Source organism: Carya illinoinensis, chromosome 16 (genome assembly GCF_018687715.1).
Source record: "Carya illinoinensis cultivar Pawnee chromosome 16, C.illinoinensisPawnee_v1, whole genome shotgun sequence".
NCBI classification, from domain to species: Eukaryota; Viridiplantae; Streptophyta; class Magnoliopsida; order Fagales; family Juglandaceae; genus Carya; species Carya illinoinensis.
Genome location: NC_056767.1, coordinates 9871639 through 9943727, shown reverse-complemented (window position 1 = coordinate 9943727; position 72089 = coordinate 9871639). Strand labels below are relative to the sequence as shown.

At 35.6% G+C, this 72089-nt stretch overlaps 4 protein-coding genes across 6 annotated transcripts; 3 read left to right on the top strand and 1 right to left on the bottom strand.

Annotated features, from left to right (window-relative positions):
- The first annotated feature begins 15964 nt into the window (after window positions 1–15964).
- On the top strand, window positions 15965–22537 carry LOC122298397 (mitogen-activated protein kinase kinase kinase 5-like). Of its 2 annotated transcripts, none has more exons than XM_043108119.1 (11): window positions 15965–16807; window positions 17329–18105; window positions 18183–18270; window positions 18790–18852; window positions 18946–19109; window positions 19396–19471; window positions 20155–20214; window positions 20299–20424; window positions 21243–21452; window positions 21653–21744; window positions 21857–22537. In XM_043108119.1, exons 1-11 carry the CDS (start codon window positions 16377–16379, stop codon window positions 22074–22076), a joined length of 2307 nt encoding a protein of 768 aa, XP_042964053.1. In that variant the 5' UTR covers window positions 15965–16376; the 3' UTR covers window positions 22077–22537. The 2 variants fall into 2 exon arrangements, with proteins under 2 accessions (XP_042964053.1, XP_042964054.1); XM_043108120.1 differs by having other exon boundaries at window positions 15968–16807; window positions 17452–18105.
- Window positions 22538–34972: 12435 nt separating this feature from the next.
- LOC122299075 lies at window positions 34973–35840 on the top strand. The gene is made up of 2 exons (XM_043108994.1): window positions 34973–35305; window positions 35411–35840. The coding sequence occupies exons 1-2, from the start codon at window positions 35069–35071 to the stop codon at window positions 35768–35770; spliced, it is 597 nt and encodes a 198-aa protein (XP_042964928.1). The 5' UTR covers window positions 34973–35068; the 3' UTR covers window positions 35771–35840.
- A 13129-nt stretch (window positions 35841–48969) lies between these two features.
- LOC122298471 (gamma-tubulin complex component 5-like) lies at window positions 48970–59198 on the top strand. Of its 2 annotated transcripts, XR_006239421.1 has the most exons (19): window positions 48970–49212; window positions 49344–49431; window positions 50086–50201; window positions 50292–50555; window positions 50639–50736; window positions 51272–51434; window positions 51511–51621; window positions 52023–53057; window positions 53194–53346; window positions 53442–53541; window positions 53640–53734; window positions 54739–54927; window positions 55017–55073; window positions 55148–55219; window positions 55407–55505; window positions 56707–56838; window positions 56946–57119; window positions 57296–57645; window positions 58920–59198. XR_006239421.1 is itself a non-coding variant. In XM_043108223.1 (18 exons), the coding sequence occupies exons 2-18, from the start codon at window positions 49410–49412 to the stop codon at window positions 57464–57466; spliced, it is 3051 nt and encodes a 1016-aa protein (XP_042964157.1). In that variant the 5' UTR covers window positions 48970–49212; window positions 49344–49409; the 3' UTR covers window positions 57467–58007. The 2 variants fall into 2 exon arrangements, 1 of the variants encoding a protein (XP_042964157.1); XM_043108223.1 differs by lacking the exon at window positions 58920–59198 and having other exon boundaries at window positions 57296–58007.
- A 2-nt stretch (window positions 59199–59200) lies between these two features.
- Window positions 59201–64219, bottom strand: LOC122298473 (glutamate receptor 2.2-like). Its single transcript, XM_043108224.1, has 5 exons — window positions 63669–64219; window positions 61364–62700; window positions 60935–61247; window positions 60121–60527; window positions 59201–60022 (listed from the first exon to the last, which is right to left on the bottom strand). The coding sequence occupies exons 1-5, from the start codon at window positions 63955–63957 to the stop codon at window positions 59417–59419; spliced, it is 2952 nt and encodes a 983-aa protein (XP_042964158.1). The 5' UTR covers window positions 63958–64219; the 3' UTR covers window positions 59201–59416.
- Window positions 64220–72089: the final 7870 nt, after the last annotated feature.

Genomic DNA, 72089 nt, shown 5'->3' with positions numbered 1-72089 from the left:
ATCTCATAACGACATTAACGTACTCGATCGATCTTTTATTTTTGCTACGTTGGCCGAAGGTCGTGCTCCTCCATGCAACTATACTATCAATGGTCGCAAATACACAATGGGATATTATCTTGTTGATGGTATATATCCTTCGTGGGCAACATTACTAAAAACAATTCCTGCTCCACATGGAAAAAAGAAAAAAACATTTTGCTGATTGCCAGGAGTTTGCAAGGAAATATGTGGAATGTGCCTTCGGAGTACTCCAAGCTAGATTTGCAATTGTGCGTGAACCTGCAAGGTATTTCCAACCCAAAGTTCTAAAAGATATTATGTACGCATGCATTATCTTGCACAATATGATCGTTGAAGATGAACGTCATCTATATCTCGAGGTTGACCATTTCAATTATGAAGCCAATGATGATACTCCATCTGAGCCAATTTCACGCGATAATATACCTGAATTCATGGAGTTCATTGCCCAACATCATCGTATTAGAGATAGAGGCACTCATTCTCAACTCCAAGCCGACCTTATCAGGCACTTATGGAATATGCATGGCTGAGCATTATTTATTTTATTGAATATGGAAACACCTTGTGGTGTATTGTAGTACTCATTAAAATGTGGTTATATTTATGATTTCCTTTTTTATTGTTTTAATATTGAGAACCTATTATTAGTGGTGATTTAATAGCCAACAGTTTCATTCTAAACACGGTATAACATTGTGGGATGTTATACGTTTTAATTGAAAGCAGCTAGAAAACCAAACAAATTAACTCCAGTTCCTTGACTTATCTGACATCCACACACACACACTCATTTATATATATATTTATAAATATATTAACTTATATATATATATATAAACATTTATATTGAGCTCGTTGCTCTAAAATTTGATCTCAAATACTTGACATGTGAATAAACTAGACAAATGTAAGCTCCTGTATGACAATGCAAGGACTTAAACATCATAATAAATCCAAACTCCTGTATGACAATACAAGTTCCTGGAAGCTAGAATGGAGAAACAACCAAAATAAATCCATAAATTCAGCCTTAATAAATCCAGCATCTGAAGTTAATAAATGAATAACAAATCCAGAATTTGGAGTTAATAAATTCAGCCTCAAGGCATAAATCCAGTGAATAACAAAGACACTAATTCAGCCTTAATAAATGACACAAAAAGTTGCTTCTATTCAGATTTTCCTTTCCACAAACATATCCAAAATACAAGCAGCATAAATAGCCCACAAACACTTCCAAAATACAAGCTACTTCATAAATTTTTTGACCATAAACACTTCCAAAATACAAACTACCATTTGGATTTTCCAACCACAAATACTTCCAAAGAGTTCCATTCAATAATAAAAAAAAAATTTACATTCATAGTAGTTGCCCAGCCACATGCTTTATAAGGAAGTCTTGTGGCTAGGCAGCCACTAGAAGCTGGAAATGTATAGTTCATTTGAATGTATCATCTGAATTACTCATGGACTCGTCAAAAATTTTCCTCTGAACTTTATGGAAGTAGGCTTGCTCATGGCATTCATACCAGAAAGATCCTTGCTCATCATCTCAGACTCGAACTTTCTCTTATCAAGTTCCAGTTGTGCATCTCTAGTGCGATCTGCCTTCGTCTGCCATGAACAATCGTCTATCCTCGGTCATTGCTCCTAACGCCATGTTGAACTCAGCATCAGATGTTCTTGGGCCTTCTGCTTTCTCAAGTTTTTATTTTTAGCTTTTCTTCCAGCAGGCCTTTTAACATTCTCTTCCATAACATCGTCCAAAACTTCACTTGACTGCTTATTGGAAGGACGTTTATTGTGTGGCTTTCTCCTTGTATTCAACGTAATCATGTGATGTCATTTGGGTTGGTGTCTCAAAAGATTTCAAGAATGCCCCAATGTGAAGGTCCCTCGCTCCATCTCTTTGTATAATATTTTCGCCTTTTCAATCTAAAAAAGTTTAAGGAATATTGTTAAAGAATAAATCTTACATAAATAACCCACATTATTAAAGGAAAATGGTACATATCTTATCTTGTTCGGTCGCACCACTCGGGTGCAATGACTCTACTTGCATTAGATATGCACAAAACTTATTTGTACATTTCTGGATTATGGACCAACGATTGATCAATGACCCAACCGAACGATTCACAGTATGTGATTTTTTATATTCATGATAAAAATAAAAAATCATCTTCCACATTTGAGTAGATTTTTGATCAGTTCCCCGAATGACATCAATACTAATATTGAGCCAATCAGAGACAATTACATTATTCTTCTCAACAATGAAAGAAGCTCCTCTTTGAACTTTTTTTGCTGGAGGCCTCTTTTCACCATGAAGGAGGGTTGTTTCGACCACAATATTAGAATGTTGTGTGAATGTTGGAGTGGTAATAGGACATTCTCCTCTACTTTGTAAGATAGTGGTTTAGAATGGATCATCCTCCAACAGATTGTCCATCCTTTAAGAATTGTAATTATTAAGTTGTCAGACAAAGCAGCACATACAACACAACATAATAAACAAGGCAGTACAATTCAACTTTTAACATCAGCATATATAGCAGGTTGTGTCTGATTTTATTTATAAACTCAATTCACAAAACTTATTCATGTAGAAGGAAGAAAGTTGCTACCACAGATATTTTAAAAAATTCTTCCTATAGTTCTGACTCAACTCAGGATAAATATATGACTGCAACTAATTTTAAAACAGAACAAAGATGCAAAAATAGTATTAAAAAATAGAACAAAGACACAAAAACAATATAAAAAAATAGAACACAGATTGTATTAAAGGCCTACCAACTCAGGATAAATAGATGACTGCAATTGAAAAAAAAAAAAGAAAACAAAGACACAAAAACAATATAAACAATAGAACACAAATTGTATTTAAGGCCTATCAACTCAGAATAAATAGATGACTAAAATTGAAAAAAAAAAAGAACAAAGACACGAAAACAATATAAAAAATAGAACACAGATTGTATTTAGGGCCTATCAACTCAGGATAAATAGATAACTGCAATTGAAAGCCAAACAGAACAAAGACACAAAAACCTTATTAAGCTCGTGTTAAACTTGCCTAGATAAGGCACTATCCATGATGCATTTGCAAGGACAAAAAGAAAATATCATATGTTGTGTTTCTGCTATGTAGGGGCTCTACTAAATTCTTTGGGAGTTATTGCATTGGGCTCACCTATTGGCACTCAGTATGTGATTAAGGGTTGAAGTAGACTTTTATTTTTATTTTTTATTATTAGAATACTTTTGAGAATTTAAGTTACTTTTCCATAAAAGAAATCTTGAAAATAGAAGTTTTATCTTAGTTTGGAATGTGTGCATATCAATGTTCCTAAAAGCAAACGTAAGACTTGCTAAATAATGTTTAAGGTTCACGCTGTTCAGCCGACCTGGGAGAATTCATACAAGAATTCACTTTTCTTTCTCTTCTTCTTGTTAACCTATCGAAGCATAGTTGATCTTGGAGGTCCTCCTCCTACTAAAAAGTGACCACTCAATGTTCTAAACAAACATGAGTTGGTTTTCAGATGGATCAATACTATAGCAACTTTTCCACATGAAACAAATAATCCCAATATTAAATTAGAAATTGGGGTAAGTTATAGGTACAAACTTTTAAATCTGCAACATTAACTCTTTAACAGAAAAGGAACTCTAACATCTCTGGGCAAGGGCAACATTCCCTGATCATCTTGAATTGAAAGTAGAACCAGAGAAAGTCCTGGTCTCTGAGGTTATTCCATTCTGTTGGAAATGAGACTTTATTTTTTTGGTCACTACTTTCAATCCTAACACTGCTTTATGAACACAGAGTCACAGACTATGAAAACTAAAAAATGATGATACCAACCAATAGATGCAAAATAGCATGATACCAACCTCTAGACAGCAGATCACAAACGAATAAAGATGAAACACAGAATGTTCATAGGAATTCCAACCACAACCATGAACATTGGGATTGCTTGGAACACAAATAGATGCAAAATAGCAATATACCAACCAAAGAAACGAGTCCATATAACAGTTAGCATATAAATTATCTCACACAGCCACTAAAATCTACAAATATGCCAACAATATATTACGGACCCAAAAAATATAATACCAGAATCGGTGTGGTTGCTTTAGCCGAAGGCAAGACTGAGTGCACCTAAAAAAATCAGCAAAAAAATCACAAAATAAATAAAACCAAAGTCAATCCTACGCAAAACTCTTTCCATAAATTTTTCCCAGACAAAAAGCAAGAGCAAACCTCAATTGGGGCTGACCATAAATCCAAAACTGAAATGAAACTAGGGTTGCATGAAAAAAAAAAATCCAACAAACCTGAAATCTGACCCAACGCACGAATCTGATCTGAGCCAACCTAGACAAAAGTCAAGAATGATTCTGCGTGAAAAATCGAAGGAAAGAAGAATCAGTGCAGAGCTTGAAAATGAGAGAGAAAACATATGGGTTGCCTTTGGAGAAGAAGCTCGCGCGAAAATCCAAAGTCCATACACCAGTGTTCTCTAATGAAATGGGTTTCTATGTGAAGAATCCGAGAGTATTGTTTCGGTGGATTGCAAAAATGAAAAAGAGAGAAAGGGGGAGAGAAAACGCGGGGAGGAAAAATGAGAGAGGTAAAAGTAAAAGTACAGCAGTTGGAAATTAAAATGTAATAAAATAATCGGTTGATGAGTGTATAGTAGCCCTTCAAATTTGAAGGAAAACTAAGAAACACTGTATCTCAAAACTCCCCATTGATACGTTTGACTAATCTAATGCAGCTCTGATTTACATAAATTCATCATTTTATGCATTTGGCTTGGCTTTTGATGAAGCTAATGCCAATACTCTTAGAGCATCAACACTTAAGGTTTGCTATAATTTGAAGAAGTCTTTAACTTTGTTGCAAAAGCACCCTACATCCGGCTCTTCATAATAGAGAAGAGTTTTGACTTCTCTACAATAGGATCCCAAATTTAGAGCATCCACATTAATCTTTTTACAAATTTTGCCAAAATTTGGCAAAACACAACTCTTTTCTTTAATTTAACTACTTACCTTCTCAAAAAATCTTGCATCTCAATTTGTATTAGGATTGCTACACTCCTAGGCGGGGGAGCCTTGCAAGCACTGCTCCCCAGCATTGTCTCGCATATGTGGGTGCCCTATTCTAGAATTCATCAAACCAATTTTCAACCACTAAATCGATATATCCAACCACCAAATCAACATATCTAACCTCCAAATCTATAGATCAAGCACTAAATACACTAATTCAACAAAATAATATATAGGTCCAACAAAAAACATATTAAGCCAAAGAAATGCATAGTGAACCACGATCGTACCGTGGATTTGCATAAAGAACCACGGTTGTGCTATCGCATGTGAGTTTGCATAGAGACCCATGATCGCGATTGGCCGTTGAACTTGATGCGGCGACGACCCGTGACCTGCAACCATGGCTTGGTCATGGGTGTGGAAGGTCCAAAGAAGAAGAGGACTGAGAGGAGGAGAATAAAAGGAAGAAAATAAGCGACAAAGGATAAGAGGAGAAGCAGGAGATGAGAGGGGTATCAGTGTGAGAGGAAGGAGAGAGGCATTAACATGAGAGGAAGAGAAGGGAAGGGGGTGAGAAAAGAGGTGGGCGTTGGGCGAGGAAAGTGAGAGGAGAGAGAGAGATAGGGAAATTAGGATTTTGCTTTATATAGATATATTTTTTAAAAACATATATATTATATGATTAGTCGGGTAAAAATTCGAGAGGATTGCTCGCCCATCCCCTAGTGGGACGGGCAGGCCTGGTTTCAAGACCCGGCCTTACTTTCTATTCTTTTTCTACTATATTAAAATATTTTTTCTTTAATTTTTAGCATTCATCTTTTTTAAGACTTGTGTTTTATACAATTCATCTCTAACGGTGTATATTCAAAAAAATTTAAAATTATTTCTCTCTCACAAATAAAAGTGTTTTTAAAATTTGTAATCTCTTCTTAACGATAATTTTTTTTTAAACCGCCTCTTCCCAAATGGTCATATTTGAATAAAAACCATATCATCTCAATGGTAAAAAAAAAAAAAGAAAAAAAAATCTCCTTTTAATGGTAATATATTTTTTTGCCTTTTTGTAAAATCGTCTCTTCCCAAAAGTCATAATTAAAAAAAAAAAAAAGAATTTATCTCTTTTCAACAATAACGTTCTTTTTTTTTTTTTGTCTTTTTTTTAACAATCATATTTTCAAAATTTTCCAAACAGTTATATGATTTAGTATAAATAAGGTCAAATAGTCTCATGCAATAATTGCATCTGACTTTAAGATGAATTAATCAATAGGCTCAACCTTTATAAAGTGATCTCATAGCCTAGATTAATTGCTAGGAGTTTTTTCTTCTTCTTTTTTTGTCTTTGGAGAGAGGGATAATGCATGATTTTGAATATTTCGTAGGAATGTATTAAAGGAGTAATTTTTTCCTTTAGATCGAGCAAAATATGAGCGAAACCATAACAATGGGTGTGTTGATATGCCAAACTACTAAATAGGACAACTCTAAATTAATAGAGAATTGTTTGGTCCACACAAATCATGCACAAGAACGTTTACGCAGTGATAGGGTTTAATGTGACCCTTTAGACTCTTCCATCCACCTATAAACTCTTTTTCATTGGCATGAAGCTTAAAAGACAAATGGCCATAGAGAGTGATGAACTCCTCACAGCTAGTCTTGCACTTTCTCGTTCACTCTTGAGCTACAAGAATGCTAGATTGAAGACCGCCATGCTTTTGCTTGATCTCCTAGGCTTACCGGGACGGATTTTCTTTACACATGCATGATTACTTGCTACTAGAAACTGAAGCACCTATGCTTGTTGCCTTAACTCCACCTTCAAAACCTTAAGGGAGAGTATAGGGGCTTAATTATACAATTTATCTGTTGTCCCTCTAGCCCTTAAGCGCTAGCTTCACTCCATTTGAAAGTGAAAAGATAGGTCTTTGTACTAGAAGAATAGAAATCAGAATCCATAGAGTGAATAGAGAAAGGAACATGAGGCATCATTCTTGCAGGAGCTCGGACTTCAGTTCGAGCCTTAGAAGGGAGCAAGCGCCAGGATTCATTTGATTAGATCAAGTATATAAACATATTTTTATTATAAAGTACTCGATCTAAGATATTATATTTAACTACATTAGTTTGTAAACTTTTTTATATAATTTTTTTTTTTTTAGATTTAATACTTCATAAGTTAATATGTCTAAATTAATTCATATTGACCAAGTCATTCACTTTCATATTTTGAGTGTGATTGATTTCTTTGAGGGTGAAAAACTTGATGAACAAGGAAGATTGTTTTTCAAATATCCATGGATCGATATTTGATTTGACCACGTCTTCCTTGATAGTAGTTCATAATTGTTTGTAAAAATAGATAAATAAATAAATAAAGTTTAAGTCATTTAGTAGCTTTGATCGGCAAGAGTATTTCTAGTTCAAGGAGGATTTGAGATCATGACGTGTGTTTTAATACCAAGTCAATTCTTTTGTTTTAATAAAATAACCCCATCCTCGTCCTTTTGCTCAAGCATTTGTTCAAACCTTTTTATTTAAAATAAAGAATGCAAACATGTATTCACATTACGCCATCTTTGTATATATATATATATATATCACGATAAATTTTAAAATTTATCGAAATTATTCATATATATATATATTAAAAAAATAATATTTACAGTCATAAAGTGTATAAGTATCATATAATCACTTTAAAAAAGTTAATAAATACGTGACTTACATTAAAAAAAATAATTTTTTAATAATAAATTTAACTCTTTTTCAAAACAATTACATAATAATTACTCACTTTATAACTGTATATAACATTACTCATTTCCAATACATTTTGAATATTTTTTGCATTACATAAACGTATCATCTGTGGTAATACTATCCATGCATGACTTTTATCTTCATTCTTTTTAACTAATATTATCCTTATGATATATATAAGGCACGTTCTTTAGGTTTTTCCAATAAAATCAATAGAAGTATATACTATATATTGGTGTACATTAAGATATTCTTAATTTGAGTTTTTCCTAACCGAATTTTGTGGTCGGGATTGCACATGTATACATTGTCAATAGGTTTGTCAATCAACTTACCCATTTTCATTGGTCAAGACTCAACAGGCCGGGAAACTTCACACACATTCCTTCCTCTTGAATATGGGTGCATCTACGCCCACCGCTCCAACTCCTACGGAAGCCACGGTTAGTTCTAATTAAGTTTTTTTTCTCTTTATATTTTTAAAACTTTTAAATATATTTTTAAAAAATAAAAAAAGTTGGTGGACGAAAAATTATTAGATATTCTGAAAGTATGGATGACATTGTATTGATCTCGTCCTATCACAAAATAACTATTAAAATTGTTTATACAAACACGAATTTTTAACCTTTGATTGGGGGAATTTTGAATTATCTTTATTAATATGTTGAAAATTTTGTCATCCCAAATATATATATTATAGGTCTTTGAGTATGACGTTTTTAAATTCTATTTCTCAAAGTCGCCTATATAGCTGCAAGATTGGCTCATTGGTCAAAATACGTCTCTCAAATAACATGACAACTTGCTACATCTAGAAAACATTATAAAAAGAAAGAAAGAAAGAAAGAAAGAAGGTATCAAGAAAATTGGATATGAATATTTGCCCATTATCCGTTTCGATGCCGAGTTTATTTTAATTCATCTTATCTTATCTCGTTATAAGAAAATTTTTTAGTTGTTGCTAATTATTTCTTGAAAAAATGATTATTTTATGTTAACATGAGTCTGTTTTGGTAGTAAATCACTACAACAAAATTGAGATTTAGTGACGCTTTAGAATTGGTGACAGTCTCCAAACTGTCACAAAAAATCAGTTTTTGTGACGGTTTATACAAACGTCACTAAATCTAGATGAGAATTCGTATGACGTTCGAACGTAAGCAAATTTACGTTCGAACGTTAAAGATTTTTACGTGCAAACGTAATATTTTTTGGCACCAATGTTCGAACGTTAATCCGTGACGTTCGAACGTTAGTGGGTGAAGTTCGAATGTTAGATAGAGTATTTCATAAATATGACCATAATTTAAATTTTATGTAATTTTTAAATAAAATAATGCATCGTTTGTGAAATTACAAATTTAAAGATTGAAATTTGAAGCGCAATGATTTAATATTAAAATTAGATAAGCTAACTGTAGTATATTATATACTATATATATTATATATAATACACTATATTAAATACTAGTTAAGTATATAATATATATTATATATATAGTCTAGTGCTATATACTATACTATATATAGTCTAGTATATATTATATAATATATATAGTATATATATCCACATTATATATTATATATATAGTCATTACATATAATCTATAATATATAATATAATATATAGTTAATATATATAGTATATATTATACTATATAGTTAATATTATATATAGTTAATATACTATATATATTATTATATATTATTTATAATAATAGAGTATATTTCTTTCACATACGTTCGAACGTTAGTGGGTGAAGTTCTAACATTAGATAGGATAGAGTATTTGGTAAATATGACTATAATTTAAATTTCATGTAGTTTTTAAATAAAATAATGCATCCTTTGTGAACAATTATTACAAATTTAAAAAGATTGAAATTTGAAGCGCAATGATTTAATATTAAAATTGGATAAGCTAACTGTAGTATATTATATACTATATATATAATATATAATACACTATATTAAATACTAGTTAAGTATATAATATATTATATATATAGTCTAGTGCTATATACTATACTCATTATAGTCTAGTATATATTATATAATATATATAGTATATATATATACTCATTATATATTATATATATAGTCATTACATATAATCTATAATATATAATATATTATATAGTTAATATATATATAGTATATAGTTAATATTATATATAGTTAATATACTATATATATTATTATATATTATTTATAATAATAGAGTATATTTCTTTCACATACGTTCGAACGTTAGTGGGTGAAGTTCTAACGTTAGATACAGTATTTGGTAAATATGACTATAATTTAAATTTTATGTAATTTTTAAATAAAATAAAGTATCCTTTGTGAACAATTATTACAAATTTAAGGAGATTGAAATTTGATGCGCAATGAAATAATATTAAAATTGGATAAGCTAACTACAGTATATTATATACTATATATATAATATAATACACTATATTAAATACTAGTTAAGTATATAATATATATTAGATATATAGTCTAGTGCTATATACTATACTCATTATAGTCTAGTATATATTATATAATATATATAGTATATATATACTCATTATATATTATATATATATAGTCATTACATATAATCTATAATATATAATATATTATATAGTTAATATATATAGTATATATTATACTATATAGTTAATATTATATATAGTTAATATACTATATATATATTATTATATATTATTTATAATAATAGAGTATATTTTTTTCACATACGTTCGAACGTTAGTGGGTGTAGTTCTAACGTTAGATAGAGTATTTGGTAAATATGATTATAATTTAAATTTTATATAATTTTTAAATAAAATAATGCATCATTTGTGAACAATTATTACAAATTTAAAGAGATTGAAATTTGAAGCGCAATGATTTAATATTAAAATTGGATAAGCTAACTGCAGTATATTATATACTATATATATAATATATAATACACTATATTATATACTAGTTAAGTATATAATATATATTATATATATAGTCTAGTGCTATATACTATACTCATTTTTCCACACATTTTTAACTAACATTCGAACGTTACTATTTAAATGTTCGAACGTATATGCATATACGTTCAAACGTGAAAAAATGCAGAAATTTTTCCACACATTTTTAACTAACGTTCGAACGTTAAAATTTAACATTCGAACGTTACTTTTTAAACGTTTGAACGTATATGCATATACGTTCGAACGTGAAAAAATGCGGGAATTTTCCCACACATTTTCTACTAACGTTCGAACGTTAAAATTTAACATTCGAACGTTACTTTTTAAACGTTCGAACGTATATGCATATACGTTCGAACGTGAAAAAATGCGGGAATTTCCCACACATTTTTAACTAACGTTCGAACGTTAAAATTTAACATTCGAACGTTACTTTTTAAACGTTCGAACGTATATGCATATACGTTTGAACGTGAAAAAATGCTGAAATTTTCCACACATTTTTAACTAACGTTCGAACGTTAAAATTTAACATTCGAATGTTACTTTTTAAACGTTCGAATGTATATGCATATACGTTCGAACGTGAAAAAATGCGGGAAATTTCCCACACATTTTTAAAATAACGTTCGAACGTTAAAATTTAACTTCGAACGTCACTTTTTAAACGTTCGAACGTTACTTTTTAAACGTTCGAACGTCATATCAAATCAGAGTAGTTTTAATGAATAAACGCACGGGAGGAAACAGAATCATTTCTTCTGCTTCTCCCGTGCGTGAAAGAGAGAGTGAGGGTGAGAGAGGGTTGTGGGTTAGAGAGAGAGTGTGTGTTAGAGTGAGAGAGGGTTAGAGAGAGAGAGTAGAGTGAGAGATGATTAATATTTTTGCTCTCTCCATTGATTTTGGTAAGGAAAAACTCTTTTTTCCTTTAAATGTTTTGCAATTTTATGATATTTATTTTGTGTCTTTTTATATATATGTCTTTAACTAACTAGAGTTGTGATTTTTTTGAAGGATTGGTTGTTGTAACTTGTTCAAAACTTGTGATTTGTAAGAGGATATTGTGAGTGATAGGTATATTTCTAAACTTTATTAATATGTTTATATATTTTGTTGTGCTTTTGTTGTGGATAATGATGAACATTTTGATGTGTATAATGTGAGTTGATTGTGGATTTTGAAGGATTAGATATGGGTATAATATTGTGAATTGAGTAGTGAATTTTGATTGTATATATTGTGATTATGTTTTGAATTGAATATTATTGATAAATTAGAAGGAATTGAATTGTTTATGTTAATGAATTAGAAGAAAATCTTTGTGATATGGATTATGTAATATGATGAATTAAAATGAAAATTTGTGTTGTGTGTATGCTTATTCTTAAAATGAAAATATAAATATTTGTGTATATTTATAGATTAAAATGAATATGTTTTATAATTGTGTATGGGAATTTGAAGCATATGTTATGGTTATTTTTTTGTGACTATGTTTTGGTATTTGTGAATTAGTTATTATTGTGCATATGTATATGTGATTTGTGAATTAGTTTATTCTATAGGGAATATGTTTATATATTGTGAATTTGTATATTACAGTATCTATTAAAATTGTTGGGAATATGTAAAATATTGTAAATTTAGTTGTGAATATGTTTATATATTGTGGAAATATATAATATCATTTTGAAAAAATTTGTGAACTTTTATTGAATATGTTAGGAATAATTTATTAAATTATGCAACATTTCATTAATTTAATTTTTATTTGTATTTTTTTTAAAATGTTACTTATTTTGCAGCATTTTTTTTTATCAAATGAGTATATGAGATCAAGACAATAAGAGTTGGAGTCTCTCTTGGAGCAACAGTCTGATTTAGAAATGCATTTGCAGGAGCAACATAGAGACCAAGAGGAAAGAATGTGCAGTGAAGTTTAAGAACAAGTGCAGAGGGAGATGAGAGTCCAGATAGGGCGTGTTATGTCACTGTAGTAGAATCGTGGTGAGCGAGGAAAGAAGAAGAAATGAAATCAATTAAGTTTTCTCATTGTATAGAACTTTTAATATCTAATTTTGCAACTATATAAAACATTGTTAGTTGCTAATTTGATGGTATAATATGATGATACAATTTGTATATTTTTTAATTTTATGAAAATAGTATTTTTGATCTATACGTTCGAATGTATATAACAAACGTTCGAATGTTGGTTTACATTAGAACTAACGTTCGAATGTAATTACACAAAATTATGAAATAACGTTCGAATGTACGACCCAACGTTCGAACATGTTCAGCTTCAAAATGAATACAACGTTCGAATGTTTAAATGATTTACGTTCGAACGTTTTGTTTTACGTTCCAACGTAAATATGATACGTTCGAACTATAACCAACGAACGTCAAATTTTCTCATTCGAATGTCAATCAGTCGGGTTAACGTTCGAACGTTCTGTTGGACGTTCGAACGTGACATTTTGTGACAGATTTCAACTGTGACAAAAAATCCCACGTTCGAACGTTACATCAAACGGAAGACTTCCAACCGTCACTAAAAATATTTTTTGTGACGCTTGTACAGTAAACCGTCACCAAATGTAATCCGTGCCGCACATTACGTGACAGTGGTGGTGACGGTCAGAAACCGTCACCAAATATATTTCGTGACGTTTTTTCCATTTCTTGTGACAGTTTCATCTGTCACTAAAACCTATTTTTGTTGTAGTGAATAGTTATTCTCGTTATATATAATCTGTTACAAATAATCATTTTTCTTATAATATTTCATTTAATTATTACAATTTTTCTGAATTTCTACATAAAGTATAATAAATAATTCAACTTTTTTAAATCTCAAAACAAAATTAAAATTAAAAATTAATCTTCTAACATTATTTTATTTAACTTTCAATGTACATTTTAACTCATTTCATCTCAACTCAATATCCATCTTGCCTTAGGGGTTGTTTGGATTTATAAACTATCTTATCTCATCATTATAACTTTCTTACATTCCTATACAAAATATAATAAACAATTCAATTTTTTTAAATTTCAAAACAAAAATAATATTATAACAATATTTTATTCAACTTTTAACTTTCATCTAAAACTATCTTATCTTATCTCACTATCCCATCAGTTAATTTGGATTCAGAGAGTGTTTCATCTTATTTTATCTCACAATTACAACTTTCCTAAATTTTCACATAAAATATAATAAACGTTTTAATTTTTTCAAATTTCAATTCAACCTTTTCAAATCTCAAAATAATAATAATATTCTAACAATATTTTATTCAATTTTTAAATTTCATTTAAAACAATCTCATCTCACTATTCAAACAGTTACTTAGATTTTGTAGGTTTTGTTTGATTACACAGTTAAAATAAAATGAGAATAGATATTTTGTTAAAAGTATGGGTGTTACCTGCATGGTGTGGGACAATGGACTCTTTCTCACACCCTACCCTGCACCATGCAGGATGGAAGAGGGCGGGATACTAAGGTACGGGCTCTCGGTACCCACAATTGTTTAAAAGTTAAATATAATATCGTTATAATATAATTTTTATTTTAAAATTTTAAAAAATAAAATTATTTATTATATTTTATATAAAAATTTTAATAATTAAATAAAATTAGATTAGATGTAACAAAACCAGCCAGTCAACTTAAAACTACAAATCTTTTAGAAGTCATATGTATCGTATGGTGCAGTACTTGTGGGGAAAATTAAAGAATAATAATAAAATAACATAGGACAAAGGATAAAGTGGTGTGAAGTGACAACTCTGAGAAATATTTGGGAAGTCAAAGGTAGGTGGTTTACGTTTAGGCCTTTGAACCGTCTGATGGTATAACAATTTTATTTACAGTTATTTTTATTTATTTATTTATATATTTTATTAATACAATTAATTACATTAATAAATCATATAAAAAATATATAAAAGTAATTATCTGTAACATTACTCATGATAATATATGTCTGCTCATAATTTGTATGGTGAGGTGGAATCATATACTTACAATTTTTTATAATTTTTTTATATAAATATATTTTAAATTAAGAATATTTTTAAAAAATGATGTTATTTTCTAAAATTATGTAAAAGATTGTAAAAATAATTATATGTGTATCATTTTCCACCAAAACAATTAGGCCCAGCCATTTGTATTCAAAAAATATTTTATCTTATCCCATTTTATCATTATAATTTTATCAAATTCTTACATAAAATATAATAAATAATTTAATTTTTTTTAAATCTAAATTCAAATTTTTTAAATTTTAAAATAATAATAATATTAAAAAATAATAATTTATTAATATTTTACTTAATATTCATCTTTTATCTAAAACCATCTCATCTAATATCTTAATCCAAACCAGCTCTTCATACACCATTTATTTCAATCCTCACATGTACTACCTTCTATTATCATATACCAATCTTATCATTATGAGTTCTCTTTTAAATAATAAAAAAAAAGTAATCCAAAATAAGGGAATAAGTTGCATGGGAATTATGAATTTACTATAGTGTTATGAAAATTTTAGATGCAATAGACAAATTTTAAAATTTAAACAATGATAAAGATATAATCAATACATAATTTTGAGGAAAGTTACAATCATAAAGAGATATTTTAAAATTAAATTTATAAATTAATATGATTTAATGTGATACGTGAAATTTATATTATAGTAAAAAAAATTTATAATTTAATATATTATATAAATTATGTTAATTTATAAATTTTATTTTTAAAAAAATCTTCTAGTTAAAATATTTTTTCACAATTTTTGTATAATTAATAAAATATTAATTTTTTTTAACGATTCTTTTGACTTTTTTATGTTTGAAATTTGAACTAAAAAAAATATTATTTATGGTGAAGTGGGCTGCGTCCAAATCTTGCAAAATGCTTCAAAACCATTGCGAAGTTGACAACACTTCTAACACGGACATGGCCTTTGATGTGGTCTGTCCATCGCGCACATGGTTGACAATCTCAATAAAGACAAGAAGAAGCTCAGCTGCTCAACACCTCCCAAAGTATCCTGCCGTGCACACAAATATATGGCTTGACTTTTGTAGCTTGTCCAGTTATTCTTTGCTCACCCAAAATCTTATTGGTCCTTGACTTGGGACAAGAAGCTCTCCAATAGACGTCCACCATCGCTTTGTTCCTCATGTGTAGATCACAGCATACGTAGACATTCTGGGTTGTCATGTTTCTGACCCCGACTTCTCCAACCCATGTCACCGGTCGAGTTTTGTCGAGGACTAGAAACTCGAGAGATAAGCTCTAGGCTTGTTTGTTGAGTTTTCTTTCTTCAACTGAGGTCCAACTGTTTGACCCAAACAATTCAAATTAGAAAATTGAGATGAGTAAACAAAGCCTGAAAGCTCTTAGATGTTTCCTGTTTGGCTTACCAAGATATGGGGGTTGTTTGAGTTTCAGCACTTTCTGCAAGTTGGGTTTCGCCATTTTTCCTTAGCTCCCAAATGCTTTCTTTTTTCAAACATTCTTCTTCTTCTTCTTCTTCATCAAAATCATCAACATCTTCTTCTTCTTCTTTGAAATCTTCATCTCCCTCTGTTTCTGCTCCAACGCCCGGTGATGGTGCTTTCCCCAAGAGGCTGGGACAAATACAATCGTTTACCCAGAGGCGGCTCACTCGACAGAGGAAGCTCCGACATGCCAGTGACCGAGACCTCGGCTTGCAGTTGAGTGAAGGGTCGTATTTATCGCTGCCTGGTTCGCCCAAGAAATCGCATTCATGGGGTGAACCGGAGCACTGGTCATGCTCAGCGGTGCCGCAAAGGTTGCCGCTTCCTGAATTGTCTTCAAGTTGGAGACCAGAGTCAACGGCATTGAATTCAGGGCATGCTCGTCTCGGATCACCGAAAGAAGGGTCGGGCTTTTCCTTGGGGAGGTAGAAAGCTTATCCTTCTTTGCCTTCCTTTTAGGTGTTGAGATATATGAACCATTTCTGTTGGACTTCCATGTCTTTTCTTCTGCAATTAATTGTATTGTTTCTTATTCTTTGACAAACACAGGTAGTTGTTTATTTAGTTCATTTGTTTTGTCGTGAAGTACGTTGTTATGCGGTTGATTCTTAAGATAACGTGTAGTGAGTCTTGTTGCTGCAGTTCATCTTGCTGTCTATTATTTTTCGATTATTAATTGTAGAAGATGATATATAGAGGAAGAAAGGTAAAGATTCATAGAATAAATTGACATTTAACATACAAATGATGCCTTGGCTCAACAAGAGCGAAGCTCCATCTTCGAAAATTTTATTTGTTATAAATTGAATCAATTTTGCTGAGTCATGATTTAATTACAGGACAATGGAAGGTTTAACAAATAACATGCTTTATGTATCTGATATAGGTCTATTCTATCACCTTATTCATCTGTTATATAGTAACTTTTTCTCTATTAAACGATCAGGAACAACGTAGATAATTTTGCCACGAATTCAATGAAACTTACAAGTAATTATCACATGAGATTCTCCCCAGATGTATATGTTGAATCCAATAATTACAATTTGAAGCTGAATATTCCTGCCAGGAGCTGCCAGATAAGTGCTTTTTCAAGTCCTGTTGTTAGCCCTCAAAGACAAAACGCTCGGGAGCTTTTTCCTCCTTCTGTCAACCCAAGTTCACTCAAGTATTCAAACAATTATTGTCGGGGATTCTTTCAAGATTTAAATGATGAATGTGTCAATGGAGACTTCAGGCTGAAAGTTCCTGTTAGGAGCGCTCCCACTAGTGTTTTTTCAAGTCCTGTTGGAAGCCCACGAAGATTGAGTTCTAGGGATCTCTTTCCTTCTTCTCTGGCTTTTCAAGAATATCAGCATAACAATGTTTGTTGTTATTCAAATGTGCCACCAACGAGAACCATGCCTGGTCCTGATCAGTCTCCTCTACATGGCCCAATACTCCAAAGTTCCCATCCCTCCCACAAAAGTTCAAACAGAACTGTGTTTCCTTCACACCATAAACTTGCGTCAGAGAGTTATGTGGAAAGGCCTGAGATCAGTGCCCACCCTTTGCCACTTCCTCCAGGAGCAGTACTATCACCACAATCGTCTATGCAACCACAATCAACTACCGTACAGCATGTGATCGAACAACCATGTGTATCATCTTTTGCAGGTCAATGGATAAAAGGAAAACTCATTGGGCATGGTACATTTGGAAGCGTATACCTTGCAACCAATAGGTATGAGACCTTGTAAAGTTATGATGATTGTTTCTCAACTTTCTTCTACAGCTAACATTTCCTTATTTATATGTCAGAGAGTCTGGAGCTTTATGCGCAATGAAGGAAGTTGATATCATTCCTGATGATCCTAAATCTGTTGAATGTGTAAAGCAGTTGGAGCAGGTACTTGCTAGACTTCTTTAATTTGGGGGCTATCTGACTTTCTGTTGAGGGAAGATGCAGAACTTGAGTAAAAAGTATAATGAAAAATGAAGATATATGGTGCCATACCCAATTAGCTGATGAAGAATTCATGGAACCAACCCCAGCCAGTTGGGATTAAGTATTAATTTAGTTGAGTTTCTATACCAATTTGATAAGGGGAAGAACATGGTTGGTTCTTACAACATGAAATGTAAGCCTGTGAGCTGCATAATGGCCCTAACTCTAGGCTCCAATAAATGGCATTTTCAATGACTATTTAAGCTCTTGTACCCTTTCCATGGTGCTCAAGACCTAAGACAGCAATCACCAATGTTCTCTGGGGTTTTCAGTTCATGCTTTTACTTATTCTATTTCTTGTATAGAGGACTTGCAAAGGGACCTTAACTTAGTAATTGGATATCTCAGTTCTAGATTTGTAGATTTTCCAATTGTCTTTCTAATTTTCTACTTCCATTGTTACTAATTTTGTTGCCCCAGGAAATAAAAATCCTCAGTCAACTAAAGCATCCAAACATTGTGCAGTATTTTGGCAGTGAGATAGTGAGTATTTCTTTAGTACTTGTTCTATTATATTGGTTATATCAGTTGCTTCTCATTGTTCACAAATGTGACTAATTAAATGTTTACCACCAGATTGATGATCGCTTTTACATATACTTGGAGTATGTTCATCCTGGATCAATAAATAAATATGTAAATGAACATTGTGGAGCTATTACTGAATCTGTGGTTCGCAATTTCACTCGACATATTCTCTCTGGGTTGGCTTTCTTGCATAGCAAAAAGACAATCCATAGGTAATTATCGTATTTTATTATCAAGGGAAAAGACTTGAATTGTACATTTACTTCTCTGCTAACCATGATATTTCGTAAAACAAATTTTCATAAAAATGTGGAAAAACTGAATTTCGTGAAAGCAAACCAATGATTAATGGCTTCTTTGGAAATTATGTAGAGCACTGATTGGTCTTGTTAGGAAGATTACAAGGAATACATATTTTAAAGTTATATTTGCCCAGTCTTCAGTAAAACAATTGCTGGAGGAATTTGTTTTGATGACTTGCATGATTGTGCTCTACAGGGATATCAAAGGTGCAAATTTGCTTGTTGATGCATCCGGCATCGTTAAACTTGCAGATTTTGGGCTATCTAAACATGTAAGTTTTAAATTTAAGTTGAATACACTTTCACCCCTCAACTACCAAGTGTTTTAAACGATGCATTTCAAAGTACCATAACGGACACATTGCATCCACCAAGTTCTGCCAACTATCAAATAACACCATCCGTTAAGATCACAAGCCAAGTTATGCCACATTGCTTGTTTTTCGTCATTTTAGAGATTAAATTTTGAAGAAGGGTCCTAATTGCTAGTTTCGAGTAGTTTTAGTGTGTAATGTGTCAGTTTTGGTAGTTTAAGGACAAAATGAAAACACTTGATAGCTAATACTTTAGAGGCAAAAAGTGTATTAACACTTTGTTATAGATTGGACATGATCTTGTAGTTTCAACCTAATTACAAGAAGGTTGTGGTTACAAACTAGGTTTAATAAAAGTTCGTGTTAAATGGTTCAAACACGTGATAAAATGTATTGGCCCTTAATACAACTCCTCAAGCTAGTGTGAATATTGAATCTGTGGAATTTCCTGTGGTGAGCATTGGTCTACAAATATTTCCTGCACAATTTTATTTCAGCATAATCAGGGCCACACATTTTTACTTGGTCCGTTGAAATTATGATCCACTTCTTCACTCTTGGTTTTTGAGATACCCTGGAGCTTTTGTTGTTGTTGTTGTTGTTGTTGTTGTTGTTTCATACTTGAACCTTGTCTCTAACAGCTTGCAGGAGAATCATGTAATCTTTCTTTGAAGGGTAGTCCATACTGGATGGCTCCAGAGGTACTTCCCTATGCAATTGGATATGAGTTTTGTAATTAGCTTGTACCTTTTATTTCTACATCTAATTCTGATTCTATTGTGCAGGTCATGCAAGCTGCAATGCAAAATAGTAAAAATCCTAACCTTGCTTTGGCTATTGACATATGGAGTTTGGGTTGCACCGTCATTGAAATGCTGAACGGAAAACCCCCTTGGTGTGAGTTTTCAGGGGTGAGGACATTTAAAAACTTGTTATGCTTTTTGTTGTGACATTCGAAGCTTGTAAAAGTTTTGCTACACACTATTGTTCATGTGCTTAGCATGAATTCAAGTTACCTCTGACATGTATGGACCTAACAAAGAATCACACTTATGTTAAGGAATTTCTTGTGGTTAATCTTTGGATGTGTAACTGATTGTTTCTACTATTTCATTTCAAGGGAAAATACAAAATAAAAGTGTAAAGGAACCTGCACTTGGCCTTGCAACATTTTTTTCTTGCTATACTTGCCTTTTGGGTAACATGACCCTAGTTTCACAAGACTGCATTTAGGGATTGAGATCTTGAAAGGGTGTTTGCAAGTCGGTCTTTATTTGAGAATGGTTCTCATTTCTTGTCTAGTTTATGGAAGCTTGTATTTATAAATTGCGTGGGGAATTCAGAGTATCCTTTCCCTATTTACTTGAGTTGTGGGTTTAATGTGTTCTACTTCTAGGTGGCATTGAAAAACTGTAAACTAACATCTGGTTCATTTTTCTTTTTTCAATATTATTAACATGCTATTTGTTGACGACCCTTGGCATCTGCTGATGTCTTCAATTTGCATGGTATCAATGGACACTTGGCTAGTTTTCCATAATATTTTTTTTTTCTTTTTTCTTTTTACATGTTACAACAATGTTGAGATAGTGCTCACTTGTTTTCTTTCTTCAACCATGTATCCTAATCATCCTTGGACATGCCCATCTTCATTTTACAAAACTTTTGGAAAGTGTGTCTGTGTTCATAATTTCGGGTTTAAGTATCCTAACTTTCTTCAATTCTTCAGCCTCAAGCTATGTTCAAAGTTTTGAATAGATCCCCACTCATTCCGGAAACATTATCCTCAGAGGGAAAGGATTTCCTCCAACGGTGTTTTCGAAGAAATCCTGCAGAGCGGCCAACAGCTAGTATGCTACTGGAGCATCCTTTTGTACAAAATTCACATGATCGGAATGTTTCAGTCTGTTTGCAGGCATTTTCTACTGTTGATCTTATGGTAAGTATGAACTATAGGTCCTTGATAAGTAGCAATAATGACATCCAGATGTAATGACCACCCAACCCTAACCCTACAAGAAAAAGAATAAAAAGGAGAAACAAATGCATGATTGATCCAAAGATTCCTAAATTGGTCAACATCTCAAACGGTTGTTGAAAGTTTACTTACATATTTTATATCCATGTGTGATCTTCTAGGATAAGCAGCATACCGTCGGAGATGACACGGAGATTAAAGAAGTGATGTCAATTGGCACACGAATCATGAGCAGGAATCTGCCCTTTATTGGGTAAAAGTTCTTAACAGAACTACTCAGATAGTAATTGTTCAGTTATTAAATTGCTCTTGCTGGCTACTCAATTTGGTCTGCAATGTAACTGACTTCGCTATTTTTCTCTTAGTGCAACCTGCCAACATTATGGTTCTTGTAAGTGCCCTAAGGCTTTCTATCATCCTCCATTCGTGCCTCAAGCTTTACCCGCCCTATCTAAGACAGAGTTTACTCATAGTTCACATAGTTGCAGCCCTTCAAATATTTTCAACAATGTGTCCCTTGGCACTGTCAACAGCCATTCACTTGTACATACAAGGACTCATGGAAGGGAAGTTTCACACCTCTGAATTATTTTTGTACTTGACTTAGATTGGGAATGTAACTATGGTCCTCTTAGTGTACAACTGGGCAGGGGGCAGCAGTTGGTTAGAAGAGACGGATCTGGGACTTCTGATGGAGATCTTTGCATTATCATTTAGAGCTTTCTTCTGTACCTTTGATCTAGAAGAGGTTCAATTTACCATATATGAATTTTTGCTGCCTCTTTTGGCCTTACGAGGCCTTTACCAGGGAAGGAAGTAGGCTCAGCTGGCAATTGAGAGTTGTTTGTCTGTGTTTCTTTGCTAAAGCTTCAGGCTTGAACTAAAACAATAGTTCATACTTGTGGAAAATAGAAAAGACCTCAAATAGATAGAAAAAATAGGAAGATAGTAAACTAGGATAAAGTAACGCTTCTGTATGACATAGACAAATAATTTGTAGATATCGAGACTCCATCTTATTTCAATTAATAATTCATTTGTCAATAGATTTATGTTTCATTAACTTTTATAAAATCTGTGTACAAGATAAGCAGATGATTAGCAGATGAGGCTTGTTTCAGTCAATTTAATTTTCTTGTCATGATTTTCTCTTATACACCGCCAATATAACTTGGAACAAATCCACAAAAGGCATTCAAGTATATAAATGATAGTGCTTGAGCACCTAATAACTCAGTAAGCCTAACTAGCAGGTGCACAATCCTGAAAATGAACATAGCAATACAGTGGAGCTTTGAGTCTCGGGTGGAAATGGTTCGAACATGAAGATCGACAGCTGAAATAGCCATAGCATGATGCGGGTGGTAGTTGGTATGGTGGAGGCATGGCGGCAAATGAAGCCTGCAAGCAGTGTCGACAGCACATTAGGCACCTGTCTAGTTTTAAATGATATGTTAAGAGTGATTAGCGCTCTGGAAGTTCAAAGGTAGTATATCAGGCTTTTACTGCCAAAGAATCAAGGAAACAACAACAGATTAAAAAAAAATAAAAAAGAAAAGGCAAAAATCTTCAAGGAAATTGCATACAGGCCATATGGGTGGAATGGAAAGAAGGAAAGGGAGGGGTGAGGAATGGGTCATAAGACAAATGATGTGGGAAAGGAATAGTAATTATTACATAATTAGTGTACGGATATCTAGTACTTTAACTTGGAGAAGCATTGTGTTTAATCCAGGTTGCTAAGCAACAGATGAGATATGGTGTGGCAATATGAGATGTTCATAATGTTTTTAGCAAGTGACATTATCCAGATCGTCGGATGTAATTAACGGCCTAGATGTTCAAAATCTTAATCCTAGAACGAAGGTAATGTCTTGTTTACATTGCTATTTCTCCAGAACGAATCAGCTATAGATTTTCTTATGAGTTTGGGTCTCAAGAAATCTAAAATTGTTGTGTTTTGTAGTAACTATCATAAGTTCAAATCATGTTCTCAATGCTATTAGAGAGGGAAAAAAGGCCAAACCTTGCAGCTACTGTAGCTGACAAAAACAGTATTTTCTAACAAAGAACTGCTAACCAAAGGGCACACTTATAACCCATCACATCCTCTGATTCAAAATGAAGAAATAGAAGCAACATTATAAGACAAAGTGGTAGAATACTGAATTCCTATGAAGTATGAACCAAATTTGTCCATATGAAAAATAATTAATTCTTCCATACTCGGCCATTCATCCAAATATTGGGCTTAAACATCACAGAAGGTGCTAAAAATCTAGTTTACAATGTGTTTTGAGTACAAAAATCAAGACTGATTTTTTATCTAATGCCACATGTCTTAACTAATTGTAAAAGTATAATATAAACTAAATATAATAATAATAAAAAATAGCATTTTCATTCTCAATCTTCTAATAATAACTTGTGTTTTGTTATGGATTTTTCTTCTATAGTTAGTTTAGGAAAGTCCTTTTGCTCCCTTGGTGCTTGCCTAGTGGTGAACTTGATGCTCATTTATGTTACTTATCTGGATGGCGAGTACTTTTGCTTTCTACAGTGCTCACCTAGGAGTGAAAACTCTTGCTCTTTTTTTGTGTGCTTGCTTGGGGGCGACTTTCATGCTCCTTCACGATGTTTGCCGAGGTGATGAGCTTCATGCACCTATACAGTGCTCACTAAGGTGGTGAGCACTTTTACTCCCATGGTGTTTGCATGAGTGACGAGTACATTTGCTCTTCATAGTGCTCATTTGAGGGGCGAACTTCTTATTTTTGTTGCAGAATTGGATATCCAAATAAAATTGATTCCAAAGAGCTTCTTTTATTAAACCCATTCATTATAGAGAAATCCTTGGGACCGGTTGGGCTGGTTTTAGTCAAATAACAGCTGGCCAATAACATTCCAACACGTAAGACTTCTACCGAAACAATCATGGACCAGCATTACATCTGAACAGCTTAACATCTCCAAAAATCAGAAACCCTTCACCATTTCCCCCTTTGCCATTTTATCCCCAAAATTTGATTTCTCCAAGCTGAAGCCCCACGATTTCCTTCCAGTCGAAGCCCTCACGTTTTCTTTCAGCCATCACGATTTCTTACATCGACGCCGACGTAGGTGATTTAGAAATCAAATCACCTACCCTCCGCCCCACGATTTCACCCTCACGATTTCTCTAAGCTGAAGCCGCACGAAGCCCTTTGTGATTTCAAAACCCTCATGATTTCTCCACGAAGCTCTGCCCTCACGTTTTCTCCAAGCTGAAGCTCACACGATTTCTCCGATTTCTCCAAGCCCTTGCGATTTCGGGAGTACCTACCTCGCAATTTCTTCATACGTCTTTCTTGACCTGCTAATCAGAGGTGAAGAAGAGAAAGCACACGTAGTTGGTTGCATATTTATTTTCTACTATTTTCTCGGCTTGAATTTCCCAGACTGATATTGTGGCAGTGCGAACAACGACAGCGAGGAAGAGAGGGGCAGAGAAGGGCAGTGCATACGATTCAGAAGAGCAAAAGAGCATCGAGGAAGAGAGAATGGTGCGATCTCCGATTTACGTCGGTGTCGGTTTCGGACTGAGATGGTTGAGTTGGCGTTGGGCTGAGATGCTTGCATTGGCATCGGGCTGAGATGCTTGCGTCCATCGGCGTCGGGCTGAGATGTATGGGAGAAGGTCTATGTGCGAAGGGGAGAAGGGCAGACGGAATGAGGGCCTGTACATTGTGATTCTCTGTGACTCGGTGCATTTGTCTTCCAGTGTTTTTTCCTACGTGGCATAAGATGAATGGTGGGCTATTTTTATGTGATTAACAGCCCGACCGGTGTAAAGTGTCTCCCTTCATTATATAGCTATCCATGTGATATCTCCTTTTTATTTGTATTTTTATTGAATGGGTATTTAAATTCAATTAAAATATTGGTTCTTTTGTTTTAAATTTATCGAATTTTAATTGAATTTATTTAATTGTAAAATTTATTTTGATGTGCTTTTTTAATATTAATTATTTTTTTTATGTTTAAATTGATGTTTAATTTAATTTAGTTTATTTTTGGATTTAAAATTTTATTGTTAGTTTTTACTAGTTATTTATTATATTTCAGCAAGGTATTGTGTTTAAATTATTTTATTCAATTTATTGCTTTTAAAATTATTTTAGTTAGATCAGTTTCTGTACTCTAAATGTGAGGACTGGATCTTGTTTCTTTTTCCCATCTTTTTTTTTTCTTTTTTTTTTTCTTCCTCTTTCTTTTCCCTTTTTCTTTTTCCTCATTTCTTCTCTTCCAGTTCTCTCTCCCCGCGCACTCTCTTTCTCTTTCTTCCTCTTCTGCCGTTTTCTTTGTCCCGCCCAGGCCGTCGCCGTTTGCTATCGTGCATTGCACCGCCCCCACCGTTCGACTCCCTTCCGGCCAGTGAACCTCCCCACCAAATCTTAGTCCCATCCGAGCCACCATTAGCTGCAGTGGGCTCCTCCAAGCCGCACGATTTTTCCTCCATTCTGCCGCCATTGTTCCACCTTCGGCCACCACTTCTTCACTACTCCATCACCGACCTCTTGCCGACCTAACCCACCCATTTCTAGCTCCGATTTGTCGTCGGAGTAACCTCCACGAGCTCAATTCCGTTTTAGCCTTTTTTCACTTCTACTGCCTTTTTCATTGCCACCCACGGCCAACCCACACTTCCACTAGTTTCATAAACACCTCTAAGTCATTCTCTATCAATCACAAGTCTTGGTTCGTCCCTATTTAAAAGTAAGTATTTCACAACCCACGGCTACAGTGCTTTTACACTATTACGTTACTTTTCCGCTACCTTTTGCCGCCCCTTGATCATTTGAAAAATATTATATAGTACTGTAAGTATTTTTCAAACTTCATTTAAGGTTTAAATATATTTTTACTTTAACAATAAATTGTGATTAATTAGTTATACGGACTGAGTCCGACGAGTTCGGCGGTCGGATAGATTGGAGGACGGAGTTATTTGTATGTTGGTTAATGTTGAGATTTGTTAGATAGTTTTGTGTCTTGATGTGTGCATTGCATGAAGGATGCATGTTCATGTTTGAAAAGTAAAATTGAATTTTTCGCATAATGGCATACATGTACATGTATTGGATATTGAAAACTGGGTTTTCATGTGTAAATAAATTTTTGGGTGCGTGTGTATCATGACCCCAAGCTGAGTGAGGCATTATCTTGGTGGAACTCCTCTGGTCACTCAGGAGTGCAATATACTGAGTGACGTCCCCTGAGTTGTCGCTGGGCGTCAATGGAAGCGGACGGGATGATAACGCTCTCGTATCGACTCCATGACTCCTCTGCTAACGGGGGCTAAAGGATGCTTAGTTACGTACGTGCTGAGCGCGAAATTGGGCATCGCTAGCTACGAAGTCATACGCATGGTCGTTACCCATAGTGTGACGAAGGGAGCCAGAGTGTGCGGATGACCCCCAGGGGGGAGGTCACGGTACATTCGGTTAATGAAAATGGAATTTGATTTGAGACTCGGATTTTTTGGCCATTTTCTAGAAAAATGGCGAGGAAAAGTTTTAAAGGAATTATTTTGGGCCAAATGTGACTTTTGGCATGAGTTGGAAAATGAATTATTTTTTGGACAAAAAATGGGATTTTTGGCTTGCGTAGAAAAATGTGGATTTTCGGGACACATGTATATGGCGTCTTGTTTATGCATATTGTTGAGTTTTAATATATTTTTATCTTATGGGTGTTTGGATTATTACTTACCTGCGGTACCGTTTTTGGTACCGTAGACTTTGTTTAAGATAAGGAGGAGGAGGCTGAGTCTGAGCCTGAGCCTGAGGAGGTAGCTCTGCCAGAGTACTGATTTAGAGTTGTATTGTTGGAAATTATTTGCCCTTGCCGTTATTTTATGTATTTTGAAATTTGAGACAATGTTGAACTTGTAGTATTTTATTACTTTTGTTTTAAGCGAGTTTGTACTTAAACAAAATTCTGGTACTTAGTTGAAAGACTTTTTATTACCGCTGCACTATTTTTATGTACACGTGTTGCATGTACATACACTCAGCACTCGGCAATGGGATGCATGACCCATGTTGTCATCATCCCGACGCCTTGATTTCCATGTGTTCGTACGTGGGAGTTGGGGGCATCACAATTCACGATATGAAGAAATTTGTAAATTCCTACTATAAAATAAAAGAAATATGTTAAAATGATGTTTTCTTATTGATAGGACATTTATTACGAAAAATTCAAAACTTGGTAAACATGTTATGGATTCTATGGTTGTAAGATTCAAACATAGTAAAAGTTCAGTGATTTAATATTATTGCATACTATAATAGGTAAAAAAGTGCAAGAAAGAGATTAAGATGACCAAAAAAATAATCAAAATACAATGAGATCAAGAGAATGGGTTAAACTAATAGCAATGGTTATGGCTTTTGGTCTTGACAGTGGAGAGTTGCAGTAGTGGCCAAGCTTTCCTTCATATGTGTGCTTATCCATTGGTCATTGATCTTATCATAGAGCCCGTCTTTAAATCCACTTAATCATTAGGCCTGGTTTGGATAAAAAGATGCTTCTATCTCATCATAATTCATCTCATCTTAAATCTAAATATCATAAACATAAACACTTAAATTTCAAATTGTAAGACGTCTAGCAGTGGAAGGGAGGGGAATTGAAGAACTGAAGTTGTTGAAGTGTTCTAACTTAGGGTTTGGTCATGGCCTATGGGTTGGGCCCTGGCGTGAGGCCCATGGGTTGGGTTATCTGATGTATTTCCGTTACTTATGTTATGAGTTTTGTTTATGTTGTTAGTCCAGTACGAGTTATACTTGTTTTAGCCCAATGTCTTTAGTGAGTCCAAGGCCGAGAGGCCCATTTCCTTTTGTATCAGAGTTTGAGTCAGTTTTATTAGAAGTGTTCTAGACGGGGGAATCAAGTTGGTTACGCCTATAGTGTCAGACCTATTTGAGGGGGGTGTCATTTACCCTTAAGGTTATGCTGAATCTTTATGAAAATTATTATTCATTTGTCTTCCTTTTTCTCTCTTCTCTATTGTTGCGACTAAACTTTGACTCAAATTAATGAATAAAAAATCTAGTGCAGTTTTACCTGCAAGTATACAGGTGTTGTAGTATCTTACAGGATCGAATCCACAGGGATTGACTTTTGTGATAAATAAAATAAATTCAGACAATGAAACAAAATTACGAAAAGAAACGTGCAATCAAATGAAGATTGATAAAATGAATCAAACTGAAATGATAAAATGAATGGAAAAAGACTAAGGTTTCGAGGATCCGTCTAATGATTTATGATATTGTTTCCGATCAATTTACTACAATTAAACTAGAATAATGATTCCGTTTAATTGGTAGATTTAGCATTTAAGATCGAGAAAAACAGACGCTTATGATTGAGCGTGAACGATTGATGATTAAAACATTTATAAATCTATTTGAATACCACAGGGATTCCTCAAGCATTCACTGTATTCGGAAATCACAATGAATCAAGATGAGTATATAGATAATCAAATTATCCAAATAAAATCTTTCAATCAATCAAGCTCGCAAAATAGATTTTACGTCGATTCGGAAACAATATGTAAATCATTAAACTTCACCTCTAACCTTAGTATGGAAATTTAGCCAAACATATTTATTACAAATACTATAGAAATCATATAAATATTATTCATTAGAAAACTAAAATGAAATAGAAGAAATACTAGGCAACAATTTAGAAACAACAAAATTTAGAATCTAGTCAATATTGAAAGAACAAAGCTCACAACGTTATTAAAATGCATAAAACAGAAATTGAAACTAAAAGAAATTCATCAAAAAGAAGTTGCAGCCCAATGCCAAAAGAAAAAAAAAAAAAACATGAAGAAGCATATGCCACCATATGCTTACACATCCATCCCCCACATAAACTTCTTTTCACATTTATCCCCAAAGAAATCTGGAAACTCTTTTACACGTCTCTCTCTCCCTCACAAGTCCCCACTTTATTTAATTCCAACACATGAATTTATTCCAACCAATAAAGACTAAGAAACCAACTTGCTCTCTTCTTTTCTCTCATGACTTCCTCTCTTTTTGTTTCCATCCCTTTCTTCACTCTCTCAACTCTCCACCTATCCCTTTCACTCTTTCCTATCTCTTCTCCCTCTCTTCAGCCGATTCCTTGCCTGCTTTCCTTTCTTCCACGTCCAGCATCATATATATATATATATATAGCTGCTGCTAGTCCACTCCTCCAATCACCATAATTTATTCCATCAATCACCACCGAATTTCCACTCTTCACTCCCCTTTAATCACGGCACCTCACTTTCTTCAAACACCAATCTCTACTCAATTTGCTGCCCGAATGTAAGACCAAAAGAGATCCTTGAAAATCTGCTGCTAGCCGAATCAAAAAGAGAGAAGAAAAATTCAATCTCTCCACCTCTTGCTGCCAAACCGAAAGCAAGCAGAAAAATGAAGGATTAAAGTCAATAAAAACAGTTGCCAACCGAAGACTACTCCTCCTTCTCTTTCGGTCCATGTTTTCTGCATGTGCATCTGTTTGTTGTAACTTTTCTGCATGTGTGTCTGTTTGTGTCACCGAAGGATCTTTTGCTCATCATGTGATTTTTCTGTTTTCTGCATGTGCATCTATTTTTTTTTCTGAATGGTCTGCTGCATGGTTGTCCGAATGATCTGGTGCATGGTTGAATATTTTGTGCAAGTGCTGTCCATGTTCTACTGGTGCTAGTCCGAAATGCTTTGGTCTGCTGTTGGCTGTATTTTCTGCTTTTTGTTCTGCATGTGAGCCGATTTGTTTGAGTGAGTTGTGGGTCCATGTGTTCTGCATCTATTTTTCTTCCATAAATGCCCTACAATATATAAATGAATTGGTATCATAGTTTAAGTATTTCAAGGGCAAATATGAAACTTTGATGTGCAAAAATCTTGGCATCAATTAATTTAACATTCAATATTAGAATTTGATGCATAATTAAGTGTTCAATCCTTATTTGATAAAATAAATCACTCATTTAAACAACTTAATTATACAATTCTAACCCTTTATCATCTATCAATGGAGATCTTCACCCTCTAAGTGAGTAACATAATTTATAGTCCATACAAATCACAAAGAAGAACAATACATCATCTATTTTCTAGAGTCTTACAGTTCGTATCAAAGAGTGATCTCAAGTGACCATCACTCAAATAGCTTCAAGCATGGTAGAAGGCATCCATCTCAACCAGCTGCAAGATGGACTCACTTTCTTTTCCACGAATTCTCAATTTACAAACTTGAAGACAGAAATGTTAGCATTAAAGAGGCAGTTAGATTCAGTTATGCAACGACTTGCTACTATGACCTTGGAGCTACATAAAAGGAACACTAATACCTCACGGGGGGAGTCTTCCTTAGACAACCAGAACTATTGATTTGACCATGGAGATCCACAACTATAGTAGCATCCTTGGCAGGTAAGGATTGACTTCCCCTACTTTCATGGGGATGATCCAAATGGTTGGTTTTATAAAACTAACCATTATTTTGATACCACAATACACTACCCCAACATAAGTTAAGATTGACTTCATTCCATATGAAGGGTCAAGCCCTTGTGTGGTTCTAGGATTTGAAAGAATCAGGGACCATTTAGGACTAGGAGGGGTTTACTCGAGCCCTGTTGGTGAGATTTGGACCATGCCCTTATGATGATCCGATGAAGTCTCTAATAAGGCTAAAGTAAACTGGCTCGGTGGAGGAATATAAAGGTAGTTTTGAAGGACTATCCAATAGGTTGAGAGGGTTGTTTAAAGGTTATAAACTGAGTTGTTTTTTTAATGGATTAAAAGACGAAATAAGATTACCAGTTTGTATTTTTAATCCTAGAACCTTGTTGACAGCTTACAGTTTAGCAAAAATTCAGAAGTAGAATGTAGGACTGAGTAATAAGGATGTAAGGGGATTGGGTCATAACCATGACCCTGGAATACAGAGACACCCACCAAGTCACACAAACAGCCTTCCCCATAACCAAAAAGCCATTGCCACTGTACAGAAAATCAAACCCCAACAAATGAAAGAAATGAGGGATGAGGGGCTTTATTACTATTGTGATTTCAAGTAGAATTTGGGCTATAAGTGCCAACAGCCTAAATTGTTCCTAACTAAGGAAATTGAGGAAGAACATAATGAAACTATAAAGATAAAGGAAGTGAATGATAGTGGGGAGGTTTTCGATTTTGTCACTAATTCAGACCAATCATAAATATTATTACATGCACTTATTGGGTCTTTAAATCCCAAAACTATGAGAATGAAGGGTGGGGTTGAAAATCAAGATGTGGTGGTCTTGATAGACTCGAGTAGCACTCAAAATTTTCTAGACTCTTCAGTTGTGAAAAATGGAGAAATTCCAATGAACTCTAGTGAGAAGATAAGATTGAGGGTGGCTAATGGTGAACAGGTGCTAAATGAAGGTAAATGTGCAACTCTAAGAGTAAAAGTGCAGGAAAATGTCTTTATTACTGATACCTTTGTATTGGTGTTAGTAGGTTGTGACATGGTGTTAGGGGTGCAATAGTTGCATGAATTAGGTTCAATTCTTTGGAATTTTTGGGATTTCACTATGTAGTTCTATTATAATAGTTAAACAATAGAGTTACATGTAGGGGGAGTATCGGCCGAACCAGACCGGCAAAACTGACCGGACTGGGAGTAGGTCCGGTTGGTCTCGATCCGAATTTTGGTGGACTGACTAGTTTCAGTCTGGTCCCGGTCCATGGGTTTTTTTATCTCGGACAGGACCTAACCGAATGAATAATATATATAAAATATATTTTATTATTTATATAGTATTTATAATTGTATATAATTAATTATAGTTTTTATAATTTTTATCTAACTTAATAGGCTAATATTTATAATACTAATATTTATAATTTTATACCAATACTAATATTTATACTAAGACTAAATTACTAATAGTCTAAATTAATATTAATATACTATTATATAGTTATACAATATAATAATCATAAATTCATAATAATTAAATCATTATAAGTCTATAACTATATCTAATAGTATTAGTATTAGTATTAGTTAACTTAATATCTAATATGCTAGTATTACTATATTAGTAATAAGATTATAAGAGTATTAGTAGTAGTTAATTTAATATCTAATATGCTAGTATTAGTAATAAGATTATAAGATACTAAGAGTATTGGTATTAGTTAACTTAATATCTAATATGCTAGTATTAGTAATAAGATTATAAGAGACTAAGAGTATTAGTATTAGTTAACTTAATATCTAATATGCTAGTATTAGTAATAAGATTATAAGACTATAAAAGTATTACTCTTATTTTATAAATTAATATCGTATTACATAAAGTATTAGTAAATGTGTTGGGTTTGAAGACAATGAAGAGATATTGTAAATTAGTAATACTAGTTATTAGTTATTATCTATTAGTACTAGTGTTATTACATATTATTAGTTATAGTAAATAAGTTAATAACTTTTACTAATTTATTATATTCTAATAGACTAATAGTATTAGTGTATTACTAATATATATATATTAATATATATAATAGTATACCATATGTATATATATATATATATATATATTAAATATATCACAATATAATTAGAAAAACTCTACTTGCAGGCGCGGAGGGGACGAATCGCGCACCAATTGCTGACGTCAGTTAATAAATGAAACAGTGCGTTTTAAGTTCAGCGGGAAAAAAAAAATACGCACTGCGTTTCCAGTAGCCATTTGCTTTCCCCTCCCCCCTTCAGCTTCCCCCCCTATCAATCTCTCCCCCCGTATGAAACTCTTCTCCTCTCTTCTCCTCTATCAATCTCTCCCCCCCGTATGAAACTCTTCTCCTCTCTTCTCCTCTATCGATCTCTCCCCAAGTAGAGTTTTGATGCTTTCCCCTCCGCGGCTTATTCTTCACTGAAAATGATTGTATTTCGTGGACTCCTCGTCGTAGATTCGTAGACTTTGAGAAACCCTAAATCGAGATTGAAAGGTCTCTCTCTCTCTCTCTCTCTCTCTCTCTCTCTCTCTCTCTCTCTCATGGTTTTAGTTATTTGGTCTATTATTTATGATATATTGCGATTTTTTGTTTTCAACAGGTTAAATCGATGTAGATCCGGCTTCTGGAAACCCTAAATCAAGCCAACAGGTCTCTCTCTCTCTCAATCGTGCTTTTGGTGATTTGGTCTGTTATTTAATATGATGAATAAACTAGAAGCTCCAAATCTGTATGAAGAATTTTTTTTTTAGGGTTTATAGTTTTGGTTTCTGTAGGAACACATTTTGGTAGGGTTTGTGTTCAGAAATTAATATATAGTTTTGGGTTTTGATGTGTTTGGTTGCCGAGAAAGTGGAAGATAATAGTTTTGGGTTTTGATGTGTTTAGGTCAATCCACCCAACCTGGATATCAAAGATGCTTGATCGTTGCTTTAGAGTCAGTCATATTGTTTCTTCAGTTTTTTTTTTGGTAAAACTGTTTGGTTTCAACATGTCAAGCAGCCACCGGCTCTTCAACCAGATTATAATTGATTCAGATTTAGATTGACCCACATCGACCTGAACCCAATTATATCAAACTCTAATATTATTATTCAATTGCATGCTTGATGCCCTTCAAGTAGAATGTGTAAAATGTTTGTGCAGAATGTGTTCTATTAGAAAGAAAGTTGTTAGAGTTCTGTTTGCTTGTTACTTATCTCAAAAAAAAAAAAAAAAAAAAAGTTCTCTTTGCTTGTTTCTTATCAGCAACCATTGTGGAGATTTTGGAGGACAAACTTGTACTACCCAATGTCCAGTGTCCATTTTCTTCTTAGCTCTCTCTACATGGGAGCTTTTTCCAAGATGCTAGCCATCAAGAGATGACATTGCAGATTCATATGGATGTGGTGGACATATATGAATGCATCTTACTTTTTGCGTTTTACCTTATAATATGGAGGGGCTAGTCTCCTAGCCTGGCCTGATCCTAAGTGACTCCTGTCATGATAGACCTATAGTCTCTTTAGTCCTTTCTCTGACATCTTGAAACATGATAGAGGCAATAAAGATGTCCTTGGTTTAATGCTAAAAGAAAATCGCTTAAGATCTTATATTAGTGATCAGCGCTATATAATTAAAGAATTTGTGGAGTATTAAGAAATAGAATGTACAACAAAAGTCCATCTCCCTCTTTCTTACACCAAAGGAAATGGGAGAAGTAAAGGTTTGAACACAGAAAAAGTATTGAAGACAAATTGAAAAATAATGAAATAAGAGGAGCAGTTAGCTCGTTTTGTGTTGTGCAGTTTTGTGTTGTGTAGTTTTGTTCATTGATTGGGGTGGGTCTATTATTTATGGATAATAATAAATTTTTGTTTCTGTTTGTGTTCATGACATTACCTCTCTTATTGCCCTAACACTAACATGATTTATCTGTTTTTCGTTAACACTCCCCTAACAGTAAGTAAGTTGGTCCACCTCTCTTCTCTAAAAAAATACTTCTAAACCCTTATACATAAACTAAAAATGAAGACACTTAATTTGCACCTTATCAACAGTTCAACAGTATACTCCATTGCCTATTTTGGCAAAATGTTGTCTGGAGAAAAGGTATCGAGTGAAGATTCTTCTTCTTTACTTGTTACTCATACTTTGAGAAACAATCCAATGTGTACTTGTGGGTCACCCGCTTCACTTAGAACATCGAATACGCCACGAAATCCAGGTCGATCATTCTTTGGGTGTTCAAAGTACAATTCTCAGGTAAAAAGTATTTTCCGTGCTTTAACTTGCAATATTTGGGTGTGAGTCAGAATTGCTGTGAGTTTTTACTATGCCTTTTGTTTGTTTGTTTGTTTGTTTATACAGGGGTTACCACACTGCAACTATTTCAAATGGGCAGATAGCGATAGCTGCCATGAAAAAGAAAAAGAAATTGAGATGTTAAGGAAGGAGGAAAAACTTCAGAAAACACAGTTAGAGGTTCAACAACATATTAAAGAGGTTCGAAGAAGAGAGGAAGAGGTTCAAAGAAGAGAGGAAGAGGTTCGAAGAAGAGAGGAAGAGGTTCGAAGTTGGATGGAAGAGATTCAAAATTGGATGGAAGAGATTCGAAAAAGAGAGGGCGAACTTTTCAAGAGGGACTTGGGAGTCCAGCGTCAATGCCCAAGTGTTTGGCTCTATTGTATAATTTGTATCCTACTTTATTTGTACTTCTCACGATCGTAGTGAATACCCAATAATCTGGGCAACTTCGTGTATAAAGTTGATCACTTGTGATAATATGTGCTTTAGAGTAGCTGTAGTCCAACAGTCTACAAAATTAACTTGAACAAGTCTTTATTCTGTATTTAGTGTCTGCTCAGTTGTTTTGAAAAAGTAGGCAGCTGACTTACAACTGATCTTGGAAACTGTTGATTGTGTCTTTGGGCATTAGTTCATTGAAGCTAATTTATTATGGAACATTTGGAAAGTATGCTTGTGTTGTTTTTTCAGCATTAGTTCATTGCAGCAAATTTATTATGGGACATTTGGAAAGTATGCTTGTGTTGTGTTGTGAAGATAGTCCTATTTTGTGAAGATAATATGTGCTTCTTACAATAAAATACCGATTGCAAATTGCCCTGTTTTATAATAACAACCACTATTTCATGCACGATATTAGGACTCAATCCGAAAAGTTAATATTTGGTCATTCAAGCTCATTAAAGTTGAAAAGTAACTCCAAGACATGTACAGCTTTTGTGTCTATTAATGAGCTGAATTTTGCATATCATATCTGGGAAATGAAGACAACTCTCATAAGCCCCACGTACTAACTGACATATTTGGCCATTATACACAGCAAACCATTTGGTAAAATCTGGGCATATATATTACAAGTTAACATATAAAATAAAAAATTCGTACGGTTGTAAATAAAAAGACAAACCAACTTGTAACATATATGATCCCAATTCCATATATCTGCTATTCGGCCTTATTGGCATCTTTGGCCAAAAATTGCCTAATACATTAGGACTCATTATGAAATAAAAACTACAAACCCTGAATTAACATAAAAAAAAAAAAAAAAATCAACATGAATATATCAACATCCTGAAATACCATTTCGACAAAAAGGCAAATAATAACCTTGTAGTTCATTTCAACAAAATATTCCTCAAGTTACCCATGAACATGTGGTTGTTTTTCATCAAAAATCAATAACAGCCACTCAAGTTACCCATCAAATATAACACTTTGGAACATTTACACATATAGCTGTAGTATTTGAGCTCATTTTTCATCCGAGCTGGTTGTCTTTCAACAAAAATTATAAACAATAAATCTTCCATAATAGCTCAAGTTGGCCTTCAAAAAATATTTACAACGGCATCCAAGCTGGATTTTGCTAGTTTGGCTCCACTAGTCTGGGCAATCTTCCCCTTACTCTTTCTTTTTTTGTACAAAACTTTCATGAATCTACCCTTATACAACTGCAAAGCACAGCACACCAAATCCACTCAAAATGAAGACACTTATCAAACTCCCATAAATGAATATCAAACTTAGCTAGCATACTTAACATATACACATTCTTAGGATTAGCTAAATTTGGGCATAAGCAACCTTTATGGAACAGAATATTGCAGTTAGCTTAATATGGGCATAAGCAACCTCTATAATTAGTTAATATTTTTGTTACCACGTCCTGACATAAGCAACCTTTAGATTTACACAATATTCGTAGACTCAATCTGGGCATAATCAACCTAGATTTACAACCTTTCCCATAAAGTCAGATTTGGTATGTACATCCTATATGTGTAAAATTTAGGCAGAATATTACTGCATAAGTAATGGGATAGGTACAAACCCTATAATATCTTTTATTGCGACGGTTGTGACTCACGCAACCATTCCGGCTGGGTTCCATCCAACCCCATTTGCATCTGTGAACATAAAGAATTAGTTAAAAATCAAACCAACTTGTAAATTTATTATGGAACATTTACACGGAATTGGTCAAACATAAAGAAGACGATTTACACTTTCTTGAGTCTCATTCACTGCAAAGCCTAACTCGGTGGCACTAAAGTCCAACATCTCCCTTAAGTTTTGTGAGGGCTACCAATCCAATAAGCAGAATATTAGTGAAGATAGTAACACATTATATATATGTAGTGTTTAAATTTTCAATATGTATTAACAACACAATATATTTTCTCCTATCATTAAAGACCCGTAATGCCTACCTGAACTGGAACATTTTGTTGTGTCCCAACATCTGCTTGGCCAAATAAATTCCTGCACGTTCCAACAACTTCGCCTTCTATTCCATGCGGCTACAAAGTTAAAAAAAAAATCCAGTCATATATATATTTATTAATAAACAGAGCTAATTTTATATATGTATTTTATTACGGTAAATTAGGGAGAACATATATGAGCTGGATTTTTTCGTTAACCTGTTTACGTTTTCCTTTTTGGCTAGACTTCTTCGTCATGGGTTTCCCTCTCTCAATCATTGACTTTTTTCTAAGAGATGGCGGTCTGCCTTTTCCTCTCACTACATGAGGACTCAATACTTTCTTAGAGCTCGCATCTATCGTTGCATCGGCATTATAAGTTATAACCTTCGAGGGTGGGTTGTTGGTGTGGTAGCCTAAGTTCATTGCATCTAACTTAGCTAGCATATCCTCAGTGTGCTCATCACATGAAGATGCATTCGTGGCTACTTCGTAGCATTTCTTGATGATACGTGAATATCTGCTAACTTCAGGCCTCTGATCAACCATGTCATAACTACTTCGTATAAGAGTGTATGTTCTTTTTATGTCTTTCCTCCATCGATCTAGTATGTACTTTTCTGGAACCGAACAGACTTTGTTAACTCTCATAATGCCTAATACATGCCTACACAATATCCCTCTTATCTCAAACAAGGCACATGAACACTTCACTTCACATTCGGCCTCATTAAAGTACACTATATGGGTCACCTCCTTGATGAAATCATCAACATTAACTTCATCTTCTACATGGTACGTTGCAATTACACCATCTTTCCGGTGTAGAGTTGGAAGAGTTGCAAGCATCCCTATTACTTCTTTTTGCACTTCTCTAAATTTATTGCAAGTGTATATGTCTTGAAAAGTCTTCTCAAGTGGAGAGGGAGAGACGACAGGAATTGTGACGTTGAATGAGTGGAAGTCTGCCTCACTTTCATTCTCAATCTTCTTCCTCACTGCATTATCGAATTGATCGACGAACTCTTTTAAGTTTGTCTTAGCATGAACATACCCGTCAAAAAAAGCATTCATGCTCTCACTTCGTTGGGTTGTACTCATTCCTGCCCAAAAAACTTCTTTCATGTACACAGGTGCCCAATACATACGCTCAGCGTATAAACTCTTCAACCAAGCATTCTCCTCCAAGTTGTACTTCGTAATTAACAGTTCCCAAGAGCCCTCAAACTCTTCCTTTGTGTGAGCGTCATACACACAATTTAGTAACTGACTTTTTAACCCAGTTTTGTATGCACCATGTGAACCTAGCTTCTCTGGCAATTTTTTCAATATGTGCCATAAGCAATATCTGTGTCGGCTGTTTGGAAATACGAGACTTATTGCATTTTTCATGGCTCTATCTTGATCTGTGATAATAGCCTTGGGAGCTTCACCATCCATACAGGTCAACCAAGTCTGAAATAACCATGAAAATGTTTCCGTATCCTCACTAGATACTAATCCTGCCCCCAACAGAATTGACTGGCCATGGTGGTTTACACCAACAAATGGTGCAAACGGCATCCCATATCTATTTGTCAAATATGTCGTGTCGAATGTGATGACATCCCCAAAATATTTGTAGGCTGCCCTACTTCGTGCATCCGCCCAGAATACATTCCTCAACCGTCCGTCATCATCCATATCCATTAGTGAAAAGAACCCATCATTCTTGTATTGCATCCGAGCAAAGTACTCACGGAGGGCTCCAGCACCACCTTTCCCAAGTCGAAGGTGGCGTGCCTTGTCAATATAATTTCGACAGTCTTTTTCATTAAATGGCAAGTTTTCAAATCCACCCGCTTCTTGCACAAGAGAGGCAAAACTCTTGTTCATTCTGATCCCAGCTTGATCATTAATATCTAAGACTCTCTTAACAGACTCGCTCACTTCTCTATTGCAGCGGAAGAATCTCGACTTTTGTGGACTTAGGCCGTGATTATGAGAATTGTTAACACTCGACACCGTCAACACCCCTTTTTCATATATGACATTTATCCTTGCCTTACAGTCTGTCTTCGATGTCGGACGTGGCCTCGCAACATTTGTCGTACGGTTCTGTGCCTTCCCACCACGAGCACACCCCAATGTGACATATCTAATGCTCCCATCCTCAAACCTATGACTCCTTTGTGTCATAATCCCAAAACCACATTGTTGCCCATATCTTTTATAATAAGAAAGTAACTCCTCTTCAGATTTAAACATCATTCCCAACTTCGGCTCCTTAACAATATTGGCCCCCTCAGTATGGAAAGTATTTTGTAGCCCGGACTGTCCAACATCTCTGGGTTCAACAGTATCATCAATATAGGGCGTAGACATACTTTTTCCAGTAGAGTCGGGTGATATATTTTGGAGTTCATCCACATGGCTTGAACTTGTGGAGTGTAAACCAATCGGAGAGGCAACTGATGAGAGAAATGGGGGCACTTCATTTCCCTGTAGTTTACACCCACAAAAAAATTTGTTTGAGTACAAACATGGATAAAAATAAGCGTAGTACTTATCAAACGAATCTATCACCTGAGTAGTATTAGTAGATGGGTTGGCATCAGGACGCTCCACAAATGGCATAGGTAACCACGCATGTGGCATTGGTGGATGGAAACCATGCATATAGTTGGGAAATTCCGGATAAAAAGAAATTGGTATAGCCTAGCACATAAAATAGTAATGATTATGAAACAAAACCAGTCAACATAATGGTTTAAAAGCTAAATATCTGCTACAGCTCAAATTCCTACCTGAGACAGAGGATTTGTTGCTTCCTCTATGGTAGGAGGTGTAGAGGAAGATATTTTCTCCTTCCCTTTCTCCATCTAGGGAATATTTTAGAACATTAAAACTCCATGAATATAAATTTATTCAAAATTAATAAAGTCTTATAGAAATTTAAATATGGTATTCACTTCACATAGAAGTGAATCTAGTTGATTCTAGAACAGAATCTGATACTTGAATCTAGAATGCACCTTGCATTGGAGTGTTGAGTTTTTGGATAACAAGTTTAGTTATCCAAAATATAATGTTTTACTTAACAAATGCAAGAAAACAATACAATGAATATGATTTTATTTGCTCTAATAATGTTTTATTAGGCTTTTCAGGGATTGAAACTTAATCCAATGAAAAATGATATTTATGATATTTTTAGTTTGTCTTCCTTTGATCACCTCATATTTGTCATCAATTTATACGACGGGAATTATGTGTATCCTGTACTAATCTAATTTTGATACCACATCAATAAGGATTATATGAATATAATTAAAAAATGACAAGAGCAACATTTTTCTAATACGATACACATAATGTGAAAATCCTTGACTTGCCAAAAGACATATCCTTCTAAAACATTACATATTAGTATATTTCTCTGGTGATTTCAACAAAGTACTCACGGTTCCTATATATCCATAAGCACGATTCACATTTCTTTTCCCTATAAAGCACATTACAGAATTAGAACTCATCCTCTCTTGCAAATCCACATACAATTTGTATCAATGAATAGACCTTAACTAACTTCTCTATTTACATTTGCAGATAAATTACCAGCCCACTTGCAAATAAATTACCAACCGAAATGTGCTTACTCAAACCGTAGCTTCTGTTCCTATAATGCTTCTCTTTTTAGTTGTGGACATAATTTAACTTCATAATTTATGAACTACTTACAAGGGAAATCATGATATACTCTTTCAAATTGGCCAAATAAAAATTTCGAACTACTTCTTAAATCATGATAAAAATTACTTTCTATTCTAGGAAACCAACCAACACAACTTCACTCTGGCCGTGCCTTCCCCTGCTTTCAAGAAACCTACCAACACAGCCTCAACCACCCCATCTTCAACTCCTTCCCTCCATTCTTACGTATGTACACTATGTTTGGTTGTAAATGAAAATAAATAATACTTTGTGAGGTAAAGGAAAGCACCATCTGGTATCTCGTTATACAAGAGCAAAAAAATGCAGAAAATTTACATGCTTGTGTTCAAATAAACAAGAAAAAAAACTAAAACTATGGAAGCCAATACCTTTTCGGATGATGATCTTTACGTGTGAAAGCCGAATGTTTCTCCTTCTGAGTTCTACTATGTCCTCTAATGGCAGAAAATGGACCGGAACAGATAAATGAGAGATAAAAAAAGAGAAACTCAAAAATAAAAGTGGAGAAAGTGAAACAAGAGTTGCTCACGATAGTGAAAATGGTGGAGAAAATCTGTGAGCTGAACTCAGAGGGCTGGGTCGCGGGCTGGGTCGCATGAAACGTTCTTGCAGAGCTGCAGCGAATGGACGTGGATGGTGGACGGGAGAGAGAGAAATCTTCTCAAACACGTTTCAGCTTTTTCCCTCCTAACACTGTTTTGCTTTTTTTTTTTTTTAGCTTGCCACGTCATTTTCGTCCGCTTATTCGTCCGCACCATGCATGCGTATAGAACTACTCATATAATTATATAAATATTAAACAAAATGCCATTGGATTAAAAAAAAGAAAAGAAAAGAAAAGTCAAGGATGGACCGAATGGACCGTCCTGAATGGGACCGGATGGTCCCGATCTTAAGGGAGTTCGGTCTGGTCCATGGTGGGAAAACCCTGGACTGAATAGGTCCTATTTGGTCCACAAAATCTCCCCATACCGGACCGAACTCCCCCTAATTACATGGGCTTTGCTCAGCCAAACTAATCGAGGAAGGGAACAATAACCAAAACAACAAATTTGAAAAAAAATGGGTTGTTGTTACAAGTAGTAGAAGTAAGAGAAGAGCCCACAAGCCCAAAAATACCATTTTTCAGAAATTGTTGAGTCAGTATGAAGTTGTTTTTGGTAACTCGAGAGGCCTACCCCAACATTACCCTACATCCAAATGCCCAACTAGTTTCAGTTAGACCCTACAAATATCCTTACTTTCAAAAAAATGAGACTAAAATTTTTTTAAGGAGTTGTTGACCTTAGGGGTAATAAGGCCTAGTCAAAATCCCTATTCATCCCCATACTCTTAGTAAGGAAGGTAGATGAGACATAGAGGATGTGTGTAGACTATAGGTTCTTGAACAAGGTGACAAGCAAAGACATGTTCCCTATTCATGTAGTTGAAGAGTTATTGGATAAATTGAGTGGTTCCAAGCTAGATCTACGTTCGGGGTAAGACCAAATCAAGGTTAAACCTAAAGTTATGCATAAAACTACTTTTAGGACTCATGATGGGCACTATGAGTTCCTAATAATACCCTTTGGATTAACTAACGCCCCTAGTACTTTTCAAAATTTGATGAATGAGATATTCATGCCATATATAAGAAAATTTATATTGGTGTTTTTATTTTTACGATATTTTGGTGTATAGTACCAACATGGAAGAACATCTAAAGCATTTATAGCTTAATTTAGAGGTTTTAAAGTAGCATAGCCTATTGGCTAAAATGTCCAACTGTAAGTTTACTGTCCAAGAAGTAGCTTACTTGGAGCATGTGATATCAGCTGAGGAAGAAAAGGCTGACCCTAATAAACTAACAGCCATAACCGAGTGGCCTTTCCCTACTTCTTTGAAATCATTGAGGGGGTTTCTTGGGTTAATTGGGTACTACCGAAGGTTTACTAAAGATTATGAAAGTATTGTAGCCCCTCTTAACTAGTTGTTAAAGAAGAATCAGTTTGTTTAGAATGAGGAAGCCAAATAAGCTTTCCAGATTCTATAAAGGGCAGTAAGTCAACCCCATACATTGGCCCTCCTAGATTTCTCCCTTCCCTTTGTGATAGAACGTGATGCTTCTGGAGGGGCAATTGAGGTTGTGTTAATGCAGAGAAACAATCCTATAGCTTTTTATAGATAGGCTTTGAAGGGTAGAATCCTAAACTTATCCACATGCAAGAATGCACTAGTCATGGCAATGCAGAAACGGAGGCCTTACTTGTTAGGCCACCCTTTTATGGTTAGAACAGGTTAGAATATATTACCAGAGTTTGAAGTATTTGCTAGAATAGAAAATTGGAACTCCAATGCAATAGAAATGGACTTCTAAATTGTTGGGGCATGAAAATAAGGTAGCGGATGCCTTGTCCGAAAAGGCTGAAGGGAGGGAACAAAGGATAGAAGCCACAATTGCTATCATATTTTTACCTACCCTTGATTGGATGGAAGACATAAAGAAGGGGGGGGGGGGGTACAACCAAGACCCTAAAATCCAAGAATTGTTGGAGAAGTTTAAAAGTGAGGGATGGATTACTTTTTTACAAACAAAGGTTGGTGGTGGCAAAGATGTTGTTTTTAAGCAGAAGCTATTGCATTTATTGCATTCTAGTCCCATGGGGGGGCACTCAAGGTTAGGACTATTCATTCGGGCTGGATTTTTATCCGGCCCTGTCCGAAACCCGAAAAATCAAATTCCGGTTCTGGGTTTCCGCCCGGATTTGATCCGGGCCGAAACCGGACCTATACGGTCCGGATATGGGTTTAAAATTTGGGTACTGGGTTTAAAACTCGGTACCCGGATTTACGTATACACAAAACTCGGTTTTATGTTTACAAACCTAGTTTTAACTTTACCTTTGTTTCCACCGCTCCCCCCCTCCCTCTCTCTCTCTCTCTCTCAAGTCCCATTCGAGTTTCTGGCCCCTCTACCATATTGCAAGGTTGAATCCTTGCTTCGCAGCGTGCTGGAAGTGAATCTCCTAAGCCCCATTCGAGTTTCTGATAGGTCGAGGGAGGAGGCCGATCGCCAGAGGGAGGAGGCAGCCGTCGGGTGCTTGGGAGAGCTCACGGCATTCCTGTGCTGCTCAAGGACAGCATATCCACCAAGAACACGACTGGGTCGTGCGTGCGCACTGCCAGGATCGAAGGTACCAGGGGACTCCGTGGATCCAGTTGTTTGTGGTTATTGTAAATGGGTGAAGTATATGCCTTTTGATATACCATGGGACTCGAGAGGTTCCTGAACCTCCAACACCTCTTTATTGCTAACATCGGTGTCTCTTCTCTTGAGTAGTTCCCTCGCCTCCAAAACCTCTAGAAGCTCATTCTTTCCGATAATCAGATTGCCTGAGGTCTTGAATTCCTCGTCGAAGCTGGCCTCGACTCGCTTAGAGACCTCGACCTCTCCAACAACCGGATTCAGTACATCAAGGATCTCGCCCCACTCGCACAGCTGAAGCTGGTCTCGCTGGATCTCTACGAGTGCCCCTTTACGCGACTCAAGGATTATTGATCTAGGGTTTTTGGGTTGATAAAATCGTTGAAGTATTTAGATAAGATGGATGCAGAGGAGAATGAGCGGCCCGAGTCTGATGACATGATGAGTTTTAAAGCCTGGGTTCAATTTGGAACCCAGAATCCGGGTTTTGAAGAACTCGGATTCATCCCGGTTCCAGCCCGTTTCTGAACCGGGCTAATCCGGTCGGGATTCTGGTTCGGATTTAAAATTCGGATTCCGGTTTGGGTCTACCCAGATTTCGGGGTTGGAACCCGGATGAACAAGCCTACTCAAGGTATGATAAAACCCTTTATAGGCTTATAAAGGACTTTATTGGGAGGGAATGAAGGCTGATGTGAAAGTGCTTATAAGAAATTGTGAGGTTTGCCAGAGTATTAAAATTGATCAGACACAACCCAGTGGCTTGCTACAACCACTCATTATCCCTTCCTAGCCTTGGACCCATATCTCAATGGATTTTATAGAAGGTTTACCACCCTCACATGGGTTTAATAGCCTATGGGTTATTATGGATAGGCTCACAATACATGGACATTTCATTCCCATCACCCACTCCGACACTGCCAGAACCATAGCCTAGTTGTTCACCAAACATGGGCTCAAACTTCATAGAATGCCTAAATCTATTGTTTATGATAGAAACAATATTTTTACAAGCCATTTCTGGTAGGAGTTGTTCAAAGTGAAGGGAGTGCAATTAGCCTTTAGCATTGCCTACCATCCATAGTCAAATGGGTAGTTTAAGTCCTTGAACAATTGTATGGAAAATTTTTTGAGGTGTTCTGTAGGGGACAAGCCACTAGATTGGTCTCACTGACTGCCTTTGGCTGAGTGGTGGTATAGCACCACCTAGTACTCATATACTAGAATGTCCCCCTTCGAAGCATTAAACAATTACCTTCTCTTTACCTTTTCTTTAAGTTACTCAACTATGTACCGGAGTTATCCAAAATGAAGGCTGTAGAAGAGGCCTTTCAATAACGAGACTACATTATCAATATTCTCAATCATAACATCTAGCGAGCTTAGAACAAGATGAAAAAAATATTATGATTTGAAGTGGAAGGAGCAACAATTTCAAGTGGGGGATCTTGTTTACCTATGCTTGCAACCCTATAGGCAACTCAACGTTGAAGCTTGAAGCTTTCTCCTTGGTACTATAGGCCCTAATCAATCATCCAAAGGGTCGGATCTATGGCCTACAAGCTCCAACTCCCTTCAACAGTGGCCATCCACCCAGTCTTTCATGTGTCTCAGTTGAAGAAGAAGCTGAGCCAAAATCACGTGTTCTTGCCCACACTACCACCTATAGGCTCCAACATGGTCCTCAAGTCTAAACCAAAAGGGGTTTTAGATTGCCGTGTCCAATGTTTCAAAAACCAATCCCTTACAGAGTGTCTAATCCAGTAGTGTTAAGGGCAACACGTTGACGACACCACTTGGGAGCCGTATGAGCAGATGAAAGTTTCATATCTACACCTTCTGGGCAAGGTGCTTTAATGGGAGCAGCTTTGTAACATGTTTTGTGGCGGGAGGAAAATTGAAGAATTGAAGTTGTTGAAGTGTTCTAACTTAGGGTTTGGTAGTGGGCTATGGCTTAGGCCCTGGTGCGAGGCCCATGGGTTGCGTTATTTGATGTATTTCTATTACTTATGTTATGCGTTTGGTTTATGTTGTTAGTCCAATACTAGTTATACTTGTTTTAGACCAATGTCTTTAATGAGTCCAAGGCTGAGAGGCCCATTTCCTTTTGTATTAGAATTTGAGTCAGTTTTAACAACGATTTTATGAAATTTTATACCAACCCTAATGAGAGAAACTCTCCATTCTCTCTAGGAAAAAAGCTCAAGGAACCCCCTCAATGAGGTGGTAGCCCCGGCTCCTCCCTCCCTCCCTCCCTCCACTTTTCTCCTTTCCAGTTAGCACTAGGATGGTTATATCAGTATTGTTTTTGTTTTTTCAGTTTGGTAATAAAAGCTGTGGCCATGAATCTGATGGGATGAATGGCCTTTACCAGGCCTGGTTCCCAAATCCTTAACCTCTATTATTCATGTAGTTGGGCGGGGAGGATTTACACGACGGCGGTGGAGGATCTCGATTGCGTACGGCAATGGTTTTGGGCGATTTGAAAACCCATGACCCAGTCCAGTCCCTGACCGGTTGGGTTTGGGTGGTTTACACGATGGGGAGGTGCTAGCTATCAAACGTATAAAATGAAGATAGGCATGCTTGAGAGGTGCATGTGGGGATGAGCATGGTTTGGTGTTAGCTGCCGAAAGAATGGTCTACTGAGGGGACGATTATGGAGGATCTACGATGGGAGCAAGGTTAGTGTGGCTTGCTCTCGAAGGCGATGATTTAAGTGCGGGGTTGGGATGCATTTCGGCGTGGTTAAAGAACTCTGTTTCATCCATGAAAAACAGAGGAGTTTTTCGGTTTGCATGCTAATGTGCATGGGGGCATAAAGCGCTTTCTTCGGGATGGAGCCTGGCTATAGCTCATGGAGGTTTTCTTCATAGATGGTGGTCGGAGAAGGGGATCGGCGACGGTTGTTTACAGTCTGGTTATAGTTCATTTTTATAGACTATTTTATTCTCTGTTTTTCCAGTCTTGTTCGGTTTTTAGTTTCTCTTTTGGTTCTCTTCTAGTTTGTATTAAGGGATAGGGAGGCGTCGAGGTCTTCAGTTGGGTTTGTTTAGTCTTTGTTTTTCTGTTTTCATGGTGTTTATTTGTTCGGTGAAGTTTTTAGTCTGTAATAAGGGTTTACGGTGAAGGTGTGTTTTCTATTGATTGCATGCTTGTCCGTTGGTGCTTTGAGGATGGCCATCGGCTGCACTCTGGAGAGGTCCGTTGCTTGCTTGCTTGTAGGTTGTAGGATGTGGCAAGACTTAGGGCGGGCTGGGGCAGCTATGGGTAGCAAGGATAGTGGGGGACAAAGTGGTGCAGACAGAGGAGAGGCTTTTGACGTGGGCATTCGGCGTGGATTGCACGGTTTTTCTGTTAGGATGTTTTAAGCTGTATTGGTTTTTTGTCTGTTACGGCTAAAATAGAATAATTTTGAAATAGACAATTCCCTTTCCTCTTTTGGAGGAGAAGGGTAGGTTAGTCCCTATTTTTTTTGGAGGATTAGGGTGATAAATCCTCATTTTTTGAAGGGTGGTGGTGATAAGAGTTGTTTTCTCGTAAACAAGTCGAGATGAACATCTCTATTTTTATAGAGTCTCACATTTCAAAAGGACTGTATCTTTAGAGAGTTTTTTATAAAATTTTTAGACAGTGTCCGGCACAATGAAAGTTGTGTGTGGGGGAGCGTATAACCGATGAGTAGTTGACTTGTAATCAAATTTTATACTTGAACTTATTAATCATAGCTATAAATTCGTTCATTTATTCATGAATTGAAGTTTATTTCAAAAAAAAAGAAAAAAAAGAAAAAGAATTTGAGTCAATTTCATTAGAAGTGTTATTGAAAGGGAATCAAGTTGGTTATGCTTGTAGTGTCAAACCTATTTGAGGGGGGCTGTCCTTTACCTTAGGGTTATTCTAAATCTTTATGAAAATTATTATTCATTTCTCTTCCTTCGTCTCTTCTTTATCAATGGAGATCCTACCTCTAAGTGAGTAACGTCATTTACAGTATAGAAATCATAAAGAAGAACAATACATCATCAATTTTCTAGAGTATTATGTAAATCTTTTTTTTTTCCTATTTAATTATTATTTAATTATTATAACTTTATCAAATTTTAAAATAAAATATAAAAAATAATTTAATTTTTTCAAATTCTAAAATCAAAATAATATTAAAAAATTATATTATAATAATATTTTAACTTTATATTTAACTTTTTCCCTCTCATTTTTTAAAATCTCTTAAAATATTTTAATTCAAATAATTTTTAACTCATCTCATTTTCACTCAAATATCATATAATTATTCGCGAAGTAACTCGTTTCATTTGATTTTCAGAGGGAATATTTTGCGCAAAGTAACTCATTTCATTTGATTTTCAGATATACAAAATTTGCACTCTCTCCAGTTTGAAATCTAGACCTGCTGAGCACTCTCGAGTTTGCTCTGACGAGAACTAGGGCAAGACCGGTAGATTCCTCGTTTGCGTCTTGGATCTCAATTATCCTTGAGCAACGATTTAACCTGAGAGCATTCTTATGGAGAATAGGTAATCTCTGTTCTTTTTTTTTTTTTTTTGGTTGCGATATACTCGAATTCATACTAAAAGGATCGTCGAGCATTCTCGTGTAAAGTTTTTTTCTTTCTAAATTTTGGTTTCCTGTTTTCTGTTATTGCCAGGATATTTGAGTGATTAATGGGAACGAAACTTGATTTGGCTCTCGTCGATAATCATAAATTGTTTTGATGGGGAAACCTCTCTGCTACGGTATGTGTTTTCTACATTTTGTTGGATTTTTCCAACGGTCCCCAGCTGATTGAAATGTGTTCCAATAAAATTGACTCGTGAGAGTTTAGATCAACGATCTGTTTGGAAGGGAGGGTATGCAGGGAAACGGAAATTTGAAGGCAAAGCCCATTGAAATGGTTTTATTTTTCTCGCAAAATATATATAAAAATCAGATGAACTTGACTTAGAAAATATGCGTATATGTTTTACCTTTACGAGGCAAAGCCCATTACCTATATGGCTATATGTTTTCCCTTTACTAGAGTAGTTCTTTTTAAGCCTAATCTAATGAACTTGACTTAGAAACCTAATACAAGTTTTTCCAGATCCATCATAGATTAAAATCTGTCAAATATGCTAAACGAAATGCATAGGAGAACTAGCGTCCCCGATATTCTGTAATTATCTCCTGAGAACGAACTATTTTCAGTTTTGGGGACTTCCCTACTTAAAATATTTATGGAGACTATGCCTGTTGGTTTTTCTTGTCTTTTTTTGGTTTTTTGTTTTTTGGTTGGGGGGGGGGGGGGGGGGGGGGGGGTTTATCTGTCCAAAAACAGGGGAAAAAAACTTTTTACTAGCCCATTACTGTTTTCTTGCTCTCATAGACTTGCATTATCTTTTATTCCGCAGATGGCCAAAAGACAGAAGTCTCTAAAAGTTTAATCAATAGGATCTGTGATGTCTTCTCTGATGGAATACATTTTGCAGCACCGATTTCCTCCTTGAGGACAGATGAATTTGACCTGGTATGGTCATGTTTCGGTAAAATAGATCCTTAACTATGTTTGCTAGAGCTGCTTTTAACTTCATGATGCATCTTCCTCTTATTTTGTTAGGTACAAGGCGTTTTACGAATGTTGCAAGGATTTTCTAGTTCCCTGTTCTATTGGGACCAGAATGAAAAGAGTTTTTATGCTAAAACTGGAATATATGTGACTCACCTTTCTCATACAAGCCTCCTAACTATTCTTAATCAATTCATGTATGCCGCGACATGTTTACAACATGTAGAAACGGTAGTCAATGAAGTTGAGAGATATGTGAGATCACCTCCTCCTACTTTGAGAGCATTTACATGCTCTGTTTCTGCATGGCTTAAGGTATGTATGTAATGGTATAAAATTTCAATTATCTATGATCTTTCTTGCTACAATGAAGACGAGTTTATATCCTTTTAGAGCAGAGGTTGAGGGATATTGCTTTGAATGAAGAAATGAAGATATGCAGTGCGGACATGGGGACCACTCCGACCTTGTTAGGTTTGGCCAGTTCTTTATCAAGGTTTGTACCTGTTCAATCTCATCACAATCAAGAATGTGCTGTTTGGTCTATCCTGTTAGTGACTAGTACAATCCAGAATCTTGCAACTTCATGTTGAGATCTTATTTTATCATTCGTTTTGAAAGCTATTATTCTCTTGGTCAAAGAGCCCACCTAATACGAGACAAATAGTAAAAAAAGGGAAAAGGGAATGTAAACCAAAAAAGAGTTTGATCTTTTGAATTGCTCCTCTGTTTTCTTTCCTTAAAAGGACAGCCCTAAAACGTGATTTCTGTGTCACACATCAACATGCATAAGCATTTGGTTCCTTCTCTAGGCCCCACATGCTTTTCACATTTCGTTTGGTTGCAGTCAGTGCATTGGACATCCTCCATTTTCAGTTAGATGTGAAACTAGACTCAGTGTCTTTGTTAGATAAGTTATTATCCCTCTCTCTCTCAGGTACTCATCATGCAGTCACATTTGTGGTCTCAATCCTGATATCCTTTGATTCTTCTTGTTGTGACAATCACTGATGACCCTTTATTGATATTAGTCTTTGTTCAGGTGCTGAGTTTCTATTTCAAATAGTCCATGGAGCCATTCCCCGAGAATACTTTGAGTCTAATTTTTCTGTTCCAGCTGCTGAATTGGCTGTTTGTGTGCTTGACTATCTTTACCAGAGGCTCAATGAAGTGTGTCTAGTACAAGGTGGTGAGGTTGTGACTAATTTTGTGCAACACTGTGCTTGTTATTTGATTCTTTTGCTTCTCTTTAAAGTTATGCTACTTTCAGGTGGAAGCCTATCAGATGCTGCTTCACATATTTGTTGGGAGTTTGTTGCCATATATTGAGGGTCTTGATTCGTGGCTATTTGAAGGATCACTAGATGATCCTTTTGAGGAGGTAATTGTGATTAAAAATTTGTTTTATATCAAAAAGCTTAGAAGGGTTCTATCTTGGATTTGCGGACACCTCAAACGTAGCTCTATACTTTCAAAAATTGATGTCATTTGATGTAAAAACTGTTTCAAAACACGTTTCCTTGGTGTAACAATGTTAGTGGTTATCTTGCGGATGGAGTTTGTTACATTGCACTGGTGAATATAAGGGAACATCACGTTTAACTCCCCATAATATCTTTTATATTGAATTTGTGTATCACATTTCCTGATGTATGCATTTTCTGAAATTGAGAATTTGTCTCATGTTTTTTAAGCAGTATTGACAGAGGGTTAGAACAGTGTCATTTTTTTCCTTATTTCCTCTCTAAATACTGTGTTGATCATTTTTATTCCCTTTTGCAGATGTTCTTTTATGCAAACAGATCAATCTCGGTTGATGAGGCTGATTTCTGGGAGAAGAGCTATCTACTAAGATCAGTACAGTTTCGTAAGTTTGATGACGAGCTCTCTGCCACAACTTCTTCCAGTGATCGTGTACCTTTGACAAATGACAAGAAGGAAACAGGTGAAAGGGATTCCATCTCTCTGTCTAGCTCTATAAAAGGAAAAGAGGGGAGCGTCAGAGACTGCCAAGCTTGTCCTCTGTTTATTAAGGAGATGTCTAAATCAGTTCTCTCTGCTGGAAAATCATTGCAACTGATCCGGCATGTTCCTACTACATTCTCGGTGACATCTAGCAAAGGAAGTGATTGTCAGTTTGACGGTTTTGGAACTTCTAGTGATGGTTTTCATCGTGGGCAGATTATAGCTGGGTTAACCTTATCAGAAATTTTCTTTGTGTCATTAGCAGGTCTCATAGGCCATGGTGATCACATTTCTAGATACTTTTGGCAAGATAACCACTGCAAAACCACCCCATCATCTGAGGAATCCTTAGTGAACAAATTAAAAGTAGAACATGGTGGTGGTGAAACTTTGCCACTTTTACCATGCTCAGAGAAGATTTGGTATAAGTTCTTGGTTGATACATTGCTACAAAAGAGAGTGATCAATTCAAAGTCTGCACGTAAGGATGCAAGCTATTCTCTTGATGCAAAGGAAGAGAATATGGTTGCAGATGTTGTTGCTAAATTGCCTCTCTTGGAATCGTTCTGCACAGAAAATCCAGTTATTACCGTGTGTAAGAAGACCCTTAGAAAGAATATGGATGCCTGGAAAACACTTAACTTGTCTAGAAATTCCTATTTACCACCTTTAAATGATGAGATTTTACGGAAGGCTGTGTTTGGCAACGAGCAGAGATCTTCTTATGCTACTCAAGGAACAAACTATGCTTTTGGTTTCCAGTTTAGTGAATCTGAATATATTCGTTCACAAAATGACACAGAAATGTTGGAAGTGTTGTTTCCTTTTCCTACACTTCTTCCTACATTTCAGGTACTACTTTTTCTTTTTATGAGAATATATATTTCAGGTACTTCTAGAGTGGTAGTTTTCTGTGCAGCTTTACAGTTATAGCTTTTTTATCATTCCTTGCAAGTATTCATAAGACCTGTATGCCATTGGGAAACAGGATGATCTCCATATGTCAGAGCGGTTACCTTTCCAGAATAATAGCACCCTTGCATCAAGAGTTCTTACATGGATCCAAAATGTTGAACTGAGAACTACTCCACTTCCTCTGGTTATTATGCAGGAATGCCTTACTATCTACGTTAAGAAGCAAGTAAATAGCTAAAACTAGTTTATAGAAATTTAGTTTCTTATTATTGTATGCTTGCAGTTCATATATAAGAATTAATTTACTTCTCTGTGTCGTAGGTAGATTATGTAGGCAAGCATATATTGTCAAAGTTGATGACTGAGTGGAGGTTAATGGATGAACTTGCAGTGTTGCGTGCGATATACTTGTTAGGTTCAGGTACTCTTTAGAAAGATGAACTTTTTTCCTGGTCTATGTTTGTTAGTAGACGTCCACAAATTTCTTTGACATATTTACTGATAGATTGTTACCTTCAGGTGATCTGCTGCAGCACTTTTTGACTGTGATTTTTAATAAGCTGGACAAGGGAGAAACCTGGGATGATGATTTTGAGTTGAATACAATACTACAGGTGAAATTACTCCCTCCAATAAAGTATTTTGCTTACTGTTTGAGGTAGGTTATGTTTACATGAAAGATTTTACAACAGCTATCAACATCACAAAATTACTTTGAATAAATGTATTTTCCTTCATGTTTAAAGAAGTCTGTACAAACTTTAAGAATACTTGGCATGTGTTGTTATTGAGATTCCTTTTACCATAAAAGCAAAATTTTATAAATTAGTTTTCTAACTAATCACTTTCTTGTAAGAATTACATGACTCTTTCTCTCTCTGTCTCTCACCCCTCTCTTGTTCTCCCTCTTGTTTTCAATGAATGTTGATGGTGTGTTATCTTGCCTGTAATAACCTTGCCTCCGTTTTCTTACCTATCATGTAATCATCTCACTCTTTCTTTCTCATTTGGATGGGTTTCTTAAAGTTGGGGATTTTGAACCACTTTCATGCTGAGAGCAAGTGGTTTGAGTTCTTGGTGAAGGGGTCTCTATTTTATGGATAACCGAAAGGAGCAGGGGGCAGATCGAACAGTGCCTTTGGGTAGAATCAGTTTTGGTTGGTTTCTGGCTACTGTGGAGGCACTACCTCAGGTGGAGGGGTCGATGGAATTCCTAAGAACTTCCTGAGCAAAGCATCCCTGGCTCAAACAGAGCATACCTGGCTCAAAGGTGCTATGGAAGTATAAGGGGAATATAATTGAAATATACATAAGGTCAAATTTCACTGGATATATTAGAACGTTGACACACAGGAAGAACTATCTTTTACCCTTCTTTTTCTAATCCTCATTTGTAACATACTAAAAGGTAGGGTGGGAAGGTGAGAGGCTATGACAGTATGACCGCATGGTGCTTGAAGTGTTCCACTCATTTTTTGGGATTTTATAATTTAGTTTTATTAAATTATTGATTGCATTTAATAGGTGGTATTTATTGGTCCTAGTTGTTGTGGTCAATGTGTTTTTCATTTCTCTTGCTACTTTATATGGTAGTAATTTTCTTGCTAATTGGATATAGGAATCTATTAGAAACTCTGCCGATGGAATGCTTCTAAGTGCTCCAGATGCATTGGTTGTGTCCATCGCCAAAACTCAAGGTGTTGATGGTGATCAACCTAATGTAATTACTGTTGCCTCAACCCCTCAAAAAAGTCGTGTTCATAGTTTTGGGATTGATGGCCTTGACCTACTGAAATTCACGTACAAGGTTTGTATCATGTTTGGGTTCACTTCATATTATCTTTCATACCCATTTTATGTATCAACTTTCATTTGCATGTGTTTTGCATGTGACAGGTCTCTTGGCCACTTGAGCTTATTGCTAATACAGAGGCTGTTAAGAAGTACAACCAAGTAAATATTTTTACTTTTGGCAGTGTCCAAGGTGTCTTCGTCTTGGTGCTCTGATTGTTCCATGTTTGATGTAGGTGATGGGCTTCTTGTTGAAAGTCAAGCGCGCAAAATTTGCTCTTGATAAAGCTCGGAGGTGGATGTGGAAGGTTAGTTCTCTCTTTTCTTTTCTTTTTGTCCAATGCTATTCTATAACCATTGTTTTTCCTTTTGAGCAGAACATATAATCAAGATGAAGATGCCCAAGTACTTATAACATGGATCAATGTTGACAATTTTTTAAAGATCACATGTTTAAGGTTTTCTGATTTATATGATGTTCCAATTACGTTGCAGAGTAGAGGTACTGCAGAAAGCAACCGCAAGCGCCACTGGTTAGTGGAGCAGAAACTCCTCCATTTTGTGGATGCTTTTCACCAATATGTAATGGACAGGGTAAGGCTTGTCCCACTGTAGTATATGTGGACCTTACTTTCAGGGAAATTCTGTTGCTATTTGCAATCTTTGACCTATGCACATGGACAGAATGTAATGTTTTGATTTGGTATGTTGTACACATGCCTTTAAAATCCAAGCAAAGTGCTACTTAGTTTTCATGTTACGATTTGTATTTGTGGAATTTTCTATAATGAGCATAGTTTTTTTGTTTGTGTGTGCTCTCTATAAGTTATATATTATAGCACCACCTTGACATGTTTTCTTATTTCAATCCTTTATGAATTTTCATTGACTTGTCCTATTTATTTATTTTTTCCTTTGGTTTTTCACCTCATGGACACAAACTTTTTTATGTATACTGATATGATCAATAAATCATTAACTTATTACCTTGGCTGATTTAGATGTTCTGTCAAGAGATTGGCTAAGTGCTCTAGTGGTGTTGCATGGTGGGAAGAAATTGTTTGAAATATGATGGCATAAGTTGTCTAGTGTGACTGTTTGACGTGGATTTTATGCATTCTCTTAGAACTTGATTTTATGAATTTGTCCTGTTATCCCTGGTGGATTTCAATTCATAATACGTTTTGAGCTTTAGTGAGTGTTGTCATCAGTATAGAGAGAGGTTCCAAAAACTTTAACTTAACTGGGTAGAAAGAAAGAAAATAAGTCTCGATATCATTTAATGTTTATTACTCATTTTGTATGTTTTAGGTTATTTCCAATCAAAAGCATAATGTTTTGTGGTTGCTTCTTTTTCTACTTTCATAGTTCCTCAAAATTTAAATGGATTCTCCAGACTCCTAATAGAAGCTCATATGTTCTGTGGGTTATGAACTGTGACAGTAGTTATCATACTGGATAAATGGAGTTATAGCACATTGGATTGTTTATTTTTTTTTTTATCCAAATTCACATACATAACTAGAATGAGTTCTGCTGACAAAGGCTACTCTTCAAGCAAAAGGTCCTCTTAAATATGATATCACATTTAAATCAATGCAGTATTGAACATTTCCTTCAAAAGCTACATAATTTTACAGTGGGAAGTGGCATTTATGATTACATCTTATATTCTTTTCCTCATAAATGGTGTGTCATGCTATAAATTACTAGTTATGCTCATACCATTTGGCATCCAAGTTTCTGTTTTCATCAGTACTGGATTTCTGATCTCTGATAGTAATTTGGTAAGCAGGTATATCATAGTGCATGGCTTGAACTATGTGAGGGTATGGCAGCTGCAATATCCTTGGATGAGGTCATAGAAGTGCACGAAGCCTACTTACTTTCAATTCAGCGGCAGTGCTTTGTTGTCCCAGATAAACTGGTGAGTATTCAGCTTCTTGATTTTTTTATCTAATTTAAGGCTTGGATCTTTCAAGTGATAATTTTGAAGAAAAACTGAGTTCTTTTTAATGCTTTCTTTGCATTCAGTGGGCTTTGATTGCAAGCCGAATCAACAGCATCCTTGGATTAGCTCTTGATTTCTATTCCATACAGCAAACACTAACTAGTGGTGGTGCAGTTTCTGCGATCAAGGCCAGATGTGAGATGGAAGTTGACCGCATTGAGAAACAGTTTGATGATTGCATTGCTTTCCTACTGAGAGTAAACTTTTATCCATCCCAATTCCATTATTGACCCTGTTTATGATGTGACTGTCAAAGTTTGCATCAAAACTGTAGTTTGCTTAGAGTACGATATCTTTCAACAGGCACGAGTAAGATATGAAAGTAGTTGTACTCACAAAATGGTAATATTATAGTGGGTGATTTTCTGTGCAGGTCCTATCTTTCAAGCTCAATGTGGGTCACTTCCCTCATCTGGCAGATTTGGTTACGAGGATCAACTACAACTATTTCTACATGTCTGATGGTGGAAACTTGATGATTGCACCTAGTTCTGAAACTGTTGGTTTGAAACTGGGGAAGGCCTTTGCCAGTAGAACAGACTGATCAAAGCTTTCAAGTATTGTCATGATGTTGTATCTCATATCATGTTTCAGGACGATAATGCCCTATCTGGAAAGGCCCCTTATATTCCTGTGCTGGTTTTGTTGAGAGAACTATATGGATGTGAGTGAATATATGGATGTGAGTGAAGCAGATGTTGTGGCAGCAGCCTTGGACTCTTGGTCAGTACAGCTATCCGAATATCTCACATATAAATTTTTTGACGTTATGTCTATCTTAGGTTCTGAGGTTTTTGTTCAGTTTGCTAGAAGATTCTAGGATTCTCTAGTCTTTATTTGGCTAAATGGCTCTGGAAGTTACCTATCTTCCTTTGTTTGCAATGCTATGCTTTGTTGCTTTCATATGTATATATGCAAATGTAAGGTGCTGGTGAGTTATACCAGTGCGTTAGAGGTTCGGTCTTGCCAATATATAAAGGGAGAGTTGAGCATAGAATCTGTCTAGTTTGTAGAAACATTGTGTTTTAGATGGTTTTATGTAATTTTTATGCAGTTCTATTGAATATGGATTTCTTTGAAAGCAAGCAAAACATACAAAGATTCTACGATTGGCGATCATTTGTATACACATTCATCTCACTTTTATCTTAATGTGTTTATACCCATATACCTTTGATTGTTTTTACAAAGGAAAATGTATGCGACACCCATTCCATTTTATGTTGACGTAATATTATCCATTAACTATTGAATTTGTTATTATAATGGTGAATGGATAATGCCACATGCACAATTTAATAAGAGTGGAATGAGTGTAGTATATAGCACAACTCGGACTAAATAGGAGAACTAAAAAAAGAGGAAAATGAATTTTATAGCTAGCTTTGCACTAGCAATCAAAAGTATTACTTTATAGAGTTTTGCTATATACAAGCACACTCGCGTATTAATCTATGTACCAATACTGATTTATTTATACTTAAAATTTAAATTAACACTATTTTTAATAAAATTTACTTTTTAACCAATTATATCATATTAGTGCATAGATTAGTGCATAATTATGCTTGTAACTATATTTTTCCTACTTTAGAAGCCTTATAAAAAAGTAGACTCATCGTGAAAAAGTGTGAAAGGTTTATTTTTTCTTTATAGGATTCACATTTTTTTTATGGGATCCACATTTTTACGTAAGGTTTGTATATTTGTAAATTGTACTTATCACTACTCTTTTATGGATTGGCTTGTTGGATTTAGGACTGAGACCTTGTCATATTGTCTAACCGTCGATTCTGTAGAGCAAATGTGAAAGAACGATTGGATCTTTGCTTTTCAAACCTTCAATGGCTATCTCTATTTCCAAATGCTATTTGCAACATCGTTAGCTCTTTGTCTGATCCTTCTGAATACTTTGTGCTAAAAGCATTTTCTCCTGAAACCTTTTTAGTTCAAAGAATTTTGGATCAAAGACAAGTCCTGTTTGTTTGTTATTGCAGAGGGCATGGCATCAAACTTTTGACTGGATCCCCCCACTTTCTGTCTGTATCAGAAACTCAAAAGTCACTAAAGCAGCTATGAGGCGATGGAAAAAGATCACTTTGATTCCATTCATGCTAATATAAAGAAATTGACTCCTTACTTTGATTGACTAATGCTATATACTGCATTTTCATTATTCTGTGTCTGTTTGTCATATATGCTGATGTGTTATTATCCATCAATTACTAGATAAACTTTTATTTTTTAAAATAAAATGTTAAAAATTTGATGAACAATGCCGCATCATCACTAGGATAAGAGTGCAACAAAGATACAATATATAACATTTCAAATTGACTCAATAAATCAAAGTAGTGCGATGACTTCCTCCAACAAGTGCAGAATGCCAACATGCAGAGCATTTCATACTATCTTCTCATTCTAGCCCCTAAAGGACATTGTCACAGCAGTTAATTGTGTCAATATCAAAGCAGATTACAAAATTCACGGTGAACTATTTTCTTGATCTATTTTTGGGGGGTTCTTGGACCTCTTGAGTTGGGTTTTCAATTATCTCAACAGTAGTTGGTGCTGGCTGAGATGTTTGACCGTTTGAAACTTCAAAGGAAGTAGAGTGGATTTCCATTTGTGTCGAACAATTTGATCGATTTGATAGGTGTCTAGTGCTTGTTGAGTCTTGACCTGCACCTATACCGTTCAGACTGCCAATGTCTTTTTTGTCTTGCAATGACATTGATGCTTTCTTTCTAAATGTACGCGAGCGAAGGTCTCTTTCAAGGAAAGTTCTTAATATAAGACGAATTCTTCCTAATATTGAGTCTCCTGGGCCAAAGGGTTTGAAGATGTGCTGCCTCTCCTTGTAAAAGAACATAGACACAGAGAAGATGAGAGCTGATAAGGAAGCAATCCCAGAAATGAGAAATAGGCCCCAGAAGCTAGAGAGGCCAAGACTTTCAGAAGAAACTTGGGCATTGGAGACTTCACAATTGGTTTGTTTCTCCAACCATGCACTTTCAATCTCTTTCATTTTCTCTCCTTCTGTCATCTTCAAGATTGCCCTAGAAACATCTGCTACAAGAGGTGAACCTCTTGGGAATACCTGCAAAGTGATACAATAAAAAGAAACCTAATATGAAACTACTCATCTATCTAACAAACAAACACAAAGTGGAGAAATATGTAAGGAATTAAGCTTACAAAGCCAAAACCATCAGTTTTATAGATTGACGCAGCCATGGTATACTTGGAGCAATATTGTCCTATGAACAGCTTCATGAAAGGGATCTCATCAAAAGCAGCAGCTATACCACCATTGGCACTTCCTTTAGACAAAAGCTCATCACATTCTTCTATTGAATTATACTGCTTAAACTGAGATTCCTTAAACGACATTTCTTTTAAGATTCCAAACACAAAAGAACCTCTTTGGTACCCAACCCTCTCCCCATTCTTAATAAGCTGCTTGACCTCAGTAATTGTTGGTTGGAGCTGTTGAACTGTTAGGAGAGATGCCAAACTCGCAGTGTAACTTTGAGTAAGAATGAGCACTACAAATACCCATATGATCACTACAAACCTAGTGCAGTTGTTTGTCAGTATCTCCCCTGTAAATTGAATTCATAATGGTCATACAAAAGAACATAATTGTATCATAAATGTGAAGTTAATGTCCTATAGAGCTTTGCCATAAGAGTTTCTAAGATATCAATTAGAAATCATTCAATAAAAAAATACTGATATGGAATAAAAGAGAATAATTGGCAATTAAACTGCTAATGAACTGAATATCTCTTAACTTTGCTCCTTGATCCCCATTAAACTTATCAATAAGGAACTATCATAGTCTCATCAAACGTATATATGTTGGTGCCTGACAACAAAGGGAACTTCAGTAATCTTTAGTAGCAATATGTCTAAGTTTCTAGAGCTAGTGCTTTGTGCATATAATGGCCTCGTATCTAGTATTTGCTAGTATTAACAATGAAACTAGAAAATTGGAAAGGGGACTTACGTTGTGCGAAAACCATGGCTGAGAAAGCATACCCTAAGCTTATCCCAATCTGATGTGAGCAAGGCCCACGAAAATCTTCATTTACTCTGTGTTCAAGAAGCCACACCACAAAGCCAGTGAATACGAAGAAACAACCGCTTGTCATCCAAAGGTCCCAACTTAAAGGCTTCAAGAACACCCATGCATTTTTCCTCCTATTATCTCTGAGTGGCACTACCATTGATACGCCAGATTCTGTGAATGGCAATGTGAAATCCACAAAGTTGGACCTATTTGCTATGATCGTTATATCGCCTACCACAGCATCAAAGTTCTGTCAATCAAAATATTTACTTCCATTATTCAATTAACAACATTAGTTCTTTCATTTAAGGTTCCAAATTTTATGTTACTTATTAAAATTGTAAGAATCATGAATATTTTACTGACCTGAAGAAATACTTGATAGACCAAATCATCGTAAGTACCGGCGCTTCCACCTCCAGGTTTTGCAAAGGGAATGAAGTCGTAGCTAACAGCATATGGTAATGATTCCATTACAGCATTGAAGATGTCAATACAATACCCAGTAACATGTGTTCTGTCAGTGCTACGATCGTATATGACCTTAACAAATTCACTGAAACCATTCTTCACTGGCACTCCTATTCGTAGCTTCTTTCTATTTGTTGGAATCTCCCAACCTTTAGGGACAGAGGTTAGATCACCAGGCCATATAATAGGTCCCAGATTGTTCTTGGAAGTAGAATATTTGCTTGTGTTCTTCGAATTCAATTCCCTTCTGAGTCCATCTTCTGGTATCCAAAATCCAACCTGTCTTTCTCCATTACCATTCACATTAATTATCTGAAAAGTTGATGATTGTAATTGCCCATTAAGAAGATTGAACTCCCCAGCAAGGCCTCTAAACTTAGTATCCTGTATCGCTTCACGAAGTTTTGGACCATCTTGGGAGATCTCAAAACTTTCGAGATCAATTAAGTTGCTCGAAGCATTTGTCTTTTCAACCCCGAGATTTGTAGTCCCAACCTTCTCAGCTGCCATGGCTAAAGCTGAAGCAGCATCATAAGCCCACAAGCCAAAAACATTCAAATCAATATCTGTAATGGTTGGGTTGTCTTGTTGGAATTTCGTTTTCCATCGAACTGTAAAACTTTCAAGCTCTTTTGTCTCTGGAACATAAGTCTTCACACCCAATACCCCTTGCATTGAGGCAAGAACTGAACGTTCTTTCGACCCAACAAAGTTGGCTATCCCATTGGTAATGATCCAAACATAACCTTCACTCATCATTCCAATCTCTTTTGCAATTGTGAAAACTCGAGAACTGAGATTATGCGACATGTGCACAATGAAGACTCTAGTTTGCATTGTCATCAACTTGTAAAGTTCTCCACTGATATCTCTATCAGTGGCCAATGGAGAAATGACACTTCGATAGGGAACACGAACATCAATATCTTGCAAGGCATCAATCAAGTAAGGTATTATACCTTCTCCATACTCGTTGTCTGTATAGATAGGTACGGCTTCTCTCCATCCAAAAGCTTGAATAATTGCACTTATGGCTTTCACTTGAGATGAGTCGTTTTGAGCAATTCGAAAAAAGTATGGACTACGAAGTGAAGTAAGAGAAGGGCTTGTTGCTGAGAATGATATAATGGGCACCTGAGATTTATTCCCAAGATCAATGACAAAGTTTGCCTGCATTGAGTTTTGTGGCCCTATGATGGCTTTCACTTCTGTATTTTTTATTAGGTATAGAGCTGTGTTTCGAAAACCAAAAAAAGGAAAAAACATGATTTAGTTTCCATTCACATGTACTGAATGAATAGCCATTGGGAAATCAGGGTAACGTATAGCACTTTCCAATGCATCAGTTTAAGATTAATGAACTACAAATTAAGTAATGCCAGAGTTTTAGAAAATAGTAACACTACCATGTTATATTAAAACAAAACGTCAAACTCATGATGGCAAGCATCTACAGAATGATTCACTGACTACAAACTATTATCAAATCCTTTAGTAAACTCCCAAAATGTAGCATTCAGTTCATTACCAAACAATAATGCTACAATAAGTTTCGATCAATTTTCCTTGTTTCTAAAATCATAATTTCATTTCTATTATGTTATGTCAAAGAAATATTACAGCCTGCAGTTGATGGACTTTATTTTATAGTCGTTAGTATTAATAAAAAAAATAAAACAAAAAATGAATGTTACGTTCTTTTCTTTTCCTTTTAATATGACCTAGTAGTGCCACGATAAGCGGTCCATTTGAACAGTAAACTCAGATGGCCAAGGAGCATTTTTCATAACAAAATTTCTCTTTAAATGAATATTTTTACAATTAGAAATCAAAGTTTGTTCCTCCTGCATGCGACCAGAATAAATAAATAGAAAGTAATTAATTAACATCAAGATAATTATTAATACACAAATTACCTCTCAATAAAGTATTGAAGAGACTAATGGACACAAAAGCTATATTATATGATATAGGAAAACTCTATATATTACTTTTTTACCTATACTACACTTCTGTATGAGAGAGAGAGAGAGATAGAGAGGGAGAGAGATTACGTACCTGCAACAGCAGCTGATATAGGAAAACTCTATATTACTTTTTTACCTATACTACACTTCTGTATGTGAGAGAGAGAGAGAGAGAGAGAGAGAGAGAGAGAGAGAGAGAGAGAGAGAGAGAGAGAGAGAGAGAGATTATGTACCTGCAACAGCAGCTTGGATGACATCATTTCTGGGGTCCCTGGGGTTGAGGACCAGCCTAGTTTTGTAGTGAGTATGAGAGGCATAGAAGTCGGAAAGAGCCATGTTGATGCAACTCATCCCAACCTTCCCATTCCGCCCATCCAAGTCCAAAATCACACCCACATCAACTGGGGTTACTGTCGTGTTTTGTGCCTTGGCGGCCTTGATCACAATCCTTTCGGAAAGAACAATGAAGAACAATAGATAACAAGCTGCAATTCTGGGAGGGACGTTCCAGCTCATGATCATGGTTAGATTTGAATAATGGACAACTAAAATTCCCCGAACCCCCTCCCTAGTTACAACCGTTGTCTCCCTAGTTGCAGTACTCCTACCTCCAAAGATCTCTTCACTTGCTACTTAAAATGAAAATAAAGGGCTTGATTGTGAGACAAAAGGTTCCAAGAAAAAAAAAAAAAAAAACCATAAAACAAGAAAAGTTCAATAAAAGTTGAGTTTTGAGAAGAAGAGAGAAATATGATAAACCTATTAGAGAGATGACCAAATACATAAGAGATTTATTTGATATTTTTTATGTTCTCTCATTGAATTCCCAATTTTCTCTAAATGAGACTTTATTTTTTTAAAGATTCTACTTGGGAGTTTTTTGGGGGCTTGTTTTGCTAGCGACGTTAGGCGACAGTCTAAATTGCCTCGTGAAAGAGCCGATCTGATTTTTTCCTCTCAAACAAATAATAAACGCCAAAGGGCCAAAGTACTATTGTTGAGTATATGATATCATATTTATTTTGAAAAATGATATTTGCAGTTCTAGAATGTGCAAGTTTGGTGCAATTGTTTTGGAAAAAAGTGAATAAATATGAGACCCATATGAAAAAAATTAATTTTTTAATAATGGATTTTACTCTTTTTCAAAACAATTACAAGGTGTTTGTACACTCTAACTATATGTAACATTACTTATTTATTGTAAGGTAAACGTGACTCTCTCCCTGATTGATTAGTACTATATTTTAAACTTACATGATGAGATAGTATTTTTTCACGTACAGCTCGTACACTATATATTTCAGAATTTCACTATCAGTTTATCGATAGCTAGATACATGCATTCAAAATGGTAATAAACTCAAATGGGAAAACATGTAAAAGAACACAAAGGCCTTTGACATGTGCATTTTTTTTTATCAAAGTTGTTCTTCTTTTTATGTTATTTAACATCGTGCATTAGACGTGGTTGCAATAATGGAAAGAGATCAATAAATCATTCATGCAGAAACTTTCTGATAATAAGGTTGAAGTCGTACGTATTGAATGAAAATTTAGGAATATAAGTGAGAAAGAGTTGATTTTACTTGAATAAAATATTATTTACATTATTGCTTATACATCAAATTAACGTGAAAACACAAAAGATAAATAATAAAAATAATTAGTCAACGACCTACATTCCTAACTTAATTGGTTGAATATCCTTCAGTGCTCCATATGCCATCTATCATAGGTCCAAATTCCTCGAACCCAAGGTCTGAAGTTTGAGTTTTTCCTGCATTTATAATCAAAAGTCCGATTAGATCATGATTATTCATGTTAAACGTTCCATGTAGTATGGGTCAGGTTATTAACTTAGGTTTTAATTAGGTTATGCTTTATGGAACGTAAAAAGATCATTCGGAGTTCTTATTGAATTGAAATTTAAGGACCTCAAATAAAAGAGAGATAGACACGAGAAGTGAGTCTAGCATCATTTAATTCACTTATTTTCTTAATGAGAATTGGTATTTGCAGTCATAGAATGTGCAAGCGTCGCACAATCATTTTTTTCAAAATGAGTAAATACAAGATCCATACGAAAAAATTAATTTTTTTAATTGCAAACTCTACTCTTTTTTAAAAATAGTACGGAAAGTTTACACGGTTTCTAACTATATCTAGCATTATTCTTTTATAATTTAATTTATTTCTTTAAGGCATGACATGCATTCACTCGTGTAAAGTAGAAGAAAACGAGTCTTTGTCATTGTAAAACCCAACTTGCATGGCTTCTCGATTGGCTTGGGCAGATTTTCAGTCCTAAAGAAGATTAGGGCGTAGTACAAAAAGGACTGCACACTAGGCCTAAAAGAGTAGTATCGTAGCACAAGAGATGCCGTTGGTTGACCGTTGAAACCGTTGTGTTAAAAGGTTACATCTAGATCGACCCGCCGATCAAAATGAGCTGTTTTTGGATGACCATACTGCCTCACTAATCATAACCATGAGCATCATTTTCTGCTCCTTTTTTATGGAAACTTACCAAAATTATGAATAGTAAAACTGATGTGATTGTCAACCCCTTTGAATTGAATTATAAGCCCTACACTTTTTGGTTTGAAACATTTTGCCTTAGTTTTAATTTCCTATATAAACCCACTTTACCAGCCATTTCATTTCAAACCAAAAAGTGTTGAGAGAACTATAGGGATGGGAGTGAAGCAGATGTTGTGGCAGCAGCCTTGGACTAGTGTGTTAGAGGTTCGATTCTTGCCAATATATAAAGGGAGAGTTGAGCATAGAATCTGTCGTTTGTAGAAACATTGTGTTTTAGATGGTTTTATGCAATTTTTATGCAGTTCTATTGCGTATGGATTTCTTTGAAAGCAAGCAAACATACAAAGATTCTTAGATTGGCGATCATTTGTATACACATTCATCTCACTTTTATCTTAATGTGTTTATCCCCATATACCTTTGCTTGTTTCTACAAAGGAAAATGTATGCGACAACCATTCCATTTAATGTTGACGTAATATTATCCATTAACTATTGAATTTGTTATTATAATGGTGAATGGATAATGCCACAAGCACAATTTAATAAGAGTGGAATGAGTGTAGTATATAGCATGGCTCGGACTAAATAGGAGAACTAAAAAAAGAAAAAAATGAATTTTATAGCTAGCTTTGCACTGGCAATCAAAAGTATTACTTTACAAGCCTCATGCAAACCTTTTATAAAAAAGTAGACCCATCGTGAAAAAGTGTGAAAGGTTTTTTTTTTTTTTTATGGGATCCACATTTTTACAAAAGGCTTGTACATTTGTAAGTTGTACCTATCATTACTCTTTTATGAATTTGGTTGTTGGATTTAGGATTGAGAGCCCTTTCCATATTGTCTAACCGTCGATTTTGTAGAGCAAGTGTGAAAAAACTAGGGCTGAGCACCGACTTTTCGGAGTCGGTATTGTTGTCCTCCGACTCCGACTCCGACTTTGTCGGAGGTCGGATTCGACCTCCAACTCCGGCTCCGACTTCTATAGGCTCCGCTCCGACTTCGACTTGTCGGAGCGGAGTCGGAGTTAGGCTTTTTTATTAGACTTTTTTCTTTAATCTATTTGATATTTTAATTTTACAATTTTGGATTCTAATCGGATTTGGGCTTCCATATCAAATTTTTTTAAAAATATAATTTCTAATTTCTAATTTGGAAAAAGAAATCATTCACACAAAGATCTTTCATCCTTAGATCCTTAGAACTTGATACACACATTAAAATCTTGGACACTGTAAAATAAAGCAAAATTCAAACTTTTAAGAAGAAATTTTCCAACTATGATACACACATTAAAAATACATAACCAAAATTACAAATTAAAATCATTTATACAAAATTACAAATTAAAAATACATAACCAAAAGTACAAACTAATTATCCATCATCATCTATCCTCCCAAATTATCCAACCAACTCATGGCTCATCATCCATCAAGCTCTAATTCCATCAACAAGTTACAACTTACGACAAAAGAACGGAGAACCAATACAAATTGCAACAAATTGAAGATAAAAGTCAACCACATGTACCTATATGTTGAGGGAAAAATGAGTTGATTGGCATATTCTTATGAAAACCTGTGTAAAATAGTGTTGTAATAAGTGTTGAAACTGTGTAATATGAAAATGATTGAAGTGTGCTCAACATGGGTCAAGCAGAGTTCAAAACAGAGAGTTCGCTCGACTAGTGCTCGAGCGAGACCTATCCAGAGTGGGTCGCTCGACTGGCGCTCGAGCGACTTCTGAAAGATAGCATGCACTTGACTCTTGCTCGACACTTTGCTTGAGCCAATGTTCTAGATCACTTAAAATTTAGGGTTTTGAGCGCCTCTTTCACTTGGGACTATAAATAGAACAACTCACTTGTGTTCTTTGGGGTGGAGAATTAGAGCAAAAATCCTAAGGGCTTCCAAGAGCTTTTTAGAGCAACCTCTCCCCTACTTGGTTGCTTCTCTCTTGGATAAACACATCTCCACCATATCACACTCAAAATCAAACTTTACATGAGTCCATTCAAGTGGACATGTTCATTGGCCATAAGAGTTTGGAGCTGTTGTTGATGCAGATATCAAGAGGTTCTTGTGGGAAGGTATAGAAATGTCAGAGTTCTAGCATTACATGCGTGTAGAGATTGGGTGGGTCACTCGTGGTGTTGCAAGCTGAGTTTAGCTACTACAAAGGTTTTGTGAGTGTCTCTAAATTGGTTGTAACAAACTAAAGTTTTTATAGTGGATTTGAGGTGGTGTCTTACACTCGGAGTAGTTTTAGATTTTGAAGATGTTCTTCAAATGAGTTTCCACTTCGTGACCAAAATCATTGTGTTGATTATTTGTGTTATTTTATTCTTTTATTAACTGTTTGTTTGACTAATTTTGAAAAGACCATCAAAATTGGATTACACCTATTCACCCCCTCTAGGTGTAGTGATTGGTAAAACCACTGCTTATTGGATTACACCTATTATCCCTCGTATTTTTGAGTCTTGCCAGTGGCAGGCCTTGACCACTGGTCATCCCACTTTTTCTGTGGAGTTGGTTCAGGAGTTTTACTCCAACATTCATACCATATCTGATGATGTCTCTGAGGTTAGTATCTGGAACATCCTCTTCCGGGTGACTCCGGGCATGATAGCGGACCTGCTAAATGCCTCACGTGTGTCCAACCCAGTGTATCCCTATACACAGACATCTCCTTCTAGTCCGTCAGTCATTGTTGAATGTTTGTATTGTTGGTCTCATAATTGGGATGGGAAGTAACCTCTTTTAACTGTACGATTTCCACTTGACTATCTCATTCTCAGTAGGATTGTTCTTACAAATCTGTATCCTACTAGTCATCAGAGTGATGTGGGTCTTGACCATGCCACTCTTCTATATGCACTGATCAATGATGTCTCCATTGATCTAGGGAGTTTTCTTTGCCGAGTCATGCTTGAGGCTTTTTAGTCCACCAAAGTATGGACTGGTTCGCCTTTTGCCAGCCTAATCACCTGGTTAGCCCTTTCTCAGTCAGTTGCTTTTCTTCCCCAAGAGCCTAGAATTACACTTAAGGCTCCTATTGGTCATAAGACTATGCAGCTTAATTGTGCTCAGATCACCCTGCACCCTCTCCTTGTTGAGCATCCTCTTGCACCCTCCTTGTGACGCCCCCAAATCCCACGTAAGGGCACGTGGAAATTGAGACGTCGGGATAATGCAACAGGGTCACCACCCTATCGCCAAGTGCCAAGTGTGTGTATACGCAACAAGTGTGCAAAAGAAAACACGCAGTGGATAAACAAAGTCATATAACTAAGTACCAGAATTTTTCTTTATTTAATACAAAGCCGTTCAAAACATACATAATAAAATATTACAAGCTACAAATATTGTTTCAAAACCGTCTACAAGGCATAAACTCCAAATCAATACTCCGGCGGAGCTGCCTCCTCGGGCTCAGCCTCCTCCTCTTCCTCGACCTTTGTATCAAAATATGCAGTACCAAAATGGTGCTACAGGTAAGTAAAGATCCAAACGCCACAAGATAAAAACATATTAATCTCAACAATATGTATGAAAGAATGCAAATGCACATATCCCATAAAACCACATTTTTCCACGTACGCCAAAATCCCGTTTTGGCCCAAAACATATCCTTTAAACATAACATCGCCATTATCCCCGATAATGGACCAAAAACTATACCATCAGAGTACTGTAGGAAGGAATCGCAGGCGGTACTCTACCACCATCCTTGCTCACCACCGTCCCTACGCGTGCACCGTAGGCGGGAATCACAGGTAGGATTCTACCACCGTCCCTGCTTACCACCATCCCTACACGTGCCTCTGACTCCAACCAGTCAGTCCAACCGTTCACATATTCCACAAATCATTTCTCGCTTACAAGCCCAGTTTTCATTTTACAAACACATGTGCATGCATGCAACTACACGAAAACCCGGTTTTCCCTTTTTAAACATGAACATGTGTGCACTATACAATGCAAACATCAAGGCAAAAATATCTCAAACAAATATCAACATCAACCAAACAACTCCGTCCTCAATCCATCCGACCTCCGAACTCCTTGGACTCAGTTTGGAATCAATCAACCAGTCTAATAAATTATTGTAAGAGTAAAAATATATTTAAATCTAAAATAGAGTTTGAAAAATACTTACAGCGCTATAAGTTATTTTTCAAAAGCTCACGACGTTGCAAACGGCGGAGAAAAAGCAACATAACAGTGTATTTTACACTGTGGCCGTGGGTTATAAATTACCCACTTTCGAACGGGGACAAACCAAGACACGAAATTGATAGAGAATGACCTAGAGATGTTTATGAAGCTAAAGGAAGTGAGCTTTGGCCGTGGGTGGCGGTGGAAGTGCAAAATGGGGCAGATAGGAGTTGAGTTCGTGGGAGCTGCTCCGGCAACAGATCGGGGCCGAAAATAGGTGGGTTAGGACGGCAAGAGGCAGGGGATGAAGTGGTAAAAATATGGTGGCCGGAGGTGGAGCAAAGGCGCCGGAAATGGCTCAAAGCCGTGCTGAAAGGTGGGGCTCTAGGGGGTTAACGGCGGCTCGGATGGGGCTGGAAATTGGTGGGGTGGTGCGTCGGCCTGAGGGGAGTCGAACGATGGTGGCTGTGTCGGCCTTGTCGGCCGACGGTGGTGGGTGTGGGTGGAGAGGCTGGTCGGCAACGGGAAGAGAGGGAGAGAGGTGTGCGTGCGGGAGAGGAGGAAAAAGAAGAAGAAGAAAAGAAAGAAAAGAGAAAAGAAGAAAAGGAAAAAGAAAAAGGAAAAGGGGAAAAATAAAAAGAGAAAAGAAAAGATGGAGAAAGAAAATGAGGTCCAATCCTCACCTCTGGAATCCAAAAACTAACCCGACGAAAACGATTTTAAAAACCCTAAAACGACTAAAATAAATTAAACACCACATCAATTAAAATAAAACCAATTAAAATACAATAATTTAAAATAAAATAACTAATATATTAATTAAATTAAAATACTCATTTAGTGAAAATACACGTAAAAACGGGATGTCACATCCTCCCCCCCTTAAAAAGAAATTTCGTCCTCGAAATTTGTGAGGTCAAACATCAGCGCCAAAAGATACAAGATACAACTCCGAACGTTTTTGAGAGATACATATCATCAACAACTCCCAACAAATTCCAATAGTTATTATCTTCACACCATAAATTGCTAATATCAACGACGTCTCTGCTTTACCTTCCAAACTTTCATCCTATTCCAACTTTGGTAACCTAATAGCCACTTCCAAAATTAACCATCAATAAACAAAATTTGCACGACCAAATGATTAATCTCCCATTAAAACTCCGAATCACTACGATTTCCTCAAAATCAATACAAAATTTGAATATCTAAGTATCTCCAAAAATCATGCTTTCGCACGCACTCTGATAACTCGCCAAAATACATAAAGGTTATATCCTCAAAAATTAACATCATCAAGTACAAGTTCAATCCACACTTAATCACAAGAAAACCTTTACCACATTTCTATAGAAAATAATATGCCTCCAAAACCACAAATTTCCACTCATTCCTCAGTTGGCCATTGCTGCCCCAATCAAAAATCAACATTCCGCAAAGATACATCCATTGGTTGATGACAGAAATCAGTACTAATCAACCTCCAGGCCCCAAATTGAAAACACATAACATCATCCCAAAATGCACCTGTCTCTTCTAAAGATAAGGAACATATCCAAAAGGCCCAAGTTCTTCCCGGCCAACCAACGAGAGCGCCTATAACTTCTATCCGATATCCCACACTTCAAGCTCATTACCTATATTTTGAATAACATCTAATCTTGCAATAACTAACTCACTATAAACTACCATTGACTTCTCCTAGACATAATCGAAACGCTCTTAGTAACTCACCCACCTACTTGTACTCTCAAAAACTCTAGTTTTAGCACAACTAATTCCTTCAATAGCTTTTCACAAATAAATCTCAAGACAGGCCATACTGTTTAAATCTTCAATCCATCAAAAACTATTGAATAACACTCATGGATCCTAACGCTTTATTACTTCATACATAGGATTATGGTACCCACCGTTGATGCATAAGTTTCAACTTCCAAGATT

Excerpts from the sequence above, each read along its gene's own strand:
- LOC122298471 (XM_043108223.1), top strand. The coding sequence starts at position 49,410 with ATGGGGAAACCTCTCTGCTACG. Across the intron at positions 50,202-50,291 it reads GGACAGATGAATTTGACCTG|GTACAAGGCGTTTTACGAAT; the intron begins GTATGGTCATGT and ends TTATTTTGTTAG. Across the intron at positions 53,058-53,193 it reads CACTTCTTCCTACATTTCAG|GATGATCTCCATATGTCAGA; the intron begins GTACTACTTTTT and ends ATTGGGAAACAG.
- LOC122298397 (XM_043108119.1), top strand. The coding sequence starts at position 16,377 with ATGCTTTCTTTTTTCAAACATTCTTCTTCTTCTTCTTCTTCATCAAAA. Across the intron at positions 16,808-17,328 it reads TCGGGCTTTTCCTTGGGGAG|GAACAACGTAGATAATTTTG; the intron begins GTAGAAAGCTTA and ends TTAAACGATCAG. Across the intron at positions 20,425-21,242 it reads CTTGGTGTGAGTTTTCAGGG|CCTCAAGCTATGTTCAAAGT; the intron begins GTGAGGACATTT and ends TCAATTCTTCAG.
- LOC122298473 (XM_043108224.1), bottom strand. The coding sequence starts at position 63,957 with ATGATCATGAGCTGGAACGTCCCTCCCAGAATTGCAGCTTGTTATCTA. Across the intron at positions 62,701-63,668 it reads CATCCAAGCTGCTGTTGCAG|CTCTATACCTAATAAAAAAT; the intron begins GTACATAATCTC and ends TTCGAAACACAG. Across the intron at positions 60,528-60,934 it reads AGCCATGGTTTTCGCACAAC|GGGAGATACTGACAAACAAC; the intron begins GTAAGTCCCCTT and ends TTCAATTTACAG.
- LOC122299075 (XM_043108994.1), top strand. The coding sequence starts at position 35,069 with ATGAAGACACTTAATTTGCACCTTATCAACAGTTCAACAGTATACTCC. Across the intron at positions 35,306-35,410 it reads GTTCAAAGTACAATTCTCAG|GGGTTACCACACTGCAACTA; the intron begins GTAAAAAGTATT and ends TTGTTTATACAG.